A 60,948-nucleotide genomic window follows, 5' to 3' on the forward strand; every position below is an offset into this window, starting at 1 on the left:
TTCCCAATCCAAGTGCAGTACTGTGGCATATAGTGGGTGCTTCATAAATGCTTGTAGATTTATCGATTCATTAATTGTTAAGACAGATGGCCATCCATCCTCTTCAAGAGATTTGCCATTGACAGTAATTTAATTTCCCCAAAGGCAATCATTGTGACATATGAATGGTATGAATGGTATTTACTAGGATAATGACATGTTAATTCAATTAATAAGCATTTATTAAATGCTTACTATGTAAAAGCCAACATGGAGTAACAGATAGAGAATCAGCCTCCCAGGCAAGAAGATGTGGGATCAAGTCCTGCCTCTCACACATGTGGTGTCAACTAGGTGATGCAGCAGATAGAATATTAGACCTGAAGTCAGAAAGATCTGAGTTCAAATCCAGCCTTAGGCATTTCCTATCTGTGTGACCCTGGACAAATTACTTAACCTCTCTCTGCCTCAATTTCCTCTCTATAAAATGAAGATGGTTATAGCACCAACTTCACAAAACTGTAAGGATCAAATAAAATAATATTTGTAAAGCACTTTGTAAGCCTTAAAGGGCTATGTAACTGTTAGCTATAATGATAATGGTGATGGTGATGATAATGTGACTCTAATGAAGTAATTTAATTCAGTAGTGCTTAAGTCAACAGTACTCCCAGACAACCTCCAAGTCTCTAAATAGCAGAACAGACCAGCACTGGCAAAAGGAGTTCTTCCCCAGAGTTCCTTACACTAAGGAAATCACAGGTCCCAACAATTGTGGGAATCACCTGTAATGAAACAAAGACAGAATATGGCTTAGCCAGTTCTCAAGGATAAATGTAACTGGAGGTGGAGGAGGATTGAGGAAGGAAGGGGAGGATTAAGTCTATAAAAGGATAAAGGTAAGCTATCATTCTAGGGGCCAGTTAGATATGGAAGATATGTTTGTGGAATGTAAGCTAATTATGAATCGCCAACACCACTTAGACTGTCAAAAGAATTTTCCATTTGCTTCATTTACTTGTTTAAGACATTGCAGAAGAAAAGTCCCATGGTCCCCCAAAAATCGTCCTTTGGTGCTTCTGTCAGAGTCAGGGTTAATACTCAATGAAATTTCTGTGTTCTTTGTATGTTGTTTTCTTTCTTTTCCTTTCTTCTCTCTCTCCCTCTCTCCTTCTTTCCTTCCTTCCTTCCCCTTCCCTCTCTTCTTTCCTTTCTCTTCCTTTCCTCCCTCTCTCTGTCACTCCCTCCCTTTTTCCCTCTTTCCTTCTTTCTCTCTCTCCCTCCCTCCCTTTCTTCTTCTTCTCTCTCTCTCTCTCTCTCTCTCTCTCTCTCTCTCTCTCTCTCTCTCTCTCTCTCTCTCTCCCTCTTCTTCAATTTCTTCAATATAGGGAAATTCCTGATTAAGAAACTCCCTCTCAACAACTACTCCACAACTTTTAGCCTTAGATAGTTGCTGGGGTCACTGAGAGATTAAATGATTTGCCAAGGTTCACACAGAGATAGGACTTGAACTCAGGTCACCCTGATTGTAAGGTAGGCTCTTTATCCCCGACCCTTACACACTTTCCAAATCAACAATTCTCATCTTAGTTCTCATGAGTGGCACAAGTATTCAGCCCTACAGACCTCACTCTACTCAGCACCACCACTCCCCCACCCCCACCATCTCTAAGCTCCCTTTTTGGATATCTGGTTCCCTATTCCTTACCCCTGCCTCCACTTCAATTTCCATTTCCTTTCTATATCCATACATTCAGACTTTTAAATCTCATACACACACCCTTTCACTTCCTTTAGGGACCAAATCATCCAGTCCTATCGAGGCTTTTGCTCTTCTGCCCCCTTACCCTAGTCCTTGTTTCCCAAAAGGATTCCAGAATCTAAGCCTTTAGTCCTGTGCTATCCCCTCTCCTAATCCCAGTCTGTTTCCTGCTCCTCTGAATGACCCAAGCATGCAGCTACATAGCCTCCATCTCATTTCAGTTCTCATCAATACTCTTACTTGCTTCCCACTATTTATTGTCCATTAGGAAAGTATTCCTCCCGGTTATCCCCAAACCACCTACTTTCATAGTGATACCAGTGCTGTAACCCACAAATATGCCACATACGGGCTGTATCATACTTCCTAATTAATAATTTTGATTCTCTATCCCATCTCCCTCCTCCTGCACTGGTCGTGTGTGTGTGTGTGTGTGTGTGTGTGTGTGTGTGTGTGTGTGTGTGTGAATGTGTGCATGAGATTTAAGGAAAGAGCAGATAGAGAAGGAGAGATAGATAATTAACAAGCTTTCTAGGATATATAATAGATGATATTAATTTGGGACAGCTGAAGGTGTGTAGAAAGTAATTTACAGATGTTATCTCATTTGGACCCTCATAACAACCCCGGAAAGTAGATGAGGAAATGGGGACTTTGACAATTAGTGTCAGATGTGGGATTCCATTTTAAGACTCTCTTAACTCCAATTCTGGTGTTCTTTACAGCATACCACACTGCCTATCTACAACAAACAGTATTCATCACCCTCTAGCTCCCTTTATAGGTTCCTTGTTCTTGGGCTTTCCCTAGGAGAAATTCACCAAGATGGCCGAATATTAGATTGAGACAAGGGGGTAAAATGCCTTAGTGTTTGAAAGTAAAAAAGGAAAAGTGAGCTACATGTACAGGAAGACTGAGTCAGAAAATGATATCCTTCTTCTCATATATTATATGTTGATGGATATATAATCCCATTGGTGACAAATCACAATCCACCCATGACTTGAGTTCAAATCCAGCCTCAGACACTTCCTAGCAATGTGATCCTAGATAAGTCACTTAACCTTGATCTGCCTCAGTTTCCTTAGCTGTAAAATGGGGATAATAATATGTTGTGAGAATCAAATGAGATAATATTTGTAAAGTGCTTAGCACAGTGCCTGGCACATAGTAGGTTCTTAATAAATGTTTGTTTTCCTACCCCATACCCATCCATGACATCATCTTTTGCAACTCGTGTGCATTTCCTCCTGTAAATCCTCCCCAGGAGGTCCCCCAATAAGGCTAAGGGCCTTCCTCTAATTCTTCTGACACTGGATATCAATGAAATTTGTGAACTATCCATCAGCTATCTTCCCCCCCCACCCATAAGCCCACTTTCCTTTCAAGTCATACATCTCTCTGATGACATTCTTTACATAGCTTTCTCATCACAATTCTGGGCTGGTAATGTGTTGCAGCTTACTCCCACCCATCATGTACCTCTCTATTGTTCTTTTGATGGCCCTCAACTTTAATTCCTTGGAGACTATAGTAATCCAAGACTTGAAACCATATAGGATCGCTAAAAGAATATTATTGTTTTTTAAAAAAAGATGGACATTTGTCTCAGCAAGATACTCTGGACCATTAAAAGAACTGCACAAATTTCCAAAAGTTCTCATCTTGTTCAGTTCCAGATCCAGCTTGTTGCTTCTACACATTGTCTGTCCTCACACACACACACACACACACACACACACACACACACACACACACACCACACACAGAGATGAAGAATTTCTATTTCCCAAGAAAATTCTCTGTATTCAGGACAAATCGTGGAATTGTTGGACCAGTTCTGCTGCTTGTCCATCCAGCTACACAGAATCTTCTTAGAAAATAGAAATTCTTCATCCATATAGTTTTGTATATAATTAGACCAAACTCTTTTAAGTAGTTATGGATCCCATTGAAGAGACTTTGCAATAATCCAAGGTCAGATGAAAATAGACCATTGTCAACAGCAAACAGGAATTCCTAGAGGACCTCAGCTTCTTTGGTGAATGCTTTTTCCTTTTGGATTATGCTCTGAACCTCCATAACAGCAGCAAACATGGTTTGCATACCCCCACATCAAGCATCCCTCTCCCTGTTTTCTCCCTCCATAATGTTAACAATCAAAGGGTTATGGAAAAATGTTGCCTCTGTTGCTAGCTCTCTCAAGGGATCTTGAATGATTTTGGCATATTCATGGGAAATATCATTTAATCAAATAGTTTTTTTGACTATGACAAAAAAATGAGTACAGTAGGATCTTGTACTCTTTTATTCAGTCACTTCTGTGACTTCAATAACGTGATCTTTTATACAACGTTCTTTGTGACATGTCATTTGTTTCTTAAACCTTCATCAAAGACACTCTCAATACTGGTATATGCAGGTTCTTCCCATAAAAAAAGTTTGAACTAGAAAAGTCCGTGTATTTATAGCTATTAATTTGTGTTGTAGCTATTTGTAGCTATTAATTTATGATTTGTAGCTATTAATATTCATTTAATTAATATTCATAATTAATATTCATTCAGTCCCTTTTTAAAACACTAGTAATAAGCCCAGAGATTATTCTAATTAAAAGATGGGTTAGTGCTCATTCCTGATCTGAGGGCAAAATGTCCCCTTGGTACCTTTCAGAGGCTAATATTCATTTAGGCAGCTGACAGGGTTGTATAACACTATTGTGGATGATAACAACTCACCTTCAAACTTCTAATGCTCACTACCTCTGTGACCTTAGACAAGTCATTTACTTCAGTTTCCTCACCAGGTGCAATTCAACAATATGATTTCTATGGTCACTGCCAAATACAAATACTATGATTTATAAATCATACAATAGTATAAACTAAAATGAATGTTTCTTTTAAAATAACTTAGATGAAGCAACATTACAAGGTGACACTAAGTTCTAGATAAATAATGTAAGGGGGTGACCAATTGAATGATATTACAGTGAAGTTCCAATAGGCTTACTTATCAGGTCTTAATGGTACTCTAGCAAAATTACACTGGCTAGGTTCATTTTACACAGGGTTGCCCTGGAAAAGTATGATTATTCCCATGGTATATATGAAGAAAATGTGGCATAGACAGATTAAATGACTTGCCCAATATCAGAGCTGGGCTCTGTGACCTTAAAACTAGAAGGAGCCAGGTCTTAAAGTCGGGAAAATGTGGGGTTTGCATCCCACCTCAGACACTTACTACCTGTGGGCTCCTGAGGAAGCATGAGGAAGGAAATCCCTGATCCAGTCCTGACTCTCCCACTCTTCCCTTTCCCCACAATCCTTTCTTTGTATCTCCATTGTGGAAGGCATCTTCCACTGACCTGTGCCATGCATCTCTTCCTTCTCAAATGAATTGAAATAATACTTTACATTCACAGAGGATTTCCTTCTTTCCAAAATTCTTTCATCCCCATTATCTCATTTGAGCATTGCAACCATTCTTTGGAAGAGGCAACATAGGGATTAACATCCCTATAGTCATTCAGCAAACTGGTGACTAAGATGGGATTAACATGGCCTGCTAAACTAATTCTCTGCCCCAGTGAGGATGGGAGACTTGATACCTGGGTCCCTAGGAAGAATAGAAATTTATGGGGAAGAGAGAGAAAAAGATGGACTAGAGAGGTTGGTTACCTGTGTCTCCTAAATGAGGATTGGTGGGGAAGTAGAAAAAGCAGGATACTCTAAGGACACATCACTACCCTCCACCATTAATTATTCAATAATCTCTGTTTTTGGTGAGACTCCAGGAAATCCTCACCCACTGGTCCCATCCGAGTCCCCACACATAAACAGTTAGACCAAGGGTGCCTTCTTAATGATGTACATAACCCCCACTCCCCACTCCTGCATCTTCCTAGAATTCCTTACCTACTATCCAAGAAGCTAGAAGGAGGAAGAGGCTGAAGGCAAGGAGCAGCTGGTGGGTCATCTGGACCATGTTGAACTCAGGCCAAGATTTGGGGCCCTAGGGCCAGGAGCCTTGGTCCTTATATGAGGCCAGGATTGACGTCAGTAGACCCAGGCCCCTCTGAGGCCTAAAATCTTAAACAAACTCTCCTGTTCCACTCCCAAGACGGAGCACACAGAGAGGGAGGGGGCAACTGATAAGGGGAAACCGCACCTGCATCTGCGTCACGGGGCCAGAAGAAACCTTAGATCCCTGATGGAGTGGTAGTATCTGCAGGGACAGAGCATGGGTCTTGGAGAGTGAATGGTCACAACTTGGGTAGGAGATAGATTTAAGAGAATTGAGTGGTAAGAGAAAGAGAATAAAACTGGGAAACTGGATGTCTAGTTTCTGGGTGGAGATTAATATTCTAATCCTTTTCCAACGATCATGTTCTACTTCTTCCCTCCCCTCCCTGCTCTGTCCCCCACCTAGAACTGCTCCACACCCTTTGCTCACACATGGTCATTATTTCTGTCCTGGGTGGAGTTGCTCAGATGTATCAGTGCAGGGAGCAGAGAGTGGGAAGGAGGTGGAGAGGCCACCTTTGCACAGAGAGAGAGGATCCAAAATATTTCAAGTCAGAGGTGTTTAGAGGAAAACACTCAAAGATGTCCAGGAACAGATCAAAGATAGAGAAACCCTCACAAACTGACACTCAGTGACAGAGACAATTAAAGGAAAAGAGCCTAGCTGACACAAAGGTTTTCAGAGACAGAGATGATAGGGAAGAAAGTGACGGGAACATGTAGAGCTAGAATTAACCACGACTTCACCTTGGACCAATTCGGTTGTGGGGAGGCTGTGGTGGAGGACAGACTGACATCTCTGGTAAAGAGAGTAGGTGGCCGTTCCCCAGTGATAACTAGCCCTCCCCTCAGAAGTGCTTAAGGGGAGGGGCACCAAGGCCTGGGATGGCTGTGCCCTGCTGAGAGTCATAGAGATAAGACACCTAGGGGAGAAAGCAGTCCTGTCCCTCATGCGTGCCACCAGGCTCTGGGGATAGGAGGTCAAAGGCAGAAGGAAATGTCTCACATGTGCGGAGGGAAAAAAATTTGTAACAGCATCTTCTGCAACAACAAAATAATGGAAACTGAATGTTATGAAACTATAATAACCAAGTTTGACCCCTAAGAAACCCTACGAGAAGGTACCTCTCTCCCTTCTTCGCAGAAGTGGGGGACAACGGGTATGGAACACCACCACTGAGGTCAGACTTTTTCAACATCGGTTAATTTTGCTAAAGTATTTTTGTTTTTAAATTCTTTGTCATACAAGGTGACTCTGATGGGACACACTGGGAAATGGAGGTGATTGGGACAGAGACTGGAGCTGTGATTTCACTGATATGGGAAAGTCCCAGATGAAAAAATCCCTTCTACCACTACAGGGCAGTATCTTCTCTGCTTTTATAGTCTTAAAGGGATGGCTAGAGCAGCGAAAAGTTAAATACCTTGCCCAAGGTCACACAAACTGTATGTGACAGAGATGGGACTTAAACACAGGTCTTGGGGCAGCTAGGTGGTACAGTGGATGGAGCACTGGCCCTGGAGTCAGGAGGAGCTGAGTTCAAATCTGACCTCAGACACATAACACTCACTAGCTGTGTGACCCTGGGCAAGTCACTTAACCCCAACTGCCTCACCGAAAAAAACACACACACCAAAAAAACCCAAAACAGTTCTTCCTGGCTCTGAGGTCACCTCTCTATCTACTATGCCATGCTGCCTCTAAAAACAAAAGATGTCAATAATAAAATTATTACTTAAAAGAAAGTAATTAAAAATTATCTCTTAAAAGAAGAATTTTTGGTAGCAAAAAAAATGGAAATAAAATGAGTACCATTGGAGAATGGCTGAACAAATCGTGGTAAATGAATAACGTGGAATATAACTGAATATAACCATAAGAAATGCATGAAGAAATGGCCCATACAAACCGTGACACTTTGGGCAGATAGGTAACGCAGTAGATAGAGCATCCACCCTGGAGTCAGGAGGACCTGAGTTCAAATTTGACCCCAGATACTTAGTAGCTAGCTGTGTGACTCTGGGCAAGTCATTTAACCCCAATTGCCTCACCAAAGAAAAAAAAAATGAATGAAGAAATGAATTCCAGGAAACTTGAGAAGACTTTAATTGAACTAATGCAGGGCAGAGTCGGCAGAAGCAAGGAAGCAATTAACAAGAGTCACAATAATGGAAAAGAAGACAGCCCTTAAGGACATTAAGACTCTGATTGATGGAAGGTCCTGTCTTCATTTCAGAAGACTGACAGCAGGAAGCATGACTCTGCTCTTGGCAGAGAAGTTGTAAGCTGTAGGCATGGAATGAGGCTGTCTGACCTCGCTAATATTTTGATTCATCTTGTTTAAATTTGTCATTGTTATAAGAAAGGGTGCTATAGGGAGGAGGACAGGGCCCAAGGGAGGTAACAATTATATTTTTTAAAAAAATTTTGGGGGCAGCTAGGTGTCTCGGTGAATAGAGTACCAACTCTGAAGTCAGGAGGACCTGAGTTCAAATCTGACCTCAGACCAAACATTTGACACTTAATTAGCTGTGTGACCCTGAGCAGGTCACTTAACCCCCCCAAAAAAAATTTAAGACAGTGACATGAAGAGAGAGAAACATGATCCAGAAACATGCCAAAAGACATCTCTGAACCTCTCTGGACCTACTCCCCTCAAAGCCCAATTTTCCCTTTCTCTCCTCACTGTGTCCTACACCAAGGTATTTAGACAACTCAGTCTGATCCCAGGATCCCTCAGGACCTCACCTCCTCCCATTATCTCCTCCAGGTAGGATATCCAGGGTATCCCTGTGGTTTCTCCCAGGAGAAAGGAAAGGGTTCCACCCAGTTCTAGCTGGGTGATTGAATACCTCAGGGAAATGAAAGTGGGTAAAGTGTGAATCTGGGTTCCTGAGGAGTTGGAGCTTGAAGTTTGAGGTGAGGAGAAACAGAAACAGAAAAGAAAGAAACAGCCTCTAAGTCAAACTTGTAACTGGTACGGGGAGAAAAACTAGGTACCAGGCACCAGAACGGATGGAGGTAGAGCATAGAGAGGTCACGAATGGGTCGTGGGAGCTGGACACATGCTTTTCTCTTCTTGTTTAACGTGACCAGCGGCTAAGCCCTGGGTAGGGCCAGGCTGGGCAGGAAGAGGGCGAGTAGGTGAACAGCTCATTAGAATGATTAGCAAGAGATTAATGAGGTTCCTAAGAGGCCGGCCAAGATTGGACTCCCCCAGAACTTAAGTATCTTGTCTCCCAGCCAGCCCTTGGGAGACAGGGAAACTGAGGCAGAAAAGTGGACTTAAATCTCAGCCCTACAAGCCTTGGATTCAGGTGACTAGGTCGCCTCACCTCAGCGCTCATTCTCCCTAGGGACCCAGGCCTCTGGTCCTTTGCCCACAATAAGAGCTTAATAAATATTTGTTGAATGAATAAATGAGGTGACCTAGCTGATGACTCTGCCCCGCCAGCCTTCTACCGCTTTCAAGGATCGCTGGAAGCACACAACCCTCTTATTACATAGGAGTAGGATGGCAGAAAAAGGATGGCTGTTCTCGAGGGGAACTGGGGTTGAGCTCAGACAAGACAGAAGGAAACACAACAGACAGAAGAAAGGCTTCAAAGTGTGTGTTTTATTTAATGGAGCTGAGAAAGCTTCACAAGCAAGAGAGAAAGGAGGAGGGAGGAGAGGCTGATGTCTGCTGATCCATCCGCTCCCTCCAGGCTCTCAGCTGGCCTCTCCCTCCCTTCCCACCCAAAGTGGTCTAACCAGCCACTTCAGTACAGAATTTATTCATTACCAGCTAGCACAAAGGAAGGAGGCAGGAGGGTGGAGGAGAGGAGGGCAGGCTGAAGCCAGCCAAAGAGGATTCCCTGGTGAGTGAACTGTGAAGCAGGTGGCTTATGCCCCAAGGCCCCAAGTGAAGCTGCCCTGAGTGACTGGGGCTTTGAGGTGGGAAGCTTTCTCACACTCCGGAGGCTGGATGGAAGTAAAAGTGTTTGTCGGTGGGCAAAGCAGGAGACAGCTGAGGAGGTTCTCATACTCCCAGGTCAAAAAGAAATAGGCATCTGAAGTAATCTAAAGCCAGAGGCTCAACTCCCTGCCTCCTCAAACCCCCACCCCCAACCCCAACCACAGGCATGTACAGGCACCTAATGGTCACCAATGGAGCAAAAACGATGGGTGAAGGAGTCAAAACATGGGGAGGTTTTGGGCAGAAACGAATGGTGGGGAATTCAGATTATCTCTAAAGTCTCAGGGCTAGGGACTCGAGGGTCCTGGTCCCCCCGCCCCTATTTGGAGTTGTAGCTCTGGCCCACTCTCTCTGTGTTGCGGCAGTAAGGGGCCAAGTCTACATTCTGCCGGAGGTAATGGCAAACCTGGAAAATGAGGGAGGATAAAGGGTTAACCAAGAAGTCTTGCCCTCTAGCCTACAGCCTCCAACTGTCTTCTTGGAACCTGCATTCCCTTCAGCAAGCCAGAATCTCCAAATTCCTAGCTATCCCTCTAGAGTCATTTTCCTCAGAGACCTAATTGCCCATCATCCAGTTATCCCCTCCCACCTTTTCCCTGTGGGACCCAGACATTCAGTTTCCAACTGAGCACTTAGCTTTCACCTCCCTCCTCCCTACTTCCCTCAGTAACCAAGGGTCCGGCCCACCTGGCTCTCTCACCTTGCAAAAGACAAATACCAGGAGGATGACAACTATCACTGCGGCCAGAGTGATCAGGACAATGGCCCAGTCTGGGAAATTGTTCTGGGGTTTGAGGGTTGTGCTCTGAGCTGGGGATTAGAAAAACAAGAAGGTTACTCAAAGGATCAGGGGCTCTAGGGGACCTCCCTCAACCGTCGTCTGTGGGTTAATCCCTGGTGTGTGCCCGTCATCGAGTCTCCTTGATGTCTCTCTCTGTTTATGTCTGATCTCATGGGAACATTGTCTCGCTGTGTATCCCTCACTCTCTGTGTGTTCTACCAATAATATCTCCAGGATGTCTCTTGTCTCTAGCTTTCTTTGTCTCCATTTCTCTAGCTCTGTTTCTGTGTCTCTTTATCTCTGAATAGAGGTAGTGGTGTCACGGAAAGAGTGTTTGCCCAGGAGTCAGGAGACCTGAGTTCTTGCCCCCAGCTCTGACACTTGGACAACCTCTGGGGCCCAGTTTTCTCCCCCATGAAATGAGGAAGAGATCCTTTTCAATTCTAAAACTAATTTTACAATAATCTATCATTGCCCTTGTAAATGCCTCTGCATAGGTCATTTTCTCTCCAACTAAGTTTAACGAACATTTGTTGAGTACCCACTACATGTGAAGCCTGGTGCTGGCTGAGCCTGATCCTTCTGTTTTTGAAGTTAATCTTTTTTTTTCCTCTTATTCTTTTTCTTTTAAATTAATTTATTTTGATTTATCTACAATCACTTCCATATGCTTTTGAGTTTAAAATTTTTCTCCCACTTCCTCCCCACCACCTTCCCCCAGATGGCACACAATCTGATATAGGTTATACATATACATTCCTATTGAATATATCTTCACATTAGTGATGTTGTAAGTAAGAATTAGAACTAACAGGAGGAACCACCAGAAAAAGGAAACAAAACTCAACAGATTTTTTTTTTCTTTTGGTGAGGTAATTGGGGTTAAGTGACTTGCCCAGGGTTACACAGCTAGTATGTGTTAAGTGTCTGAGGCTGGATTTGAACTCAGATTCTCCTGACTCCAAGGCCAGAGCTCTATTCACTGTGCCACCTAGCTGCCCCTGAAGTTAATCTTAACCGAAAGACCTAGAAGTGACCACCGTCCCACTACTGTCTCCTCCAGGATTCCTCGCAAAAAGAAGGACCAGGACAATGTCTCCCTTCCCCACCACCCACCGTATCAGACAGAAGGACCTCCCCAGCTCTCCCTACTACAAATGAAGGCAAGGATGAGGAAAGAAACTAAGGGGAAGGACATGATTCCTGTACTGTATTCAAATATTTGAAAGGCTGTCATGGGGAAGATGGATTAGATTTGTTCTGTATGACTGCAGAGCAAAGAACAAGAACTAACAGTTTTAAGTTACAGGGAAGCAAATTTCAGCTCAATTCAGCAATTAGAGCTATCCCAAAATGGAATGGGCTTAATGGGAACTCATCTTTAGCTAGGGCCTGGATTGAATTATTATCTCTGGAATTCCTTCCAGTTTTTATTACATTATAATGATGATGATGCCTAGCATTTTCATAGCACTTCATGGTCCATAAAGCGCTTTAGATACATATAATTATCTCATTGGTTCCTCACAACTCTTTGGGGTAAGTGTTACTATTATCCCATTTTATAGATGAAGAAACTGAGACAAACAAAAGTAAAGTGACTTTCTCAGGGTCACAGACCTAAATAAGGTGGGACTTACACTTGAGTTTTCCAGACTCCAAATCTAGCGCTATATCCACTGGGCTACCTGGCTGCCTCAAGCTAGCAATGATTTGAGTCTATGTTGTAAGATGGAGAAGGACAGGAGGGAGAGGATTTGATGAAACTTCTGCAGCCAGAAGAGGGATAGAACACAAGACAAAATAGGAACAATTTTGGAATGTACAGTTAGTCCCAAACTGACTGCCCAGCCTGGCTGTGTACTTGGGGGAAGGGTTAAGGAGGAACTTGCATCTTTAGCATCCAGAGATGTAACCAGATGGCACGGGATTGACTTCAGGACAGAACACAGATGGGAACTACCTTACCCTTCTCCCCATGAGTCAGGGGTGGTTCTGGAGGTTAGGAGAGAAATAGACATTGGGCACTGGCACCAGCACCATCCTTGGAAATGACCCTGATGCCAAGGACAGTGTCTCACAAGTCATGGGGACACCATTGGTTCTACCTGTCGTAAAAGAAGTACTTCCAGAGACAGTGGGAACAAATGCAGAATTTTCTGGGCTTCTAGTGGTGATAACTCCAGAACCAGATGTCACCGCTCCGGAGGATCCTGGGAAGAGAAGGACAGATCTCAGAAAAGTGAGGATGATGGTTGGTAGAGGAACAGATAAAGGAAGAAAATTGGAACAGGGCCCAGGAGCATCGAACATGGTCCCCAGAGGAAGGGCCAATGGAAATGCACCCCTCCCTGGGTATGTTAGCATATCCAGCCCAAGCTCTTTGAGTCAGGGCAGTGGGTAGAAGGGACTTGTTTGTACCCCTCCAGGGACAGTCAGACTATGGTCGAGGCTCCAGTGACACCCTCAGGAAGCATCAGAGCTCCAATTGGAAAATCACTGAAGAGACCCTCATAAGCAGAAACCCAGAGACATCTGCAGAGCCAGACCAAAGGAAAAAAAGATCACCTCATAACGCTGGAGCCCTCCAGAGAGAGTCCCAGGGATTCTGGAAATGGTCCCAGAGAACTTATATCTGGAAGACCTCCAGGAAGATCCTCAGAGACTGAGGGCAAAATTCTGAAATACAGAAACATCTCCCCAAATAGAAGGTACCCCCTTAAGCCACAGATTCTGTTGGGAGATTTTTTCAGGAAGATTCTCAGAAACAGCAGGAAGGCTTGTAGAAACAGTTAAGAGATCTGCAGAGGTGACTAGAAGACTTCCAGAAAAATCCCCAGAGACAGTTAGGAGACCTTCAAAGAGACACCCAAAGGCAGTCGGGAGACCTACAGAAACAAATATCCAGATAAATCCCCCCCAAAGAGTTGGAAGAAATACCTCCAGAGATAGTTGGGAGACTTGCAGAGACAGTTGGGAGATTTCCAGAAATACCTCCAGAGGAAGTTGTGATACCTCCAGAAAGATCCCCAGAGACGGTTGGGATGTTTGCAGACCCAGTAGGAAGACCTGCAGAAACAGTGGGAAGAGTCCCAGAGACAGTAGGAAGACCTGCAGAGACGGTAGGGATACCTCCAGAGATACTGGGGAGACCTCCAGAGGCAGTGGGGAGACCTCCAGAAACAGTGGGGAGAACTGCAGAGACAGTGGGGAGACCTCCAGAGACAGTAGGGACATCTCCAGAAATACTAGGGGCCCCTCCAGAGCCAGCGGGGAGATCTCCAGAGACACTAGGGTTACCTCCAGAGCCAGTGGGGAGATCTCCGGAGATACTGGGGACACCTCCAGAGCCAGTGGGGAGATCTCCGGAGACACTGGGGACACCTCCAGAGCCAGTGAGGAGATCTCCGGAGACACTGGGGATACCTCCAGAGCCAGTGAGGAGATCTCCGGAGACACTGGAGACACCTCCAGAGCCAGTGGGGAGACCTCCGGAGACACTGGGGACACCTCCAGAGCCATTGGGGAGATCTCCGGAGACACTGGGGACACCTCCAGAGCCAGTGGGGAGATCTCCGGAGACACTGGGGACACCTCCAGAGCCAGTGGGGAGATCTCCAGAGATAGTCCCAGGGACATTTGGTTGGATCAGTTGAGCTGTTGGACAGAATAGAAATATAAGAATTCAGTGCTTCCTCAGAACCAGGGAATACAATGGGCATTCAGGGATCTTCAGTACTCACCATTTCCAGACAAGGCCAGCAAGGCAGCCAGCAGGGCAAAAGCAACCTCCATGGTGCTGAATTCAAGATTCTTTGACAGCAACATCCCTCTGGCTCCATCTGGACCCTTTATAAAGCTTTGAGTCTTAGTAAGGATTCCAAGGGAATTCAGGTGTGCCAGGGCCTCCATCAACACTGGGATCTCCATTCCCAGGGAGAGGTCAGCACTCTATCCCCAGAAGAGTAACCCATCCCAGCAAGTTCCTGGGAAACACAGGTTGGACAAAAGGATGAGTAAGAAGTTAGACTTCCCTTTTTCTGGCCCTCCAGTTTCTCCTAACACTCAAGTGTCCATCCCCCAGACCCAATTCTCCTTGGTAACCCAAATATGCTGTCCTTTGGCTCCTGGACAGTCTAGCAGTTGGGGACAAGCTCTCTAGTATGCAGCACAAAGTTGGCATTTAATAAATGCTTATTCATTGATTGATTGATTGACTACACACATAGATTCCTGAAGGGAGCAGGGCAGGTGAGTATGGGCCTAGTAAATGTGAACCCCTGATACTGAAGAGATCATGGGACTTGAGGAAAGACTTCAAAACCTGGTACATTGTTGGGAAGGCCAGCAGCACAAACTAAGAGTTTATCTCTCCTGCCTGCAGCCAGAGCTCAGGATGCTTGGTAGGCCAAGGGGCTAGTGTAATGAGAATAATAATGAGGGAATGCAGAAAAGGACAGGAGATATTATACGTATGTGTGAAACCTGAACACTAAGGTGAGGGCATGGGCCTTAAGTCATCCAGAACCCCATACTAGAGAGAAGAAGGAATTTCACTCTTTGGGAGAGAACCATAAGGGTAAGATTATCCCATTCCATTGTAATGTGTTTCTTGTTTTGTTTTCTGTTGTTCAGTTGTTTTTCAGTCATGTCCAAGTCTTCGTCAACTCTTTTGGGGTTTTCTTAACAAAGATATTGGAGTGGTTTACCATTTCCTTCTCCAGCTCATCTTACAGATGAGGAAACTGAGGCAAAGTGACTTGCCCAGGGTCACCTGGATTTGAACTCAGAAAGCGCAGCATTCCTGACTTCAGGTCTGCCACCCTATCCATGGTGCCATCTATGTCTTCTATGCCTTCTACCCAACATCTTTTTTTTTTTGAGGGGGGAAGAAGCGTGAAGTGTCTACCTCCCTATCTTTATGTCTCCCTCCCTAAATACATTCCTCCCACTCTGTCCCTTTCTGGTGAGATGCCCTTTGGTGTTTCTCTAGCCTAGTTCCTGGCTACTTCTCTTCACATGGGACCATAAATCTGGAGCTGAAGGAACCTTAGAGTCCATCTATTCCAACTCCCTCATTTTCACAGATGAAGAAACTGAGGTCCAGCAAGGTTAAGATAGAATGGGTGACCTTGCATCAGAGGTGGAATTTAAACCCTGAACTAAAGAGCTAATGTGGCTGTAGGTGGTGGTACCAGGTACCATGCTAGGTGATGGTGATAAAAAAAGACAAAGGATGAAACAACCCCTACTCTTATAAATAGTTAAAAGAGAAAGCAATTTCAAGTAAAAGAAGATAAAAGGCTAAGACTGCTAATTTACAAAGGATGAGCATTATTCTTTCTAGCCCTCTTGGAACTCGTCTTGAGGGATCCAGGACAGTCCTTGACTAGGCCAAGAGATAAGGAAATTTAGGAAGCCCAGCGGTCAGATGGGGACTGGCAGCAGCAAAGAGGGAGGGGGCCAGCGTCTCTGTGCATGGGGGCTTAAATCTTACTGCAGAGCAGCTGTTTTCTCCCTGGCAATTCCAAGTGGGAGGAAGTGACAACCTCCAAGACAACAGCCTCTCATTGTCATCGTCTGTTCTTCGTTCTCAAAGAGGACCATGACATCAAGGAGGTGACGCCATGACATACAAGTGAATTGGTTTTAAATGAGGGAGGGCTGTGCAAAGTCACCAGCCTCACTTTCTCCTCTGGAGCCATCTGGGCCCAGTGGCCAGATATAGATCAGGACGACTGGAGATAGCCCTAGATATGCTTATGTGTATTGTCATTTTTAATTGTACTGATAATAAAATTTTCTTTCAAATAGGAAAAAAAAGTCAGGAAGTCAGGAATGTAATGCAGAACATTATTTTGCCATTTAGGTAGTAGGGCCCTTTAAGCCATGAAAAGCAAAAGTTGGTGCTTAATCTTGCCCCAGACCTCTTTCCTCCCAAATCTAAACAATAGTGAAATGTACTCTTGCATAGCTCAGCATAGCCCGTACCTCCAACGCAAATGGATAAAAAAAAAGCTTGCAATAGAATTGCTTTAGATAATTATGTTTATACCAGAGATCAGGACACCTGGTCTGGTTTGTGTGATCTCTGACTCGTAATAATGGGGTGCTCGGGTGCTTGTGCTTGTGCCCCAATTTCTTCCTAGTCTCAGAAACACTGTCTCTAACAACCACTCTGCAGCCCAAGGACACTGTGCCTAGCAGTTATTCATGCATGGGCCTCAGCATGACCCTTATCTCTCTCCCTGGTACAGCTACACAGAGCTGGGCTGCTCAGGCCCCAGCCCTCAGATCATGTCTCTGGAAGCCTCCCAATTCCTCAGAAGTTCCTGTGTTGTGAGAAAGCTTTCCCTTGTTGCAGAGCATTCTTTCATCAAGACAGAGGGAGAGGGGTGTCCTTGGCCAGCCCGAGGACTCTTCCTCCTGCCAGACTCCAAAGACCCATCCCCCTCCCTGTCCGGTGTACTCCCATCCATAGCCCCCAAAGACACCTGCACCTCATCGGTGTTCCTGGCATTTCTTTCCCATGCTCTTTTCCATATGAACCCTAGCTCGACCCCTGATCGGGGCTGCTTGATTTGGGTGTGCATACCCCTGGCAGCCGCGCACTAATAAATCCACATTTTAAATTACGTCTGGGTCTTGCTCGCTGATTTCTGCTACAACAAGGAAGACCCAAGTTCAAAGCCAGTTTCAGACACTTCCTAGCTGTGTGATGCTGGGCACATCTCTTCTCTGTTTGACTCATTTTCCTCATCTGTAAAATGGGAATAATAACAGCATCTGCTTGTTGTGAGGATGAGATATTTGAAAAGCACTTAGCATAAGATCTGGCACATAGTAGACACATATAAATGTTCGTTATTATGTAGGAGTAGGACTTATCTGGATGTTCTGTCACCCATGCTCCCTAGGTTATGTGCCTTTATGATACTTGCTGTATCTTTTTTGTCCTCTTTCTGACTCATCTTTTGCATCTGTGTCTGCACCTTCATGTTCTTTTCTTTCTCTATCCTTACCTGTCTGTCCAAAGTATAAATGTGTTTTTTGGAGACTATATCCGTCTGGGTTTAGGAAGCAGGGTATGCTTTAGGACAGAGAGATGAAGTGGAAACCTCGTTATGTATTTGTTTATGTGTGCATATCCTTAGGAAACCAGAGTATTTGAGAGCCTGGTGTATCTGTTTGCCGAGTTGTAGGTGTTGAGTTTGAGTGGAGAAGGAAGGAGGGGGCTGGGGGAAGGAGGGTGTCTGGTGAATGAATGTACAAGGCTGAGTGAATACATCTCTGTGTGTATGTAGTTTTTGGTTTGTGTTAGAGCACGTAGAAAACATTTAGAGGTGAATTCTCTTCCAGATTTCTTACTCAAAGAGCCACCAGGGTTAAGGGAATTAGGGCCTCAGGAAATTTGTCTACCCCACCCCTCCCTTTTGGGCCCACATTCCTAAGACCATTAGTGTTGTGAATACTGGGAATTAATTGAGGTTAATAATTAATCCCTAAGAAGGAACAAGAGGCTATGGTTGGGGTGGGGCCCAAGAATAGCCAACAAGAACACCTCGGCCTCCCTCCCCCCAGCACCTGCACTTCCATCACCACCCTTGTTCAATCAACCCTCAGTCCCTTCCAACCCAGGCATCCTGTCCTGTAGTCGATGAAATCTGACTTCCTGGGAGGCTGGGAAGCCTCCTTTTCATACTCAAGGTCTCAAGCATCAAATCTCCCACCCTTTGCTTTCCTCCAGAACCCAGACGACTTGTCCCCACCCTACAGTCCATCATAGCCCTACTAGGAAAACTAGAAAATCCAGTGAAGTAGCCCTCCCCCTTCCATTTTCCCCAAAACAGAAGTGTGTAGGCTCAGGTATTTAGACAAAGTGGGGGCATAGAAGGGCAGGCTAGGTAGAGTGAGGAGTAGGGGGGAGAGGAGGGAGGAGGGGAGGAAAGAGTTGGCTTGGAATGCAGAGAACACACTCCCTCTCAGTCATCGGTTTGCCACGATGAAGCCCTGGATGCTTCTTTTCCTCCTTTTAATCCTGCCCAACAAGCCACAAGGGACAGGTAAGAGGTGGGGAGTTGGTCCTCAAAGGGAGAGAGAACTAAGGGGAAGGACCCCTGAGGCCTTACAAGGAGGGGGAGGGACAGATGCCTGGCTCCCTAAGAGGTGCTGGAGGGTGGTCCCTGAAAGGGGCTGGTAAGTTGGACATCTGGGGCCCTGAGGAAAGCAGGAGCTGGAAAATTGGAAGAGCCAAAGTCTATGGGACCAGACACCTAGATCCTGAACTATGCTCATGGCCCCCTAGGGCCCAGGACCATCATGCATCTGAAGTTGAAGGACTCTTTTCCTAGGAACCTCTCTCGAGCCCCCCATTTCCAGGAGTTTCTGGAGAAGGTATGGCCTAGAAAGTGAGGCGAGGGGCAGGAGTTTGGTGGGGGAAGATGGATTTGGAGTACAGAACAGGTTTAGAGTATGTTTATCTATCTGTCTCATAGGACCAGGAATTGGGGATCCCATTACCCTCCCTCTGCCTCCCACTGCCTTTCCCTTTCTTCCAGGTCTGTCACCTCCTGAACCTCCCTTTAGGGACCAATATCACCCTCCAAAGCCCAGGGTCACCTCATCATGTCACCTGCTAAAGCAGGTGGCAGCAGTGCCATCCAGGGATGGTATCCGTGCATCTGGACCCCAAACTTCTCCTTCTCCCAGACATTCACATAGCCAAACAATGGAGTTTGTGGGCTAATGCCTGACTCAGTCTCACAGTCACTAGCCCTGCTGGGCACCTTAATAAAGATGTGGATATTGATTTGACTCTGTGTATCTTTGGGCAGTGGGCAGGGAGGGGGAAGGGCAGATAGAAGGGAAAACTGAAGTTGGGCCAGAAAACCCCTGATTCTCCTAATATTCCTAAAATGTGCCCAGCCTCTAGAATCAGGAGACCCAAGCCCCTGTGAGACTGTGGGGAGGGGACTTTCCTTTTTCTGTACTTGCTTCTTCATTTGTAAAATGAGGGTCTAACATTTTATGTTGCTAGTTTCAGGACTGTTGAACTTGTGAGCTAATACGCAGACAAACAACACCTCATAGGCATGAGGAGCACCAGGGGGTGAGGGGTGGGGACAGTGCCATCTGATTCCCTAGGTTCCTGGAGCTCTCCTACCCATGTTGTTCCCCACTGTTATCCCCAGGTCTAAAGGACTTCTCTCCTCTGTTTTCCTAGTACATTGCCCAGGAAATGGACAGGAACAGGAACACTAAGGCCTGGAGCTGTTGTTTACCTCTCTGATCTAATATCAGGCAGAGCCTATGTGTGTATTTGTCAGAGGATGAGTAGACTGACACCCTGCCCCATCCCATAACTACTGGTGACTTCCCATTTCTTCACCTAAGGCAGGAGCTCACTTCCTCACTCCAGAATAGTCCCCAAGATGCCTGTGTGCTGGGAGTCACACCTCCCATCTCCCTTCCATCTCCCCCCTTAGAGAAAAGTCCACTGTGAGAGCAGAGGAAGATGCCAAGCACATCTTGACTTGAAAAAAAATGTATTCTCATCTCCTCATTACAGAGCTTCCAGGGTGGAGCTGGCTGCTGAGTAAATCCAAGATAATGATATAAGTATCCCTTAGGTCATTTTCTACGATAGGTTCACCACAACCCAAAAGGGCATGGAGTCGTCTCATGGAGAAGATAAGAGTGGCATTTGAGGGTTAAGGAGCTGGAAAAGCAAACCTGCAGAGTCATAGATGCACCTGCCCTTTGGAGAGGAAAGACAGCTGGGGAAGAAAGGGGAAGAGAGCACCTAATCACCCCTTCCTGGCCCCTTAGGGATGAGCAGAAGAAGTCTGAAGGCAAAGGCTGAAGGTTCAAATCTTGGCTCTACTATTTCTAACCTGTGTGAACTTCGACAGGTCCCTCAATTTCTCTCCTTGGGAAACTGGGAAGCCTTCTTATTCAGCCTCTCCCCCATCTTGGTTCCCATTTTCCCCAAAATACAAGTTTCCACCCTGTGTTGGCTTTATAAATCTATGACAATAGAAGCTGTTTACTGGAATGATTTCAGGGTCCCTCAGAAGTCCACTTAACTTCTAAAATGCCTTCCCTGCCTGGCACACTGTCTGAAATTCTACAATCAGACATTTACTCATTTGGTTTTAAGTACTGTTAAAACGTAAATATCCCTGGGAGTGGTAATGATAAGTCTTACTAGTCACTCACAGTTTGGAGTGAATACTTTCATCAAATCACTTGAACAGATATGAATAGTGGAAATAAGTAACCTGAATGAGGAACCTGGGGACGGAAATGGCCAACTCCAAGGCATCTGTGGCTTCATTCACATGAGTTTTCCCTCCATTAATGCAGAGCAAAGCTCGCCCATGCCTGGCCATTGTGAGGCTCTTCTCCAAGTCCTCTTATAAATTTACCACAGTGGGTCTCAAACCTTTCTCTAAGCCCTTGTAGTAGATACCAATGGAGTGAGTGGGCAGTTCATTAGTTTCTCTGGCTTTTACTTTATAACGAAAACATCCTCTTTTTTTTTCTATTCATATTTTCCTCTGATGACATATTTTACACAACTTATGCAGAATTCTTCATGTTTCCAGGAGGGTGGCAGCACATTCATGCCCATCATGCACCTGTTTGAATGATCCTTAACTTTAATTTTTTGGAGATTAGTTTGCATTTCTTGCAGCCTTTTAATATCATTTGGAAGATTTTTTTTTTAAACTAGACTAGGGATTTAAGGAATAGCTAAGTAGATCAGAGCATACAGTGCTGGACCTCTTGGAGTCAGGAAGACCTGAGTTCAAATTCTGCCCAATACTCCTAGCTTTTTTTTTTTATGTATTTAACACTCTCTTAACTCATCCTCAATTGCCTCTTCCCTCTGACTGGAGGGTTGGAGGGCAGAGCACTAAACTCCTCCCAAAGCCTTCCTTTACAGAGAGTTCTAGGGGACAGCTAGGTGGCGCAGTGAATAGAGCACTGGCTCTGGAATTCAGGAAGACCTGAGTTCAAATCCCATCTCAGACACATAACACTTACCAGCTGTGTGACCCTGGGTAAGTCACTTAACCCCATTGCCTAGCCAAAAAATAAAATTAAAAATAAAATTACAGAGGGTTCTAGGACAGTGGACAGAATGCCAGGCTTGGAGTCAGGAAGATCCTAGTTCAAATCTGGCCTCAGACACATGCTGGCTGTGTGACCCTGGGCAAGTCACTTAACCCTGTTTGCCTCAGTTTCCTCGTCTGTAAATGAGCTGGAGAAGAAAATGACAAGCCACTGCAATATCTTTGCCAAGAAAACCCCAAAAGGGTGTCATGAAAAGTCAGACAGGGCTGAAACAACTGAACAACTCAACCTTCCTGGTAACTCCATTCTCCACCAGCTGCTTTGCTTGACATGGAACACGTCCCTTGGTCCCCTCTTTGCTCCATTTTTCAGATTCCTTTTGTGTGGTCTTCCCTTATTTGATTGTAAACTCCTTGAGGGCAGGGGACTGTTTCTTTTGCTTATTTGTATCCTCAGCACTTTGAATTGAACTGAATTACCCTGAGAAAGTCACTTAACCTCTCTCTCTCATCTGTAAAATGGGGACAAAAATAACACCTCACAGGGCTGTAGAGAGGATCAAATGAAATAATGTTATGTAAATGGCTTTGTAAACCTCAAAAGCTATTATGATCATCAATGGAGGGAGGTCCTGGGGAAGAATTTTCTCTACCAGTGTAAGCCAGCACTTTCTCTGCGGTTTATATCCTAAGTGAGTTGCCTAGGACTCTGGACAATAGAGGCTAAGTGCCATGTCCAGGGTCATACAACCCAGATGCAGCAGAGGCAAAACTTGAACCCAGGTCTTTCTGACTTTTGAGGACAACTCTCTACTCAACACACTGTGAAGTTTTTCCACTGGCATAACACTACTGTTTAAGACTGGTCTAAGCTTAGGGGTAAAGATGGGAGTCATTTAAAAGCAAAGGCATTCTCCTCCTGGTCACTTCTGGGTCCACTTGTCCATCCACAGTTGGTTCTTTGATGGCGGCATCCCTCTGGCTTCTACAGTACTATCCCTATAGCCTGCTGGTGTGTCTGCCTGCCTTAAGGTTCTTCCCATTCCAATTTACTCTCCATTCAGCCACTAAAGTGATTTTCCTAAAGCTCAGGTCTGACTATGTCACTCTCCTATTCAGCAAACTCCAGTGTCTCCCTATGGTTTCCAGGAGCAAACACAAAATGCTCTGTTTGCCATTCAATGCCCTTCATGATGTAGACCCCTCCCACCTTCCCAGTCTTCTCACACCTTGCATCTTACTTTTTTTTTTGCTTCTGTTAGGCAATGGGGTTAAGTGACTTGCCCAGGGTCACACAGCTAGTTGAGTGTTATGTGTCTGAGACCAGCTTTGAACTCAGGTCCTCCTGACTCCAGGGCTGGTGCTCTATCCACTGCGCCATCTAGCTGCCCCCTTGCATCTTACTTTTTAACCCAGTGACACACCTCCTGGTTGTTCCATAAACAAGACACTCCTATCTTTTGTCTCTGTGGTTCCCTATGCCTGGGACATTCTCCTTCCTCATCTCTGTCTCCTGGTTTCCTCCCAACTCTCCACTAAAATCCCACCTTCCATAGGAAGCCTTTCCCAAATCCTCTTAATTCTAGTGCCTTCCCTGTTATTTCCTATTTATCCTGTACAAAGTTTGTTTATACATATTCTTTTGCTGTCTTTCCCCACTAGATTATGAGCTTTGTGAGGTTAGGGATTGATTGCCTTTAGCTATTTTCGCATCCTTGGTTCTTAGCACAGTGTGTGGTACATAGTAGGTGCTTAATAAATGCTTAGTAACTAACTACTGGAATCTATAAGGCTTTGAGTTTTAAGCTTAAGGTGTAATTAATGTGTTTAGAATGTGTGTACTGTTGGACCAATTCTACAGGTTGTTCATGGCGTAGTTGCACAACAGGCATTCTTCATGTGTGGCTTTTCTAGTGTGGATAATTAAGCCAAAAATCTTAAGAGTAATTTATGTGTCATTTAAAACCAATGCAACTAAAATTAGAAGAGAAGGAGGAATTTGCATCAAGTTTCTCTGATAAAGGTCTGATTTCTAAGATACATAAGGAATTCAGTCAAATTTATAAGAAAAAGAACCATTTCCTAATTAATAAATGGTCAAAGGGTATAAATAGTCAGCTTTCAGAAGTAGAAACCAAAGCTGCCAATAGCCATATGAAAAAAGTTGTAACTAATAATGACAGAAATGTAAATGAAAACAACTCTAAGATATCATCTCATACTCATCAGATTGGCTAAGCTAACAAAAAATAAAAGTGACAAATGCTGGGAGGTGGGAGTGTAAAAGGAAACAGGTACTTTAATGCATACAATTGGTTCAAAAAGCAATCTGGAACCATGCCCAAATAAACATATTAAACTGTGCATACCCTTACACCTAAAGATACCACTACGAGGTTGGATTCTAACCTAATAAGATGAAAGAAAAGGAATCCATATGCACAAAAGGATCCAAATGTATAAAAGTATTTATAGCAGCTCTTTTTGTGGTGGTAAAGAATCGGGACATGTCTGAACAAGTTATGTTCTAGGAAAGTGATAGAATACCATATTGTAAGAAATGATGAGAGGATGGCTTCAGAAAAAACAGAGAAGACTCATACTAACTGATGCAAAGTGAAGTGAGCAGAATGAGAACAATTGTACAATAACAATAATATTGTGAAGATAATCAGCTTTGAAAGACTTAGGAATGCTGATCAACACCATGACCAACCACAATTCCAGAGAACCCATAATGAAAACTGCCATCCCCCTCCCTACAGAGATGATGGATTCAGAGTGCTGCATATTTTCTTCTCCTGTTTTTTTTTTGAGAGGAAGGAGGAAGGAGACTAACTTGGGAATCTGATTTGCATGAATTCAATTACATGTAATGGGCTTTGTTTGTCTTGCCTTCTCACTGGGAGAGAGGAGGGGAAGGAGAAAATCCAGAAGCTAAAATAACTTTTTCTCATTCAAGTGTTGGAGACTGATAGAATCAGAACAATGGCATCTGCAGGCAGGAGCATTTGGAGGACAGAGGCAGGGCTTGATGGGGCATCAAGAGGACTAAAGTACAAATTCCTGCTCTGCTATTTGCTACCTGTATGACCTAGGAAAGCTAATGACCTCTCTGGGCTTTGCTTTCTTCCTCTGAAAAATGAAGATGCCCTCTAAGGCTCCTTCCAGCCCTAAACCTATGACCTCATGATCCACCTATTCGACTGGACAGTTTGACAAGTCTCTCTCACTCTATTTTACACTTCAGGTGATAGTAATAATCAGAGAGCCACTGAACAAGGTCATTGTTGTTACATCTTCTGTGCACTTTTGACATTTGCACAGGAGACATCCAACTTGTGCGGAAGAATTTTTAAGGTAGTGCTTTGCTCTCCCCAAGCAAACGCTTTTTTTTTTAAGCCAACAAATATGCACAGTGGCATCTTGTATTCTCCATATCATTGGCTTCATTGTTTGATTGTATTTGTTCCAATTTTGTTCACAAAAACCCTTCCTGTTTGCTTTTGGTGGTAGCAATTTCCCAAAACACCCCATTGCCCTAACACAGAAAAAGTTAAACAAAACTCACCAAATCACCTGCCTCTCATCCCCTTCCTCTTTGTAGGAGAGAGAAATCTGTTCTCAAGAAGATTGGTCAATTTAATGAATCTGCATTTTCTGCTTATATTATTATGGTCATTGTGTGTATTGTTTTCTTGGTTGACTGATTCTCTTTTGGTGCCTGTTCTCTTCTAACATCCATAGCAACAATACCCTTGAGGCATATATAGGATTATTGTCATTAAAAAATTGTATGGGGCCAGCTAGGTGGTATAGTGGATAGCACACCAGCCCTGAAGTCAGGAGGACCTGAGTTCAAATCCACTCTCAGCCCAAACACTTGACACTTACTAGGTGTGTGACCCTGGACAAGTCACTTAACCCCAATTGCCTAAAACAAACAAATAAATAAATAATTTTTTTAAAGGGGCAGCTAGGTGGCGCAGTGGATAGAGCACCAGCTCTGAAGTCAGGAAGACCTGAGTTCAAATCTGGCCTCAGACCAAACACTTGACACTGTGTGACCCTGGGCAAGTCACTTAACCCCAATTGCCTAAAAATAAAAACAAACCACAAAAAATTGTATGTAGATGGGAAAGTAGATGCTGATGGATCAGTTACTGATAGTCTCTCCTTCACCTTTTTAACTAATAAGGTCCAGGATATTTGTATCTTTTCTTTCATATACCTTGAGAATGGATCTCTCAATACCGTCAAGCAGACCTTGAGTAGACCTCCTCTTTTGGTACAACTAGCTTTCCCATTTTTTTTATTCATAGTAAAAAGTTTGTTGGAAAAATCTTTACAGACTCTTCCCCCCCACCCCACTCCAGATGACTTTGCTAATTAGTTCTTTCATTGAGCTTTAATTTGTTTTCCTTTTTTCTACTCCTCTTGATCACCAATTTCCACCATCCTCCACATAATTTTACACGTTCTAAATTCTAAATTAATGTTGCTCTTGGCTGCAATATCTCTTCATTTGGCAAGGAGATTGAGCGTTTGCTAGCAAAAAGCAATTTTTCTAGGCTGCTGTGATCTCCTGGTAATGCTGACATCTGTAAGAAATTGTTACAATTGTTGAGATCTGTTTCTTCATTTGTTCTCCATTTGGGGCAATCAATAACTTATTTAAATAGGTCATGTTGAAATTATTACAATTATATGCCATATCATTTTCTCAGTTTTATTTGGATGCACTGTTTCATCATTTTAGCATTGTAAAAAGGAAAGAGGCCTGAATTTTAAAAAGCCTAGGTTCAAATTATAGCAGCCATTACTTACCACTTGTGTGATCCTGAACAAATCACTGGACCTCAGTGTTCTAATCTGTAAAATGAAAAGGTTGGACTGGACTGGACTTTTCCAGATATAAATCCTACATTCCTATGAAAATGAGGTACACAGAGTTCAAGTAACTTGCCAAAGATCACACAGCTAATTATTGGCAGGGCTGGAACTTGAATCCATCTTTCTCCTGACTCTTAAGTACAGTATTTCTTCCATTTTATCATGCTGGGGGTGGATGACTGAATCTCAGAGAAGAACTGGAATGCTAGAAGGATGAGCCAGGGACTGAGGGAATAAATACCTAGTTCCTGGGCCACATCTGCCATCATGCAAGTGACTGGAGGATTCTTTGAAATAAGAATTCCCTCCAATATCCTAGCTTCGAAGGGTTGATGGAAAAGGCACAACCTAAGAGAACAGATAAAGGAGGTGACATTCCACAGAGGTGAGGCAAAAGAATGGGGATGGGAGAGTGGGGCAGCGTTGTCTGTCACGTAAATAATCATCACTAACAGGTATGTAGTGATTTAAGGCTTTCAGAGTGCCTTTACATATGTAATCTCCTTTGATCCTCACAACACTCCTGTGAGTAGATGTTACAGGCCCTCATTTTACACATGAGGCAATTGAAGCTGATAGAGATTAAGTGACTTGCCTTGGATCACACACTAGTACAAGTCTGACACAAGATTTGAAATGAGGTCTTTCTGATTCCCAAGTCCAAATCCTATAGCAAGCTGCCTCAATGTAAACAGCACGCTCTCGATGTTGGTGAGCATTTACGCATGTGTATCTCCATGTGTACATCCATAGGTTTTACTACAGGCAATAAGGGAGCCCTTGTCCATCACATTCACCCACTCTTCTTCAGTTCTGCCATCTCCCAAAGCTCCCATCAGAAACCAACATCCCCTCTAGCCCATGATCCCTGTACTATAAAAGGTGTGACAGCAGCCATGTGGTTCTTTAATCTCAGCTTTCCTCTGGGATTCGAACATCTGGCCTCCTCAATTCTGGATTTGGGAAAAAAAATATCCCAATCCAGTTTTGAAAAGCAGTCCGCCATCACACTGAGCTGTTATCATTGCCTCCCTCAACAGATCTTTCTCCAATGTTCAGTACTCTGCCTGGATTCATGCCTCAGCGGTTAGCATACTCCCACACTTTACAGTCTTCCTATCACAGTGACTCTGGACTCTTTCATGCTGATGTCCAAACCCCATTCCCCATCTCCAGCTATCCATCCTCCTCAACCTCACACCTGCAATGTTCCACTTCCAGGTCTACCGACTCCTTCAACTATGCTCTCTGAAATGTCTGCTCCAGAAGTAACTTCTTTTACCTTAAATTTTTTTCCTTTCTCACTTCTTCCATCTTCTGTCACTGAGTCCTAGCTTCCTCCAGATGACAAGGCACCCCTGGCTACCCTTTCTGTCTGTGCTTTGTTACCCCCAAATCATCAATTATGACTGGAAAGTCAGAATACTCCTTATACTTCATGGCTACTTCCAAACTCTCTCTTTACCACCTTCAATTTGTTCTAAGCAATCTGTCCTCTTTTGGAGTTCATGCTTTTCAAATTTATTGCCCAATACAGATCTTGGTGGCCGTTATGTATCAACCCACAGAACATTCTCTGACCTTCCTCAGTGTGTTCAGTGCCTGGCTCACAAGCTTTCTCTCTGCCTTCCTCCCAGTCTCCAACATCTGCCCTCATACTAGGAGACTTCAGTCCATATTAATGCTAACTCAAATATCCTAACTTCCCATTTTTTCTAGCTACTCAATTACCACGACCTACTACTTCACCCCTCAGCTTCCCATAGAGATTGTCATGGCTTCATTCACAAGTGTTCCAAGTTCATGAACTCTAAATTCCTTTATCTGATCATAATCTCTTATTGTTCTATCTTTCCCTACCTCTTATGACCCCTATCCCCATTTCTAATCAGTTTACTATTCCATTCACCACAGTGACTATTCCAAACCTTTGGCTTTCTATACTAAGCTTCTCTTGGTACCCCACCCCCCTCCACACACCCTGTCAGCTGAGGACCTGAACTACTTCAGTAAAAAAAAAAAATTGAGACTATTCACCCAAAGCTCCCTCTTCTCTCCTTTTCAAATCACTTAAAACATCTTCTATAATCTCCTCTTTCATCCCTGTCTTACAGAAAGAGTGGTCCTTCCCTTTGCCATGACTCCATCACCTTCTGTTTTCTCCAGCAGAAAGCCCCCCACTATCATCCCTACACTCTCATTTTCAATCTCTATTAAAGAGAGACTGGCTCCTTCTCTGCTTCCTAAAAACACACCTGATCTTCCCCACCCATCCCTGCTAGGCACTGTCCTGCATGCCTTCTCTCCTTCTCAGCTAACCTCCTTGAGAAAGCTGTTAGCTGCTTCCATTTCTTTTCCACTGTCTTCTAGATCCTCTGCAGTCTAGCTTTCAACCTCACCATTCTACAGAAAATGCTTTCTCCAAAGTTAATCCTATCCCCCCCAAATTTTTTGTTTTAATAGCTTAATCTGATGGCTTTTTCTCAACCCTGATATTACTTGATTTCTCTGAAGCTTTGGATACCAATCATTCTCTTCTCTCTTGGCTTTTGTGATACTTCTCTCTCCTAGTTCTCTCCTCTCTGACTTCTCATTTGGTCTACTTTGCTGTATCTTCCTCCAGGTCACAGTCACTAACTAAGTATCCCACAAGGCTCTGTCCTGGTGGGGTCAGTTCCCACGAGTCAGTTATCATCTCTATGCCAATGATTCCCAGATCTATATGCCCAGCCCTAAACTCCAGATCCACATCACTGACTGCCTTTTGGACATCTTGAATTGGCTACCCTATCGACATTTCAACCCGTCCAAAAAAACTCATTATCACCTCACAAATTTGATTTTGATACAAATTTAAATTTGATACAAAAACTTTTTCCCCCCCATTGAACCATTTCCCTCGACCTAGGTATTAATTTCATTTATGCAGAAGTTTTTCAATTTCACATGAAGTTAGTTACCTATTGTAATCACCTTTATCCTTTAAGAATACCTTTCCTACCAATAGCTATGAGGTCTATGACATTTTTCTTCCAATTGTTTTACAGAATAATCTTTAATATTAAGGTCATTTAGAATGTACTGTGGAATATAGTATATAGTTTAAGACTAATTTCTGCCAAACTGCTTTCTAGTTTCCCCTGCAGTTTTTCAAAAAGGAAGCTCCTTCCTAAGTAATTTATGTTTTTTGGTTTATAGAACACTGGGCTATTGAGTTCTATTGTCTTTTACTCTCTCATCTAGTCTGTCCCATTGATCTACATCTTTCTTTTTCAATCACTGTAATTTCAGAAAAAGAAAGAGTTAGCTGTAAAAGAACGATCAGAAGGGAAAACTAATCTGCTCCTGATGGGATTCAAAGGAGAATTCTATCAAACTTTTAAAAAAACAATTAGCGCTAATGCTACGCAAATTATTCTCAAAAATTAAGAACACTTTACCATATTCCTTTTATGCAACAAGTACAGTCCTAATAAATTTTGTTAGTTTGGGTTATTTTATATTACATAGTTTATATTTTATTACATTTATACTACATAGTTTGTGAGTTCCCTATTATTCTCAGTTTGGTTAACATATATAACTGTGTAGTTGGTCCTGATAATTTAAAAAGTTTTCTTCTGATTTAGTCCTGGCATTTTTTTCAAAATACAGCTCAAATCCCACCTTTTTCAAGAGGCCAGTTCACCCCACCCCCACCCCCAAACATTTCTTTCCGTTTACCTCCTATTTACCCCTTATCTTGGGTGTTCCTGGGTATTAGCCTTCTTCATTAGCATGTGAATTCCCTGAGGACAGGGACTGTGGCTTCGCCTTTCTTTGTATCTCTCCAGTTTTTGGCATAGGCACAAGTGGAGAGTAAGAGCTTAACAAAAGCTTGCCCACTGACTCTCTGGGGGACTGTTTAGGAGCAGGAAAAATCCTAAATTGTATTGAGTATTGAAGGTAATTTTTGTGGCTCTAAATGTGTGTGACATCTTGGGACAGACACACTCGAGCCACCAGCCCACCCATGTGGTGGGGGGAGAGGGAAGCAGTTGATACTCTGGGCTCCACACCCCATTCCTGGAGCTAAGTATTCCCTAATCTGGTCCTCACTGTAGTCCCTAGATCCGGGAAAAATCTCTCCCCTCTTTTCCCGGGAAGTTGTTTGAAGAGCTGATACCACCGGATTGGTGAAAAGGCCTGGAGAAGCCAGCACGTGGTCAAGCCCTCTGGCCTTATGAGAGAAGAGGGGGCCTGGGGCACTAACTCCCACAGCACCTCACCCCTAGGTGTGTGGACTCCAAATCTCACCCCCAACCCCAAGACCAAAAGCAGCCCCAAGATTAGGTAGAATTCTTTTCAAAGGAACTGAAGAGCAAAGAAGACAACACTTGGAAAGAAGAACAAAAAAGGCACCAGACAGATGCCTTGGTTTAAAAAAGATATTTTAAATTATTTTACTCCTGAGAATGCAAAAAAGGCAGGGGGATGAGGGAGGCTGTGACAATTATGAATGTCCCACAGGATTCCCCCAGGACTTGGTCACCCTGACCCAGCAATACCCAGAGACAGGTCTGGTAGAGGGAAGGGACATACAGGTAGAATTCATGACTTTGTAGGAGTTGTATCCATCAGCTGCCGGAGGTGAGAGGTTGCCTGGTCCAACTTTGATAGCTCCAAGAGGAGGGAAGAGACCTTGGGGAGATAAAAGGTGATAATCTAGATATCTGGCCTCTCTGCCCACCTTCCCCCAAGGACCACAGGTATCTTGTCTCACTCTCCCAAGAACTCACCTTACGCTCTCTCTGCATCATTTCACTCCCCTCAACTGGGGTCCGGGATGTAAGGCTATCAAGTTGTCCCTGGAGTTTCTGTCTTCTGGCAAGCAGGACTGGAAGATGGAGGTGAGGGTCCACCAGGCCCTGGGGAAAGGACAGGATTAGATATCTCAGACCTAACGTCTACCAGTATATCTTCTTTTTCCCATCCATAATACCTTCTATTCTTCTTTTCTTTCTGCTTAACCCATCCATCCCCTGCATCTCTTTCTTTCTTATTCCTTACTCACCCAATTGCCACTACTCTCAAACCTTTTTCTTCCCTCTCCCACCCTCACCTGCAGCTCCATGTAGACCTGGGTGGTACTGTTGAGTGAGGCCTGGGCCCAGCCTTGGGGGGATGCCTTATTGTAGGGCAGGAAGCTCACAGCCCCACAATGGGCCAGGGTGCCCAGTGGCTCCAGGAACTCTTCATAGAGACACTGCTCTTTGGGCTCTGAACATTGCAATAACACTGGGCAAGATGATGGGGAAAGAGGAGACTTAAAAGCAAGAACATTAGGCATCTGGTCGCTCCCCTTATCATAGCCTCTACACCCTTCAGCAGCCCATGTGTGATGAGATCTCTAGTTCTCATCTCTCACACACCAACCCCTTCTCCCCTCAAGGACTTAGGTATTCAGGGGCAATACTCACCTCGGGGCCGGGCCTTGCTGAGCTGGTACATGGCTCGGAGGCCCCTTAGTGTTTTCACAGCCTCTTGAACCTGAGAAAATCGCTGTTCCAGTTCTGGCTGACACCAATGCTCCTGTGGGAATTGGACCAACCATAGACCACATGTCTGTGAGTGCCAGTGAGAGCCTACTAAAGAATGAACTTGTCTCCCTATCCCTCTACTGCCTATTTACAAGGCCAGGTGACTATGTCTCACTTTGTCAGCTCTCTAACCTAGAACTCATACCCCATTACACAGAAAAGATTTAAACCAGGTTCAAGACATTAAATGAAATATTGATAGATCTGTAACTAATGACTGAGGAAAACTAAGATGTTTCCCTAACTTTTGTGGGAGACATCACAGAAAACAACCTTGCTCTTTGACCAATCATGCTTGTCAAGCTGTCAGACAGAATTCTAGGTTGGGTCAATTATGTTCTTCAAGGGATCCCTGTGGCCCCACCATACTGTAATCCAGTGACCCTGGACAGGCAGTGAACCTACAGCAGCAAATAAGCATCTAAAAGATTCAACTCTGGAAGGCTCCATAATAACAAACCACAAAACCGTCTGATAATAAAACTTAAAAGAAGGTTATTATTATTATACTACAGTAGTATAATAAGCTAACCTTGAGAAGATGCTCTACATGTGTATGACACATGATGCTACCAACACTTCCAGAAGATCCTTTATCCCCCAACAACTTCCACTACTCTACCCAGACCCTCCCCAATACAGAGAACCACAGAACACTGTGGCTCTGAAAGGAACCTCCTTTCTTACATCTAGTCCAAACCTGTCATTTGACAGACGAGAAAACTGAAGCCAAGGAGACTAACTTACAGAATGTTAGGAATAGAAGGGACCTTAGAAGTTACTTAGTCCATCCTCATAATTTTATAGACAATATGTTAGTGGAAAAGTGCGACTCAGAACTTAGGATCCTTGACTGCACCACACTGAAGTGAATGTGGCTCACCAGATTTTGGGCACTGGGGTAGGAGGCAACACAGATGCTTCGAGCTGGCGTACAATCTGGTTGGCGAGGCAATCGCTGCCAAAGCTCTTCAGCCAGAAAGGGCATGAGTGGGGCAAGGAGACGAAGCCCAACATCTGCACAGGAGTACAGGGTCTGCAATGGTCCAGGGGCTTGGGGTGACCTTGACAACACAGGTTTCACTGACTCCTGGAAATTAAGGGCCAATGTCAGCTATGGAGGACTCCAGAGTCACTTCCCTCCTCTGGCTAGGTCCCCCAATTATTCCTCACTACCCCCCACCCCAATTCCATACCTCAAAACAATGGTCGCAGTTTCCTTCCCCCTCCCTCCCCAATGGGTGACTCAGTCTCAAGATGGCTCTAGGACCATTCCCTGGGATCTTAGGTCAGGGAAGAGCTACTGTGTGATTTGAATGATCCACCGTCGAATACTCTGCCAAGAATCATCCCCTCCTCTCCAGCTAAGTTTAACCTACTCCACAACAAGTGTCATGTATACAATATAAAGAACCTCAACCATAAGTTCTCAAAACCTTGCTGACTGCTTATTACAAACTGGACAATGACAGAAGCACAGGGTCATGGAGTTTAGAGTTGGAACAGACCTACTTCAGAGATCATCTAGTCTAGCTGAGGCCCAGTGGCCACTCCACCAAAGTCACACAGGTCATGAACATGCATTTAGAATATTTTCCTTTGTGGACTAACTGCACAACTCCCCCATGCTGTTTTAGCCTGAAATCATGTTTTTGAAGAGTCAGTTAAGATTAAGTAGGGTACATAATTACATATTAGTATTATGTATTAGGTATTCCAGTGGCCCACATTGGCCCCCAGAGCACACTAGACTGACTTCCCAGTTCTCTCATTGGTCCCAGGAAGAATATTCGTAAAGATGAACAGGTTCAGATTTTTCTCCTGCTCCTCTGCCTCAATCTTTCAGGAATCCATCTGTGTGACTATTCCTCTCTTCCCTCTCTCTCAGGCAACTGCAGGGAGGGTGGGGGGTGAGGGGCAGAGTAGGAGATGGGAGGGGAGGAATCTCATATGTAGGCTCCCAAGAACCAATCCAATGGGGAAAAGAAACAAATACCAAATGGTGTTTTTCGCTCTCTCCTCAATGTCCCAAGAGGGCTCCATCATGGAAAACCATGAGATCCGACGTGAACTTAGGGGAAGGACAAGTACAGAGGAAAATGCCACCCCGCCTCGGTGCCTTCTTCCTCCTAGGCTCACCAAGTAAACATCACAGAGTTTATGGAGCCAAAAGTGGTGCAAAGCATGAGTGATGAGAGAGAGCTCTTGTGCCAGGAAGCCTCGCTCACATTCCCCTACAGTGAGGGCCAGGCAGCTGAGGACCCAGGCATCCATGGCAGATGAGGGAGACAGCTACGGGACAAGAAAAGCGCTCAACAACTTAGACAACCAGACGACTGATCCCTCCACCATGACTCCCTTTTATCTTCCCCCAATACAACCAACACCCACTTCTTCAGTGGGATGGGGTATAAATCTGTCTCCCAAAGCACTGAGGATGAATCGCATGGCATTCCAGATCTTGTTGCAGAAATGGCGGGAGCTCAGGACCTCAGAGACAGACAGGTTTATGTCATCCCCTGTAAGACAGAGAAGGTTCAGAGGGTTGGCTTCGTCAATCTCCCTTCTCTATCTCCAGAATCTATCCCCAACCTGCCTACCCTGGTCTTACCTTGTGTTCCATGAGAACACAGGATGAACCTCAGGGCATCCGTACCACACTCAGGGATTCCTTGAGGGAATTCCTTTCTCTGGAAGCAGAGAAAATAGAAAAGGTGGCTAAGGGCTGGCAGGCAAAGGAGAAGAGGTTCAAGATGCCTGTGTTTCTATATACATACAGCTTGGGGAAGGGTGAGCAGCAGACACCTGGGTCTCTCTCTACCTGTCCAGCAGCAGCAATCTGTAGCTCCCTGGGATCCAAGTTTCCCTCTTTCAGCTTCTCCTGTAGCACCTACGGGACAATATACATGGCTTCTATCTGAGGATTCACCTATTGCTCCACAGAATCTTTTTCCTAGCCCCAATTCCCCACCACAAGTTCCTCCACTCTTATTCAAAACTCATCCCTGCCTCTCCAAAATTCCCCACCCTTGGTTCAGCCTGACCTGTAGCTCTGCCCCTCTGATAACATCCCTGGGATCGAGCACATTCCCCAGAGATTTGCTCATCTTGCGGCCCTGCCCATCCCGAACCATGGAGTGAAGAAGCACCTAGGCAGGAGAAGTGAAGGATATGAAAGGAGTTAATTGGGCACAGGGACAGAGGTCTGGGAAGTGCATGCCCTGAAATCCCCTTTCCTTGGATTTCAGAGAAGATCCATGGGAGAAGTAGAGAGACGCTGCCTCTCTTCAGTTAGGCAGCTGTGAAAAGGAGGACAGGGAACTGGAGGAGAGGTTACCTGGGGAAATGGAATTTGTCCAGTGAGCTGTGTCCCTAGCATGACCATTCGGCCCACCCAGAACATCAGAAGGTCACTGCCTGTCTCCAACAAGGACAAGGGGTAGAACTGAGCCAAGTCTGGAGTCTGAAACACAAAAGAGATAGAACCAAGAGATAATTCAACCAGCCCCATCACTCTCCTCCAAGCCCCCAAATCTCTGCTCCTGGTCCCCATCCTCCATGCATCCTCAGTCTCATGACATCTTTCCCTATTGTCATCAATTTTACATCTCCTTAACCCATCTCACCTTTTGGGGCCAGCCCAGAGTAGAGAAGGGAAAAAGTGCAGATGAGAACCAGGTGTCTAAAACATCAGGGTCTGAGGGATGGAGTGAGAACAGGAACAGTGGGGATCTAGTTTTCTGAGGATTCCAGTCCTTTATTCCCCTTTGCATTTTCCCCCCACAGTTCCCAATCACCCTTCCCCATCTTCCCTAACCCAGCATCTGCTCTCCTCAGCCACCCAGAAATAAGCCTCCAGTCCCAGCCCAATTACCTACCCCTCTCCAAAGTAAGCTCCTTCTCTGGTCTCCCTGTGAGTTCTGCAGCTGCCTTTCTGGCCTCTGCCTCTGATCGACCTACCACCCAACATTCCTCACTGTCTCCCTACAAAAGAACAACTTGGAATGGATGTTTGGCAAGACTTAACAAGACAATTTGGAAAAGTAACTTCCCAGTTTCCTACCCTCTCCATTGCCCTGAGGAAACTAAATCACCCTGCCCTGCCTTTACCTCCTTTCCAACAACTCGGTAGGCTGGGATCTGATGTCCCCACCACAGTTGCCGGGAAACACACCAATCACTGTGGATGAAACCCCCACCACAAAAAAAAAAAAGTTACTATACAGCGTGATTAGATGCCTCTCTCTCTCTCTTCCTTAATCTCACCAGTGCTCTTACTTGCCTGATATTAGAAAACCAATGCTGCCAATTCTTCTGATGGAAGGGAGGGTTAAGACACAGGGCCCCTGATTCCACAGCCTACAAAGAAAGGGGACCTCAGGCAATGACCCCCGTTCTTGTGTCCCACGGGGCAAACTAATCTCAAATAAGATAATTCCAAGGTCCACATATCCTCTACTAGTATCCCAATCAGAGGGAGAGTCATAGAGGACATAACTGGACAAACCAGACCCTTCCTAGGTCCTGCCCAGGTCATCATATCCAGCTTCATGCCTCCATACCAGATAGCCCCTTATCCAGCTACCATCAACTACAGTCCTCATCGGGAAAGGGGACTCCCAGGCTCCCTCGTTCTCAGTTCCAAAAGGCCCCACCTCCCTTATGCGGTGTCCCCACTTGGGTCTCACCTGGGCAGCTTGTTCCCCCATTTTCTGGCATCGCACAAACCACTGGTTTTTCAGAAGATATTCCACCACATCTCCAGAACGGCTACAGAGGGGAAAGTGAGGCCCCATTCATTCTTTCATCCCCATTCTCCCCATATCCTATACCCCATATCTTCCTCAGAGTGGTATGACCTACCCTCCTTTTACTTTAGTAAAACTTTAGTCCTTTCCACTCTACTCCCACCCTCATTACCTTTTAGAGGTGTGGGTCATGGAGGAAGAGAATTACCTGCAGATAGGGAGTACCATAGGATGGTCTCGAATGCCACGAAAGTGCCCTTGTTCCTTAAGTGCAGACACAATCTTTTCACGGGCCACAAATCGGTGAAGGCCCTGTAAGGAAAAGTTCTTTGTAGGAACAGGGAAGCCTGTTTGGAGGCTATGGGGTGGAAGAGGACATAGTAGTATTCAGAAACCAAGAGGGGAAATCAAAGGTGTGGTACGACCTGCAGCCAATCCCCACAGGGAGAGACCATGGTCCCATCCTCTCCAATGACATTCACAGGGACCAGTTTGTGTCGTGCCCCAATCTCAGCATCAACAAGGCTGTGAGCAGGGGTCACTTTCACTGCACCTAAGGGAACAGCAGTGAGGAGATAATCAGACCACTGATTTTCCCTTCCTAAGCCCCATCTATAGTTCCATAAATCTACCCCCCCCATATCTGTGTAGGGAGAAGCACAAACTTCAAGTCAGAAGACATGAGCTCAGATCCTGGCTCTGCCACTTACTAGCCGTGTGGCTGTGTTACTTAACAACCATGAGACTGTTTCCTCATATGGAAAATGGGTATCTATCTGGCCTATCTCACAAGGGGGCCATGGTTATCTCTAGGTAATATTTATGCAAATTATAATTACACAAATGTAAGGTGTAAAACTACTATTCCTTGTTATCCTCCCAGACTTCCCTGTGACCTTAATCTCCTTTCTCTCCCCCTTCCCTAGTCCTCCCCTAGCTTTCTTCCTCTCTCCTAGTCTCCACAAACCTGTGCCCAGGTCAGGTTGGACTGCAGGGTCAGTGATGAGGGGAAGGAGCTTTCCACTTAGTGGATGACGGAGTTGGCGCCCCTGGAGGTGCTGATGAGGGGAAGAAAGGATCAGTCAGTCATTCAACAAGCATTTATTAAGTGCTTTCTATGGATCAGGTGTAGACACATTTGTTGGAAGGAAGAGAGAATGAGGGCATTGGGGATAAGAGGGAGAAAGGGAACAACTGAAAGGAAGAGAGTTCAGAGACAAAATCAAAAGATCAGGATCCTAGTATTGATTTTTTTTTTTTAGTGAGGCAATTGGGGTTAAGTGACTTGCCCAGAGTCACACAGCTAGTAGGTGTCAAGTGTTTGGTCTAAGGCTGGATTTGAACTCAGGTCCTCCTGACTTCACGGCCGGTGCTCTACCCACTGTGCCACCTAGCTGCCCCTCCTAGTATTGATCTTGTCCCCATTAACTAGCTGTATGACTTTGGTCAAGTTTCTTATGAAGTATGTAAGAACCTCAGTTCAGCTTCTTAGACCTCAGATTCATTATTTGAAAAGAGAAGTTCAATCACATGATCTCTTATTCCTCTTCCAGAGGACTATAATTTTACAATTCTAAAAAGTGGGTCAGGACCAGTAAGAAAATAAAGGGTGGTCTTGAGACAAGGAAATGGAGCCAAGAAAAAAAGTGACTAGACTCTTGGAGGGGGTAAAAGTAGACTGGGAGTGTGAGGAAGTCAGATGGGTAGAGGCAGTCATTTATTACTATGTATCGGGGGTCATCAGGATGAACAGCCACAGCTACATCACCAGGTAAAGTCTCCGGCCGTGTAGTCCCCACTACAATCTCTGTGTCTAGGGAAACATAGAACCAAACCTGAATCAATTTCTCATTTCCCAGAAGAACCTAGAAGAATTGGGGATGGGCGCCCATCCTAAACAACAGCTTCCTCAAAAGTAACTATGTAAAATAGGGATCAGCACTCCCAGGAGATGGGGTTTTTTAGTCTTCTGAATGCCCAGGTACTCAGAAATTCCCAGTAGTTTGAGTGGATGAAGCAGGTGGGAGAGGCTGGGATTGGGAATTGCTCTCAGAGCCAAAATAAACTGTGAAATTCCCAGCAGGTGAAATGGAAGAGGCAGGATCTTCTATAGGTGTTCTATTGTCCTCACCATAAACCCTACCCATCTCTCAGGGCCCAAGGCAAGTCCCTCCTCCAAGATATTGACCAAGACTGCTCTACCCCTCACTAACTTACTACTTTTCTTACCCCCTAAAGCACTTCTAGTCCAAACTACAGAGTTTGACACTGAATTATTCTGTTTCATGGGTGTCAGTCTTATCTCCCTATCCTGAGAATAGGGAAAAGATATTTATGTATCCCCTCAGTGACCAATGCCAGACAGATGAGCAGCCAGATAAAAGCATAGTGATTAATTAATTTGAAGATCTTAATTGTGGAATGAAGAATAGGCTACCACTCCCTTCCCATTCCCCATGCTGGAAAGTGGGAGATTCCAAAGGGTTTGACTTGATACTCATAGACAGACAAAAACAGGAAAGACTAGGATGCACTAAGTCAGGCAAGAGAATAGATGGAACTCACCAGGGTCCCCATCTACTGGGAAGGCAACAGAAACGAGGAGGCCGAAGGAGACAGGGTAGGGACAGCCTGGAGGGCAGAATTCTGTTCGGCCAGGCAGGGGCCATCCCTCTACCTGGGCATATCAGGAAAGATTGATGTCATTATTCTGTGTTCATGGCCTTAAAGGACTCCTAGTTGATATTCTTCCTTGCCTACCCTCTCCCTAACCCACCTCTAATCCCATCTGAGAGGCTCCAAAGTCCAACTACCCTTTTCCCCCTAACATGGTACGAGGTATACAAAATTGAACCCATCCCCTAACCTCCTCACCCCAATCTCACACTTACTTCAATATCTGAGATGGCTGACCTCAAAGCACATGACCAATTGACAATCTGCTGGTCCCGGTATAACAGCCCAGCTTCATACAGACGGACAAAGGCCTCCGTCACTGCCAATGACGAACGCTGAAAGAAGGTCTATGTTCACACCTGGCTTTCCTTCCTCTCTCTTGTGCTCTCACCCCACCACATTCTGTCACCCCTCCTAGCAACCAAAGTATGCCAGGCTCTTCAGCTCTAAGTTTGCATTCTCTCATCACCTAATCCACCATTCCCTTTGGAGACCAAAGCATCTGGTACTCACAGCATCCATGGTGAAACATTCTCGATCCCAGTCCAAAGAGGCCCCCAAAGCTTGTAGCTGCTCATAGATCTCAACACCCTTTCTGTTCCCAGGAAAAAAAGTACAGTGACTCCCCCTGCGTAACTGTCAGGGAGGAAAACTGGGCAGGGTCAGGACAGGGAAGCTGGATGCTTAGGACCCTGGAGAGAATAGAACATGGGGGAAAGAAGAGCTGGAACTAGGGAGCTCTACTTACTCTTCCTTCCACCTCCATACTTCCTTTAGAAAATCCTCTCGGCTCAGTTCATGTCTCCTTATTCCCTGCTCCTTCCATAGCTGCTTCTCCACCACAGCCTGGGGTAAGGAAAGAGGAGAGATGGAGAGAAGGACAAATGGCTTCAAAGAGGGAAATCTCCCATATCTTGACAGAGTGAAATGGGTCAAAGAAATACCTGAGTAGCAATGCCAGCATGATCTGAACCTGGGATCCACAGTACCTGGTCCCCTCGCATCCTATGCCTGTGATAGAAGGACCCAGAACCTCATATATATCTGTTTAACTTGATCCCAACATCCTCATGACCCCTCAGTACCTGCATGACCCAACTCCTCCCTGTTATCCCAGAGACTCATCTCCCCACTTTCCCAGCCCCATCTCACAGGAGCCAGACACACTCCCCTCTCCCTCTTACCAGCGCACAAGGGCATCCTGTATGGACACAGTGAGAGCGTGGCCAAGGTGCAGGGAGCCAGTGACATTGGGGGGTGGGATACACATGGAGAAAGTCTCCCCCGTGGCCTGAGGCAGCTGGGACTAGGAGGGGCGGCAAAACACAAAGTCAGAGAGGAGCTGGGAATAGCAGAAAGGTCGAGGAAAGGTATTTACCTAGGACAAGAGAGCCCCCTGGTGTCTCTAGAGCTGAGGTGCTGTAGGGAAGAAGGCTTTCACATTCTAGGCAGACAGCAGAAGAGAGAGATCTTGAAGGCACAGAAATCAGATTCCTCACGAGCTGCAGATCTCAAGGCTTAGCAATTTCATTGCTTTTCTCAGCCTAAAACCAGGCTTATTTTCTTTGCCCTAAATCAGCTCCTTCTTCTGACTCTCATATTTCTGACTCAAAATTAATACCATCCACCCTGTCTCCCAAGCATAAAACCTTGGAACTCTCTCCAGCTCTCCTCTCTCCCTAACTTCCCGTGTCCAAGCAAATCCTATCCATTCCACCTTCACAAAATCTCTCACATGTATCCCCTCCTCTCTATTGTCACCACCACCAGCTTCATACAGGCCTTCATTATCACCCACAGGGATTATTGCAATAGTATCTTATCAAGTCTTCCCACCTCCACTCTCTCCCCACACCAACCCAGCCTGGGAGAGAGCATGGCATAGGAAGTACTAATTCTGGAAACAAGAACTTGTTAAAATTGTGGCTCTGCTCCTCGTTAACAGCGTGACCTAGGGCAAGACCTCTCATCTCTCTGGGCCTCTAAAGTCTCTTCCAATTCTAAATCTATGATCGTAAGATCTGGGTTCAAATTCTATTTCTGATGCTTCTGACCTGTGTGACCTTGGCCAAATCAATTAGGACACAGTCTCCTCAGCTATAAAATGAGAGGGACTCAGGAGGTTCCTTCTAGCTCACGTATGAACTGGTCATGTTACTCTTCTGTACAAACGTGTTCAGGGGCTCCTTGTTGCCTTCCCAGGAAATTTCAAACTCCTCTGCCTTTTGCATTAAAGGCCCTCTCCAGTATAACACCACATGCCTCTTTTGCCTTATTCTACTTTCTGTACTCCCACCCAACTAGACAGCCCTCTATTCCCCAAACAGGTTCCATGTTCTTTTTCCTCTGGGTTTCGGCTTCCACTACCAGGAATGTCCTGTCTTCCCTCCTTAGCTAGCTGACCTCCTACCCGCCCTTTAAAGCCCAACTCAAACACTGCTTTCTCCAGGAAGTCTTCTCTTACTCCCTTTTATATCTCATGTAACACTTTGTTCTGCAGTTCTCTAATGCACGTACTGTGTAACATTGTGTATTATGCCTGTGCTAGTGTCTTCCTTGTGCCCTGACTGGAGAAGCAGCCCAGGAAAGTAAAAAGAAGACTGGATCTGAAGCCAACGAACCTAGGTTCAAATGCCAATTCTGCAACTTGATACTTGTATGACCTTTATCAAACTAGGCCTCAGATCTCCAAAAGGGTTGAATTAGACAGTCTCTACCAGCTCTAAATCTATTATCCTACAATCATGAGCACTACGAGGGCAGGGATCTTATTTACCCAGGGCCCAATATAGCTGCTACAGACATTAGTTACTGACCTGATATTCTGGTTTGAAGAACCCCTCTTGAACCCACCAAGGGTACCAGGCAGCCTCAACATATCGGGGACTGTATGTAGGAGGCAAGGGTCCTGTGACATCTAGGGGCAGAGACGGAAGAAAGAATTCTATTATCCCTGAACTTGCTCAAATATGTCTTTACTAGACAACCAAAATACTGGGAGTAAGGGGCAGGAAAAGGCTTTCATATCTGTTACCTTTTTTTTCACCAGGTTCTGTAGGGATTTCATACAATACTATCTCTTTAGCAGTCCAGCTTTTACTAGGCCTTGTTGGTAGCTGAAAAAGAAATCTGATAAGATTTGGGAAGATTTACTAGACTTTCGAGCATCCCCTAGCCCACCCAGACCTTCCTTCCCCCTTACCTTGCTCTTCTTTGCTGTCTCTGCCTCCAAAGCCCCCTGCTTTTCTCGAAGTCGTTTCTGTTTCTGTTCCCGATTCCTTTGGGGGACAGAGAGTCCATGAGGATAGGGTTTAGTGGAGAAAGAGTGGGGCCAGGAGATACTCTGGGGGTGTTTCAGTCCCCAAAACTTGGTCCGAAGAGGGGCCAAAGACAAGTGGGACATTGAAGCTGGGTGGGCAGGGGACCAGGATCTCTTCCTGGAAGAGAAAAAAGACATTCACTAAGAGCCTCAAGAATCCTCTTCCTTTATTTCCTCAGTGATAAGTCACTCATTTCTTTAATCCCAGCTATTTTATTCACTATGCCCTTTTGTGTATAGTTTCTCCTCAGGTATAGGACTCCCAACTTTGTTGTACAACGGGAAAAAAAAAAGCCATGGACCTAAAGATTCAGGTTCTGGTCCTGGCTTTCCTACTGACTTGCCATGTGACCTTGAACAAGTCATTTTTAAGTGTTTAATAAATGCTTAGTGTCTAAAGGACTTTCTAGGTTTGCTTCTTCATCTGCAAAACTGAGATAAAAATACCAACATTGTTCTTCACTGAATATTAAAGATAAGGAATTAGACTCTGCTCCTGAGGGCAGGGTTCCTCTCTTTTCATACTTGTATCTCTTCTAGTTCCAAAGTGCCCAAAAGAAACTTTTCTTGGACTTACTGAAGTGTTTGTGCTTTGTAAACTGTAAATCTCCCTGTTTATTTTGTACTAGACTTGATTTCATTGGGAAAAGGTATCTTCTGCCAATCCAATCACTTTCTCGTATCAGCACAGTACTAAAAAATTCATTCACTGAAACTTGGAATAGGGGCGACCTGCTATTTCATTGACAACACTCAGAAACTTCTGGTCGAGGAAACTCCATCACAGGGCCAGAGGCCACAGGAGGAACTTGAATTCAGGTCTTCCTGAGTCTATGACCAACTTTACCAGACTGCCCCATAGCTGATACTTACGTAGCACTTAAAGATTTTTGAAGACTTTATACAAATTTTATTATATTCCCCTAACTAACCCACTAAGGCAAATACTATTGTTGTTTGTCCTTCGTTTTTCAAGACAGTGACATTACAGGATGCAGTGGATGACCTTGGCATCTTGATGTCTGAGCAAGCTCTAAGCACTCCACAGTACTTGTTTCAGCTGCCCTCATGCCCACTGGAACAAATTGTTCTCATCCACCCATTCCACCAGGGAAGTCTTCACATGTTTGGGACAGAAATCCCATCAAGAATGGGTTTGAGGCCTTTCAGTTACCCCCCACCTGGTTTAGTGCACCTTGGCAATGGTTTTACACAGGTGTGGCTACTTCAAATGTTACAGCTTCCTGAAGCCACAGTCACAGTTGCTTGAAATATAGACACTAAAGGTGGATGAGCAGCCCTGAAAAGGGCTCAGCAAGACCTCACTGGAGGTGCTGGTCCTCCTGAACACCCCATACACCAAAGCAAACACTAATGCTATCAGGCAGGGCAGTCTGGCATAAGAGATTTGGAGTATGAGGATAGATTACCTTGTATTTATTCTGTATACACTTATGTTATACATCCCATGCTAGAATGCAAGTTCCTTGAAAACAAAGACCAGCTTCATTTTTTATCTTTGTATCCCCAGTGCCTAGCACATAGTAAGCATTTCATAAATGCTCTATCTAAAAATAAACGCAGTCCCTTCTACCTTGAATTCTAGGATTTTCATTCCACAGAGGTTAAGTTAATCAGGAAGATCACATATATAGTAAGTAGCAAAACTGGAAATCAAACCCAGGCCCTTCAAGTCCAAATTCAGAATTTCTTCCCGCTGCACCACATTGCCTCTGGGTTTGAATCCTGACAATACCCCTAGCACCTCAATTACAAAATATAATTCTAAGGTTGGATTAACTTCATGACTTCTAAGGTCCCTTCCAGCTCTAAATCTGTGACCTTATTTTATCTCGATTTAAAGATAAGGAAACTGAGTCAGAGAACTTAAGGGGGCTAGGTGGCTCGCGGCTATTCCTAGGTGGATAGAGTGCAGTGCCTGGAGTCGTTAGGACCGGACCCTGGGCAAGGCTCTGGACCCGTGTAAACCTGCTTCCCCAGGGGCTGATGTGAGGATGATAAAAGCACTTGGCGCTTTGCAGAGAACATCGATTCATATGTGCAAAGTGCTGCGTAATCCTTGAAGTGGCACATAAATGTTAGTTATAACCCATTTGCGTCCCCTCACGCCGATGAGGTCTGCAGCCTGGTCTCCCCAGGCTACGCTCGGTTCCGAGATGCCCGCCCCGCACGCCCGCTCCCCCAGCACCTGGCTGCCCTCCCCAGGCACCCGACCACGTAAGTGGGTCCTGGATACTCCGCTCACGCTTCTCTGTCGGCTCCGTACAGCCTCAGGCCTGCCTCCCCCGGAAGTCCACAGGACACGAGGGTACCGAGAGGCCCCGAGCAGGACTGGCCACCCAACAGACCTGCCCACTCCCGGCCCGGGTGCCAGGCGGAAATTGGAAATGGAACTCGGCTGGGAAAATGATGAAGGCTGCAAGCAAATACTAGAAGGTGCGCGTGCGCACCCAGAGCCCTCGCCCCCTCCAGCGCGCCCATAACGGCGCATGCGCTTCCAGGAGCCCCACCTACTTCCCACTCAAAAAAAAAAAACCACGAGGAAGAAAACTACTCCAACCCCTGAGAGGAGGGACTAACGGCGTCCTGGGCATCGTTCATTTCCCCAACTTTATTCAGTATGAAAAGTTCCGATGTGATTAAAAAAAAACTACTGCAAGGCCCTGCGACTCACGCCGGAAGCCAGGCATTCTGAGCGCGGTGGGCGTGAGGCTACCACCCCTTCCCCGGGTAGCCAGGGGCATGGCGCTCCCGGCCCGGCCGCCCCCGGCCTTCCTGCGTGCCCCGCTCGGCTCCGGGCCGGGCCGCACCGCACCCTCCGTTTCCTCGCAGTCTGTGGGGTGCGCGAGGCCCCGGCCGCTCTCTGCAGCCCCGACACTGGATCAGGAGCTGTGCTTCTGCCTCTTCCAGAACCGCTTGACGTCACTGTGCCCTGCGGGGGTCACCACCATGAGCCGCTTGGCTGTGTTCTCGAAGACCAGCACACCCAGCTCCCGGGCGTGCGACAGCAGCAGCTCAAAGTCCACCTGGGACAGGAACTGGTTGTAGAGGACGCCTGGGACCCCAGGAACAGGCCGCGAGATGGAGGGAGGGGGAAGAGAGAGAGACACAGAGGAGGTGAAACGGCAAGCCAGGCAGTGACCAGCCAAAGCCTTAAGATGACACCAGGCCTTTAGCTCAGTGTCTGGAGTAGCAAGTGCTCAATAAATAATACAAAATGCTTGTTGATAGATCCATTCATTCCTAATCCTTGGCTTCTGAGTAGTTTCAATAGCACTTTGACGTTTAGTGCCTCACCTATATTAAATTTTTTGATAAACAATCCTGTGAGGTCAAGTACTAACAGCTATTAGACTTATTTTATAAAGAGGAAAACTGAAGCTGAGAGCTACATTAGGTGATGAGCCAAGTCAAGAAGGTAGCTTGGAAAAAGGCACTGGATTTGGAAACCCAAGGCCCTAAATTCTAATCCCAGCTATCACTTCCTCTCTTTAGAGCAGTTTTCTCATCTGTAAAATGAAAGGATTAGATTAGATGGCCTCTAAGGTCCCTTCCAAATTCAAATCTATGATACTATTAAGTATCTGACTGGAACCTGGGTCTTCCCGACTCCAAATCCAGCCTCCTGTACGCTCTGACATTTATATAGACTTCTTTGTCATCCACTCTGTAGACTCTTCTCGGCAAGGTAATTTAAATTTTTTAAATACCATCATTAAGAACCAAGCTTGGGGACTGCCTCCTCACAAAGCCCAATGTCCCCTACTCAGGGACTCTCTAACACCAGTGAGTCAAATGCAATAAAAAAGTATCCACTACAAAAAAGAGACCAATAAATAGGGTACTGTGACAAACCAGACAGAACAGTCTGGAATTAAGGAATCTGGATTCTAGCCCTGGCTCTGCTCCTAACTAAATGTCCCAAAATGAAAAAGAGGAAGGTAAAGTCAAATGGATGAAATTAGAGTCCAGCAGAACAAAACTGTTACACTAGAGGGTCGGCTGCCAACTGATTGCTACCAGCTACTCACCCTCAGAGAATCGAAGCCGGTCTCTCTCCAACTCCCAGAGTCGGATCTGGTCTGTGATGGTGGGAGGCAGTACAGGAGTCTATAAGGGATTGGAGTAGCTATAAGATCCTTCAGCTGGGGCTGAACACTGCCTTTTGTTTTTTGCCAAGACAAATCCCTCCTCCCCTCCCACTATCCAAATTCCTCCCCTAACTCAGGACCTGTTTCAGCATCACCGGATGTGCTCTTGTCTTCAGGAAGTGGATGATCTGAAGAAAGATGAGAATAGTTTAAGGCCACAGCAGGAGGGTAAGAAAATTCTGGCCATCTTGAAACCTATAACCCACTTCTATTGGAACACTGATTTGTTCTTTTTCTCCCCACACACCATAGGCAATTTAACATCCATGCCTATCATCACCACTGGCTGTAACCCTGTCTGTTCCCTTCCAGCTTTTGCTGCAGAGCTTCTTTTATTGATCATATTTCTCATTTCTTCCCTGATGTCTACATTCTCCAATATTTATATTCTGTTCTGTCTCTCCCCACCCCTCCAGTCTGTTCCCTCCCTCCCCCCATCTAAGAGTAATGACTTCCACCATTTACCTTCCCTACTACCTTCCTGAACCATCTGCCATGTTCCCATTTCCACCTCACCCAAATGAAACCCAACCTGTTTGTTGATAAATCCATAACTCTATCTCCCTATCACCCTGACTCTCACCACCTGTAGTCCTCCCCGATTATCCACCTGCTGACAATACCTGCTGGGCTGTGATACCATTAGCAATGGCCTGCTGCACACTCTCCCGAGTGACCTGGGCTACCACCATATTGGGGAATCGATAGAGCATCTCAGAGAAGAGGGCAATGAGTGCAATCTGAAGTTCTGACTCTGTCTCCAAAGAAAAAAATAGAAGACCAAAAAAGCTTCAATTCCTCTTCCAACACCCTCCCCCCTCCACCCTTATCTCCTTCTTTCTTCTAATCCCCTCCCTAACGACCTAACTATTCTCATCTTCATCCCTCCAACCTCACCAGTATAGGCATACAGCCGGTAGTTGGTTTCCACAACGATGAAGCCCGGCTGATGAGCAGTACCTCCAGCACCAGTAACACCTGATGACAAGTTGATGGCCAATCGGGTTGGATAATAGCGTCGAGACTTTCTCTAGGAAGCATGGAAGAGGGAGAGCCATTTGATGGTGTTTAGCCCCTTCCATCCTGGGACCAGGTACCCAACTCTAGCCTCCAGTCCCTCACTCTTCATTGATAAAAAAAAGCCCCATTCCTCTTTAATTGAGGCACCTAGGTGGTGTAGTGGATAGAGTGCTGGAACTGGAGTCAGGAAATGTGTTAAAATTGTATCTTGCTCTGGCCTCCCTGAACACCACCCCCAATTCTAGTCAGTAAAGTAAGTTTATAAGTGGCCACTATGAAGGGGCAATAGCAGGAAATGAGATTGCAAAAGGGAACCTGGAAGTCCCATTCAAACAATTCCAAAGATCAAAGGAGCGTAATTTACAAACTGTATCATATTAACCAAAATTCACATCCTGGCAATATATGCTGAATCAGGGAAGCCATCTAGGTGCTGCTGTCAGGGTTCTGGTCCTATGATATGTAAATCCCAGACAAATTCCAGACCTCAAGTTTCAGACCAGCAGAACATCAAAAGATGCTGATAACTTTGGGATAATGTGCACATGTTAACTTTGAAGTTTTACTGATAATGTTAAAATATTTGGATATGTTAATGAGCCAACTCTAAGGTCGGCACAGATAGGAGTTAGTCTGTACCCCCCAAAACATTATATAAATGGGACGTCAAACTCCTGTTTCCCCCCTTCCCCCAGCACTCTTCCATCTTCTGAGTCCATGCTGCGAGGGCTCCCAACTCTAATCCATGTTTACTCGAGTGAAACGCTCTGCCTTCTTGCCTCTCCATCTTTTTCTGAGCTGCCTGCCTTACTTTATCATTCCATCCCCTGTTCCCACACTGCCATCTGCCTCTGTATCCCTCCTCTTTTCATCACTTGTCTCTGTATTTTCTGTGCTATTTGCTCTCATACCCTCTGTGGTTATTAAAGTGTGATTGTCATCCCATTTCCCACTGCTATCATGGTCTTTCCCAGTGAGTACCCAAAGAATTGGGCATGGTTGCTTCCATTTCATGATTTTACAATTTCAAAATTAATTATCAATTCAGGAAGACACAAGTTAAATCCAGCCTCAGACACTTAGTAGTCTGGGCAAGTCATTTAACCTAAGTCTGCCTCAATTTCCACTGTAAAATGGGGATAATAAATAACACCTACTTCCTAGGGTTATTGTGAGGACCAAATGAAACAGTATTGTAAATCATTCAGCACAGTGCCTGGGCACAAAGTAGGCATTTAATAAATATATATGAAAACTCATACCTTCCTTTGGAACACCAGCCCAAACTCTCGTAGATGTTGCAAAAAGTTAAGAAGGGAATCACTCATGCCCTCCACAGAATAATCCTAGGATAAAGAGGTGGCAAGGGTTGGCTGAGGTGTCCAAATGTCTTTCTCCTTTCCAACTCCCCCTTTTCCTACATCACCCTCTTCTGCTTAATGCCCCAAATTATTTATCTCTCCATGTTTTGCTGTTTTGCCTCCACAGCCCCCAACATCTCCTTCCCCACTTTCTGTCTCTCTCCCCCCACCAAACACCTTCCATCCACAGTACCATCTTCCAGCTCCCTGCTAACCTTGCCAAGAGTAGAGAAGCTGAGCTGGAAGAGGAAGGACAGGATCTCAACCAGGTCCATGCCTCGGCTCTTAGGAGGGAAAAACAGACAGGGGGAGAGGTCAAAAGAGCACGGGGAGACAAGACAAGCAGGGAACAAAGACAAAAGTACTGTTGGGAGAAGTTCCCAATGTCAGCAGCAGATGCCCATACTGGAAGAGGGACCTCAGCAACTGATCAGCCTCCTTACCTGAGCTGTCTGCAGATACTGCAGCATAAAATACCAAAGCTGGGCAGGTGTGTCTAACAGCAAGAACTGGAAACCAGCAGAGGTAATACAGGGTGGCTCTCCAGGCTCAGAACTAGCCATACACAAGGTCATGGAGGGGGGGTGGGGGGGGGATGGGGAGAGAAGGAAAAAAGCATCAATCTCACTGATCTTTTCACTCTGAGCCCTTCACTTATAGCTTCCTCAATACTTCTAACTTTCTTTCACCTTGTTTCCCCCATTCCCATGGTTTTTCCCTGGGAAACCTTCTCTACTCTCCACCCTCATATCAACAAGGACCCACAGGGAAGAAGGGAAGGCGGGGAACCCCACAGGCCCTTGGCCTCACCTCTTCATAAGCCCGGCCTGGCTGAGTAGCTGGGCCAGGTCCTGGCTGACGGCCGCACTCGGGGAGCCAACCATGAAGTGCAGGATCACCTGAGGGATGGGGAAGCCTGAGTCTCATCCAGGTGGAGCAGGGGACAGAGGAACTTCTATAGAAGGCTAGGAGGCATTTAAGGGGAACATACAGATCTTGAGATAAACAAGTTTGAGGGAATCTCTGGGAACACAAGGATTATGCCCTTGGGATCTTACCTCCCATCTTTCCTCTGCATACTTGTCCAGTGATGGCACATCCCGGGCATGTTTGTCTGGGCCAAGTTGACTTGTGTCATCTGACCAAGCCTTCCCCCTATGGCCAGATGGGTCTAGAGTAAAAACATGCTTCTTCTCCCTTTCTCCCCTACACCACCAGAATCCTCTCCCCCCTCATCAGCTGTGATCATGACATTCATCACCCTAGAATGAACCACATCACAGGCTAGCCTCTCCCATGAAGCAGGGGAGATCTACAAAAACTGTGTAAGTCACAAGAAATACTTTGGGGAGCCCTTCCTTCATCCCCCATCCTGATGGGCAGTATTTTATACCAAAGAAAGGAAGATGACATACCCTCCCAGGAGAGCAACACGAAGATTTTGTCTGAAGACAGGGTTGAGGATAAGGCCCTGGAGGCCACCAGGGAGCAACTGGGTGTGCCAGATACGGAGACCACTCAACAGTCCTGTGCTTTCCTCTTGGGCTCTACAAAAGCAGCAGTGAAATGACAGAAGACATGAGTTTTTTGGGACCTGAGAAGAGGAAACACAGAAGACACCAGAGGAATGTGGGGAAGGCAGGGAGACTCACTTGCTAAATTCCTTCTTCACCCACAGGGCTACAGCTGCTTGGGGCAATGGCTGCTCCAGAAACAACATCCGCATAACCCAGTTCTTAGCTAAGGATGGGAGCTCCCTGTAGGAGGTAGGATAAAGACATGAGGCATTATTAGCATGATAATTCATCTTCCAACTGTTTCTCTGCTACCAAGGGTCTCTCTGATTTCCTACATCCAGAATACCATCTCTGAGAGTATATTCTGGCCTTTTAGAGTAGACTTGTCTTCCATCCTAACTTATCAACAAGGTTAACTGGCATTTCAAGTTCTCTCATGGTGATTCAGGATCAGCCTCTGAGTCCTTCACAATTCGTAGTTTCGGGGTCCCACCCACAAAGAGGTTCTCTCTTACCTAAAGACAGCCAGGCAGGTGGCTGGGTGACCATAAAGTCGATCTAGTACTCCAGGACTCAAACCCCTCAAAAATTCCTGCAGGTTACGGCACTGTAGCTGTCCCCGGTTCAGCCCGGTCCGAGGTGGAGTCCCCTCCATCATCTGAGGAGAAAGGAGAGATACGTGATTAATCTTTGCAACACCATCAGTGTCAACAACCAACAGATCACCTTCCTCAACCTAACATTCAAACATCATTGCCATCCTCTCCCATATTATTCTCCTTTCCACATCAAACCATATTTCTGCTAAACCTAACTTACATCCACTGTCTTCCTCGATAGTCTCTGTCTTCTTTTCTACTCTTCCCTTTCTGTATCTCATCTAGAGAGTTGCCAGACATTCTGTATTTCAGTACACTGTCCTATTTCTGACTGTTCCAGGGCAAAGAACTGAAAGTGATATGATATGATATAATGTAAGATGAAGAGCAGTAGACAGACAATGGGTTTGAATATATACCTGATCAGATGTGTGACCTTGGGCAAGTTACTTCCATTTCTTCATCTATAAATGGGGACAAGGATATCTGCCCTATACACTTCTCAGGAATGTTTTTATGATCACATGAAATATTTGTAAAACACAGTATATACATGTTTTTGTTGCTGTTTGTTGTTCAGTCGTGTCCAACTCTTCATGACCCCATTTAGGGTTTTCTTGGCAAAGACACTGGAGTGGTTTGCATTTCCTTCTTCAGTTCATTTTACAGATGAAGAAACTAGGCAAATAGGGTTAAGTGACTTGCCCAGGGTTTCACTGCTACAAAATGTCTGAGGCCAAATTCTAACTCCGCTCTTCTTGACTCTAAGCCCAGTGATTGATCCACTGCACCACCCAGCTGCCCCATATACATGTAAGAAAGTTTTATTATCCTTCCCCTAGAGTCAAATACCCCTGTACTTGAGGTTAATCAGACATTGCCCATTTCCTCTCTGGACCCGAGTTTCTTCATCTAAAAATGAGGAGACTGAACTAGAAGACCTCTGCCTTCTAATTGTAATTTATTTTTTATTATTAATTTATTTTTAGTTTTCAACAATCACTTCCATAAGCTTGAGTTCTAAATTTTCTCCCCCTCCCCAAAACAGTGTGCAATTTGATATAGGCTCTATATATACATTCCTATTAAACTTATTTTCACATTAGTCATGTTGTAAAGAAGAATTAGAGGAAAATGCTATCCACATCCAAAGAAAGAACTATGGAGTTTGAATGCAGACTGAAGCATACTATTTGCTTTTGTTTTTCCTTCTGTTTTGTTTCCTCTTTCTGATAGTTCCTCCTATTGGTTCTAATTCTTCCTTACAACATCACTAATATAAAAATATGTTTAATAGGAATGTATATGTAGAGCCTATATCAGATTGTGAGCCATCTTGAGGGGGGAGGGAGAGGGAGAAAAATTTAAAACTCAAAAGCTTATGGAAGTGATTGTTGATAATCAAAATAAATTAATAAAAAAAAGAATTTAAAAAAAAGAATTAGAACCAATAGGAGGAACCACAAGAAAGAAGAAACAAAACAAAACAAAAAGGAAAAAAAAAAGAGTGAATAGTATGCTCCACAGCTCTTTCTCTGAGACTTTTGGAGATGTCTTAGATCCTTGCATTGCTGAGAAGAGCTAAGTTAGTCATTGAAGGATGTGGCTGTTACTGTGTACAACATTCTCCTGGTTCTCCTCCCTTCACTCAGCATCAGTCCATACAAGTCTTTCCAGGTTTTTCTGAAGTCACCATTTCTTATAGCACAATAATATTCCATGACATTCATATACCACAACTTATTCAGCCATTCCCCAATTGATAGGCATCCCTTCAATTTCCAATTCTTTGCCACCACAGAAAGAACTGCTATAAATATTTTTGTACATGTGGGTCCTTTTTCCATTTGTATGATGTCTTTGGGATACAGCCCTAGAAGTACTATTGCTGGGCCAAAGGGTATACACATTTTTATAGCCCTTTGGGCATAGTTCCAAATTGCTCTGCAAAATAGTTGGATCAGTTCACAACTCCACCAACAATGCATTAGAGTTCCAATTTTCCCACATCTTCTCCAACATTTATCATTTTCCTGTTTTGTCATGTTAGCCAACCTGATAGGTGTGATATGGTACCTCAGAGCTGTTTTGATTTGCAATTCTCTAATCAATAGTGATGTAGAAATTGCTGGGAAAACTGGAAGAGTATGGCAGAAACTAGGCATAGAACAGAATCTCACACCATATACCAAAATAAAGTCAAAACGGGTTCATGATTTAGCTATAAAAGCTGATACTATAAGCAAACTGGGAGAGCGAGGAATAGTTTACCTGTCAGATTTATGGAGAACAGAAGAATTCATGACCAAACAGGAGATAGAGAATATTATGAAATGCAAAATGGATAATTTTGATTACATTGAATTGAAAAGGTTTTGCACAAACAAAACCAATGCAACCAAGATTAGGAAGGAAGTAGAAAACCGGGAAAGAATTTTTACAACCAGTGTCTCTGATAAGGGCCTCATTTCTAAATATGTAGAGAACTAAGTCAAATTTATAAGAGTACAAGTCATTCCCCAATTGATAAATGGTCAAAGGATATGAACAGGCAGTTTTCAGAGGAAGAAATTAAAGCTATCTATAATCATATGAAAAAAATGCTCTAAATCACTATTGATTAGAGAAATGCAAATCAAAAAAACTCTGTGGTACCACATCACACCTATCAGATTGGCTAACATGACAAAACAGGAAAATGATAAATGTTGGAGATGTGGGAAAATTGGAACTTAATGCATTGTTGGTGGAGTTGTGAACTGATCCAACTATTTTGCAGAGCAATTTGGAACTATGCCCAAAGGGCTATAAAAATGTGCATACCCTTTGACCCAGCAATAGCACTTCTAGGGCTGTATCCCAAAAAGATCATACAAATAGGAAAAGGACCCACACGTACAAAAATATTTATAACAGCTCTTTCTGTGGTAGCAAAGAATCGGAAATTGAGAGGATGCCCATCAATTGGGGAACGGCTGAACAAATTGTGATATATGAATATAATGGAATACTATTATGCTATAAGAAATGGTGAGCAAGCAGACGTCAGAAAAACCTGGAAAGACTTGTATGGACTGATGCTGAGTGAAGTAAGCAGAACCAGGAGAATGCTGTACACAGTAACAGCCACATTGTTCCATGACTAACTTTGATAGACTTAGCTCTTCTCAGCAATACAAGGATCTAAGACATCTCCAAAAGTCTTATGATGGAAAATGCTATCCACATCCAAAGAAAGAACTATGGAATTTGAATGCAGATCGAAGCATACTATTTGCTCTTTTTTTCCTTCTGTTTTGTTTCCTCATTCTTGTGGTTCCTTCCATTGGTTACGTATAGCCTATATCAGATTGCACTGTCTTGGGGAGGGAGGTAAGAAGGGAGAGAAAAATTTAAAACTCAAAAGCTTATGGAAGTGATTGTTGATAAATCAAAATAAATTAATTTTTAAAATGGTGATTTAGAGCATTTTTTCCTATGACTATAGATAGCTTTAATTTCTTCATCTGAAAACTGCCGGTTCATATCCTTTGACCATTTATCAATTGAGGAATGACTTGCATTCTTATAAATTTGACTTAGTTCTCTATATATTTGAGAAATAAGGCCCTTATTAGGGACACTAGTTATAAAAATTCTTTCCCAGTTTTCTGCTTCCCTCCTAATCTTGGTTGCATTGGTTTTGTTTGTGCAAAAACTTTTCAATTTAATGTAATCAAAATTATCCATTTTATATTTCATAATGTTCTCTATCTCCTGTTTGGTCATGAATTCTTCTGTTCTCCATAAATCTGGCAGGTAAACTATGCCTTGCTCTCTCAGTTTCCTTATAGTATCAGCCTTTATAGCTAAATCATGGACCCATTTTGACTTTATTATGGTATATGGTGTAAGATTTTGTTCTATGCCTAATTTCTGCCAGACTCTTTTCCAGTTTTCCCAGCAGTTTTTGTCAAATAGTGAGCTCTTATCCCAGAAGCTGGGGTCTTTGGGTTTATCAAACAGTAGATTACTATAGTCATTGACTACTGTCTCTTGTGTACCTACCTATTCCACTGACCAATCCATCACTCTATTTCTTAGCCAGTACCAAGTAGCTTTGATGACTGCTGCTTTATAATACAATTTAAGATCTAGTACTGCTAGGCCACCTTCCCTAGCATTTCTTTTAATTACTTCCCTTGATATTCTGGACCTTTTGTTCTTCTAAATGAATCTTGTTATTATTTTTTCTAGCTCTATAAAATAATTTTTTTGGTAGTTTGATTGGTATGGCACTGAATAAGTAAATTAGCTTAGGTACAATTGTCATTTTTAGTAGCTCAGCCTACCCATGACCAACTGATGTTTTTCCAGTTATTTAGATCTGACTTTATTTGTGTGAAAAATGTTTTGTAATTGTGTTCACATAGTTCCTGGGTTAATTGTAATTTTCTATGGTTCCACTGCTACTTTTGTGACAGAGTTCTATTCCCTACTGCTCCCTGTCTTATTCCTGTTTGTATACTACATTTTCCACACTAAAATGCAAGAGCCTTTCCCCCTCCTCATCTCTTAGACTCCCAAACCACTGTCCAACTTAATGATGAGGAAACTGAGGCACAGAGAAGTGACTTGCCCAAAGTCACACAGCCAGCTAGTAGCAGATAACATCATACATGTCTCCCAACTCCCAGCAAAGTTCTATTCCAAGATGTTAACCTCCCTCACTGCACCTTGGTCTTACCTTAGAAAATCACGATGAAAGAATGCTAGATTTGAAGTCTGAGAGCTCAGAATTCACATCCTAGCTTTGTTACTATCTGTAAGCCCTTTGACAAGTCATTTCACCTCTTTTTCCTCATGTGTATATTGAGGAAATTAAATCAATCTTCCTGATCGATGACCTGGATTTGAATCCCAGTCTTGCCACTTAACTACTACCCAGATGACCTTGGTGGAATAACTTCTGAAGTCACTAAAACTTTATTCTTTCTGAGATTACCTCCAACTTATCCTGTAAATATCTTGTTTGTACATAGTTATTTACATGTTGTCTCCCCCATTAGACTGTGAGCTCCTTGAGAGTAGGGGTTGGGTTTCTGTTTGGGGCTAGAGTTTTTTGCCTTTTTTTGTATGCCCAGTACTTAGGACATTGCCTGCCATATAAGCACTTAATAAATGATTGTTGTTGACTGACTATAAATGAGGGATTTAGACTAAATAATCTCTACTATTATTTTCAGGTCTAAATTCTATGATTTTATACTACCATGTACTACCATCTCTTTCCCTAAAAATCATATCCCTCATTTTAGTCTCTCTCAAAGTCCTTTCTCCTCAAAAAGGTGCGGGGGAGTCCAAGCTGGATTAAATTCTTGGGTTCAAATTCCATTTCAGCCAGCTACTAGTTATAAAATGTTAAACAAGTTATTTCATCTTTCTGAAGTTCAGTTGTTTTATCTGTAAAATGGAAACAGTAATACCAGTCCTGTGAACCTTAAAGCACTTTGGGGAGAAGCAACCTGTAGAGTAGAATCAGCACTGGCATTGATTTCAGCTGCCCACTTAGATGCTTGCTAGCTATGTGACTGACCAAGTGTGGATCCCTCTCTAACGCTCAGGAAAAGGGGGATGATGTGATTCTTGCATTCTACACGTCAAAGGAAGAAACGGGAGCAAAGCACTTCACAAACCTCAAAGCAGTGCCTAATTATGATCATGGTGCCCTCCTCCTGCACAGGTGTGTGTCACAAACGCATTACATACATCTCTACCTACTACACACACTGCAAACATCACTAGACACTACACACCTTACACACATCACTACACAGACAACACACTACCCACGTTACACACTGCACACATCATACACACCACACCCTACACATATCACATCTATCACTACACAGACAACACACTACACATATTATCACATCACTACACTCTACACACATTGCTATGCACACAACATACTACACACACTGCACACATCATTACACATGCAAAACATTATGTACATGCTACACACATTACATACATCACTACATAGACTATACACATTACACATATCACTACACAACACATTATACACACCACACATCACCATTACGCTACACGTATCACTACGCATAACATTACTACGCACCATGCATACAAGACACTTTACACAACACCGTACACACCACACATCACCATATAAACACCACACACATCATCACACACCACACACAACACCCTATACACATTATACACACTACACACACACTACGTACATTATGCGCGCGCGCGCACACACACACAAACACACACACACACAAACACACACACACACACACACACACACACACATTCACACTCTCTGGGTTTCTCTCGGTCTCTCCCTCTCTCTCTCTCTCGCCATGCCCGCCGCCCACACTCACCCCGGCCTCGGCCTAGCGTCCTCCTCCGCGCCCCCGCCGCCCGTCCCGGAGCTCCGGCTTGGAGGGGCTGCAGGAGCTCCCGGAGAGGAACGAAGGGGAAGGGAGTTAAGCGCCCAGGACTGACTGAAGAGAGCTCCCGAACGGGTAGTTGGTGCTGGGAGGAGGGGCGAGAGAGAGGGAGAACGGGGCTGCAAAGCAAGCTGGGAATCGGAGTCCACGCTTTACCCGCTCTTTCGTAAAAGGGTAGCGAGGGCTCCTCAGACCACAACTCCCAGCGGCCCTCTCGGCAGGACGGGATGGGGACCTAGAGCGACCATGCATTGGGAGGGCCGGCTAGGAAACTATAGGAGGGTTACTTTAGTTCCGAATCTTTCTTTGTCCAAGTCTTTTAGTACCACCCTGGATGGTACCTTTCATTCTAGGTCAGTTCTAATTCTTAGAGGTTTTTTCCTGTTATCAAAATTAAATCTACTTTTCTATACCTTTCACTCTGCTCCAAGCATCTGGGGACCACATATAACAATCCTTTCAAATACTTGACAGCTATTGTGTCCTCTCTCTTCTCCCCCAATTTCCCCCCATTCCCCCAGTCTTCTCTTCTCCAGGTAAATACTCTCTGTTCCTTCAGCTGAGCCTCTCAGGGCATGACCTCAAGGTTCTTCAGTTTATCAATGGCCTTCCTAAGCTTCGGTGTCCAAAACAAATACAGTACCCCAGATGGGTTCTGACTTGGGTGAGATATAACAGGACTCCTTATTCCTGGAAGCTCTGTGTCTTAATATATCCCAGGATAGCATAAGCTTTTCTTGGCTGTTGTACCACCCTTGACTTATGTGGAGCTTGCAATTCACTGTCCTCCCTTACCTTCTTTTTCCTGTAAATGGCTGACTAAACCATACGTGTGAAACTGATATTTGAAGTCTTAAATGAAATCCACATTTATCTCTGTCAAATTTCATCCTGGTGATGAGGTCTAGAAGGTTTAGGAGTGCTGGGACCCTGAGATGCAGGTCCTGCCCAAAAGAATTCAACCTAAGACTTCTTTCAGCCAAAAACAAGATTTATTAAAGATCTTCCATATTAGCCAGACTCTTAAGGAATCTGAGCATCTGTGGGCTATTGGCTAGATTGTAAAAATCTGAGCAAAGGCTAGATTATAAGAATCAGAGCATCTTAATGGAGACAAGATGGACCTTATATACAGAAAGACTATGCGAGGGATCTAAGAGTGGCTAAATATGAGGTAATAGAACTCCAGGAACCTCGAGAAAGGAGTCTAGATAGGATTAAGGGTGGGAAGTGGCTTGAGGCCATAGGGAGGTCTAGGCTAGGTTAAGGGTAACAGAGAATTGGGAGGTTGGGTGATGGGATTATAGCCTCCCAACCTCATCACTAATGTTGATCCATTCTTTTTGTCCATCAAGCTAATTTTAAGTTTCGAATCTGCTTTCTATTATTGATGAGGATGGGATCTAGACCCCAAAAAGGAAAAACCCTGGACTTTCCCACCTGGCCAAATCTTTGGTGTTTGCCTGAGGCTATAATCCCATCAACTGGCCTTTTCTTACTGCCTACCCAACCTCCCAATTTTCAGTTACCCTTAACCTAGCCTAGCCCTCCTTTGTCTTACCTCCCTATGGCTCCAGGCCACTTCCCTCGCTTAATCCTATCTAGGCTACATTCTCCCTTGGCCAGGTGATCCAGGTCCCTGGAGTTCTATTACCTCATAGACTACTTGGCCACTCCTAGATCTCTCCCATAGTCTTTCTGTACATAAGGTCCATCTTCTCTCCATTAAGATGCTTAGATTTTTAAAATCTAGCCATGGCTCAGATTCTTATAATCTAGCTCACTAATGTTCAGACTCCTTAAGAGTCTGCTCAATGTGACGGATGTTCTAATAAACCTTGTCTTTGGCTGAAAGAAGGCTTGGGTCAAATTCTTTTGGACAGGACCCACGTGTCGTGATCTCAGGGTCCAGCACCCTTGAGCCCCTGAACCTCAACATTATTAGTCAGCTCTCCCAACTTTGTACCATCTGAAAATTCAAAGAAAATGTCTTCTTTTTAAAACAAATTGTTGACCAAATAGATAGAGATATAGAAAAGGATAGGTCCAAGGACACAGTCCTGCAGCATAGTACTGAGAAACCTTTCCCCAGATACCTCTGATTGGTTAATCAATGTCCCCTATCTAGGGGCAGCTAGGTAGGGCAGTGGATAGAGTACCAGACCTACAGTCAGGAGAGGCTGCTCTTCCTGAGTTCAAATCCAGTTTCAGATACTTAATGTGTGTGTGACCCTGAGTGAGTCCCTTACCCAATTTGTCTCAGTTTCCTCATTTGTAAAATGATCTGGAAAAGGAAATGGCAAACCACTCCATTGTCTTTTACAAGAAAAGCTTGAATGGGATCATGAAGAGTTGTACACTACTGAACAACAACAAATTTGTCTGCCTTAGTCTCTTCAACTATAAAATGGGGATAATGCCAGCACCTACCTCTAAGGGTTGTTGTATGGAACAAATGAGATAACATGCTAAAGCACTTACCACAGTGCCTGGCACATAGTGCACACTTAAACAAATATTTGTTTCTTTCCTTCCTTTCTTCCTTTGGGTGCCATTCTATGCTAACATCCTGCCAACATTTTTTCCATCTTCTCCACAATGGCATCATGATAAAATTTATAAAATGTCTTCCTAAAACCAAGACACATTGTACCTACATTATTACTCTGGTCTACCAGTCTAGAAACCTATCTGGCAAGCTAGCATTTCTATATAACACTTTAAGATTTACAAAGCATTTTACATGTATTTGATTCTCACAATCATTTGTTTCTCACAACAACCCTGTGAAGTAGATGCTATTATTATCCCATTTTACAGATGAAAAAACTACAACAGAGGTTAAGTGACTTGCCTGGCATCCCACAGCTTATGAGTGTCTGAGACAGAATTTGAGCTCAGGTCTTCCTTAGCTGGGAGTCCAAAACTCTATCCACCACACCATGAGCTGTCCCTATCAAAAAAGCAAATGAAACAACTTTGGCATAACTTCTTTGTGAACCAAAAG

The 60,948-nt window shown here is 44.5% G+C and overlaps 2 protein-coding genes and 1 non-coding gene across 8 annotated transcripts; 1 reads left to right on the forward strand and 2 right to left on the reverse strand.

Moving 5' to 3' along the window:
• Positions 1-18,418: 18,418 nt before the first annotated feature.
• LOC110199458 (uncharacterized) lies at positions 18,419-19,315 on the forward strand. Its single transcript, XR_013487534.1, has 3 exons — positions 18,419-18,569; positions 18,812-18,900; positions 19,065-19,315. It is a non-coding gene; the product is annotated as an uncharacterized LOC110199458 (transcript).
• Positions 19,316-30,890: 11,575 nt separating this feature from the next.
• On the reverse strand, positions 30,891-45,303 carry VARS2 (valyl-tRNA synthetase 2, mitochondrial). 6 transcript variants are annotated; one of them, XM_078155488.1, is made up of 30 exons: positions 45,169-45,302; positions 42,683-42,917; positions 42,515-42,596; positions 42,297-42,397; positions 40,665-40,786; positions 40,425-40,491; positions 40,229-40,326; positions 39,994-40,075; positions 39,696-39,815; positions 39,370-39,481; positions 38,529-38,617; positions 37,772-37,862; positions 37,230-37,357; positions 37,013-37,116; positions 36,745-36,826; positions 36,339-36,415; positions 36,167-36,236; positions 35,935-36,040; positions 35,683-35,753; positions 35,394-35,519; positions 35,101-35,205; positions 34,878-34,946; positions 34,668-34,746; positions 34,448-34,575; positions 34,196-34,348; positions 32,940-33,146; positions 31,937-32,048; positions 31,579-31,754; positions 31,256-31,384; positions 30,891-31,157 (listed from the first exon to the last, which is right to left on the reverse strand). In XM_078155488.1, the coding sequence occupies exons 2-30, from the start codon at positions 42,881-42,883 to the stop codon at positions 31,068-31,070; spliced, it is 3,177 nt and encodes a 1,058-aa protein (XP_078011614.1). In that variant the 5' UTR covers positions 42,884-42,917; positions 45,169-45,302; the 3' UTR covers positions 30,891-31,067. The 6 variants fall into 6 exon arrangements, with proteins under 6 accessions (XP_078011614.1, XP_020829825.2, XP_078011617.1 ...); XM_020974166.2 differs by having other exon boundaries at positions 45,066-45,302; XM_078155491.1 differs by lacking the exon at positions 45,169-45,302 and adding an exon at positions 45,009-45,166.
• Positions 45,304-45,416: 113 nt separating this feature from the next.
• GTF2H4 (general transcription factor IIH subunit 4) lies at positions 45,417-58,055 on the reverse strand. Its single transcript, XM_078155493.1, has 14 exons — positions 57,873-58,055; positions 51,385-51,527; positions 51,005-51,109; positions 50,768-50,899; positions 50,411-50,507; positions 50,163-50,251; positions 49,796-49,907; positions 49,568-49,636; positions 49,254-49,337; positions 47,869-48,001; positions 47,595-47,725; positions 47,052-47,099; positions 46,852-46,930; positions 45,417-45,875 (listed from the first exon to the last, which is right to left on the reverse strand). The coding sequence occupies exons 2-14, from the start codon at positions 51,525-51,527 to the stop codon at positions 45,703-45,705; spliced, it is 1,395 nt and encodes a 464-aa protein (XP_078011619.1). The 5' UTR covers positions 57,873-58,055; the 3' UTR covers positions 45,417-45,702.
• Positions 58,056-60,948: the final 2,893 nt, after the last annotated feature.

Source organism: Phascolarctos cinereus, unplaced genomic scaffold (assembly GCF_003287225.1).
Source record: "Phascolarctos cinereus isolate Bilbo 61053 unplaced genomic scaffold, phaCin_HiC Scaffold_5;HRSCAF=322, whole genome shotgun sequence".
NCBI classification, from domain to species: domain Eukaryota; kingdom Metazoa; phylum Chordata; class Mammalia; order Diprotodontia; family Phascolarctidae; genus Phascolarctos; species Phascolarctos cinereus.

What these genes read in the sequence shown, in the direction of transcription:
- VARS2 (XM_020974166.2), bottom strand. Translation starts at nt 45,301, where the DNA reads ATGGGCGCGCTGGAGGGGGCGAGGGCTCTGGGTGCGCACGCGCACCTT. An exon ending in CCAACCTGACCTGGGCACAG is followed by an intron (nt 37,358 to 37,771) that starts GTTTGTGGAGAC and finishes CTGTTCCCTTAG; the next exon opens with GTGCAGTGAAAGTGACCCCT. An exon ending in ACCGAGTTGTTGGAAAGGAG is followed by an intron (nt 36,041 to 36,166) that starts GTAAAGGCAGGG and finishes GTTCTTTTGTAG; the next exon opens with GGAGACAGTGAGGAATGTTG.
- GTF2H4 (XM_078155493.1), bottom strand. Translation starts at nt 51,527, where the DNA reads ATGATGGAGGGGACTCCACCTCGGACCGGGCTGAACCGGGGACAGCTA. An exon ending in GCTTCTCTACTCTTGGCAAG is followed by an intron (nt 49,338 to 49,567) that starts GTTAGCAGGGAG and finishes TCTTTATCCTAG; the next exon opens with GATTATTCTGTGGAGGGCAT. An exon ending in GGCTGGTGTTCCAAAGGAAG is followed by an intron (nt 48,002 to 49,253) that starts GTATGAGTTTTC and finishes CATGCTTCCTAG; the next exon opens with AGAAAGTCTCGACGCTATTA.